Genomic DNA, 65,668 nt, shown 5'->3' with positions numbered 1-65,668 from the left:
AATGATTGGTGTATTACAATTTAACCAAGTATTTCGAAGATGCACACGTAAAAGGGATTCCTGTGCAATTTCTGCATCGACTGCACCAAGGTCAGTTGTGGTGCGACCACAGCGAGGTCTGTCACTCTTTTTGTTCCTTGCCAAGTACTTGTCTTCGGAAGCGGCTCACGGCGAGATAATTGCGCGCATCATCGTCGCGTTATTGGCCATTACGAGCACGAGGCACAAAATGCGGGAGCATATCCAAGGCGATAAATCACCATGATAGTATAATATTCAACCGTGCGACATTTTCATTTCGTTTCCATTTGTGCTGATCGGTGAAGATCCTTTTCGAGTAACAGCATCGAACCCCCTTTTTCCTTGGAATCTGCAATGCAAATCGACTTCCTGGGAAGATGTAATCATCGATGCCTGTTCACTCCTCTCGAGGGAGCAGGTTTTCGAGAGGAATTTTCGAGGTAACAGCGATACCATGAATTTGACTACCTGCATTCGAGCATGGCACTTTCACTGAACGATTCGAAGGGATTATTAAGAGCAATTACCAGCTGTTTTTATGATTGATGAATATAAAATTTTATTATGTTTTCGGATATTTTGATTGTCCAATAAAGTGAGATTGATGGAAGGGAAAGTTTTGATGAGATAGAATAGTGCTGATAAACATCTGAATTATAGTTATGTTGACACCTCAAAGTGTTACGAATAGTACATATTTCATGTACATATTTCATGATTTATTATTCGGTTAGCGAATGGTGAAAACCGGTTAATGATATTTTTTTTTGTTCTATGCTTTAATCAAAATTTGTATTTGAAATAATAATAATTCACGTAGGTATTATGTAGTTTTTTTATGAAACTAGATTTTAGGAAAATTTACACGCATATCAGTGTACTATCAAAATATAAAAAAATGCTCGTTAAGTGTTATTAATATTTTTGAAAATATAAACCCTTAATAAATAATAATAATATTAGCATAAACGATTTAAATTTAAACTTTATTCTATTGAATGAAAATATATAGATATATACATACATATAATTATATTTCTATCTTATTTTAAAATTTATAAATCAATATTTTAAAATTTTTAATATATTAATAAAAATATTTTTTTTATCAAACAAGTTTCAAAAGATAAACAATTTCTTGAAGTTAATTTAAAACGGTTTTAAATATTTTCAGATGTCTGTATATACTTCAAAATGAGAATACAATTGTCCAATATTCATATCTTGCGTTCATTTCGCTCATGAAATACAATATTTTAATTCTCGGAGTAATAATGTCATTAATTCTGAAATCGGTGCTCGAGATGAATGAAATCTGCATGGTATGAGAACGTTAAGAGAACACGTGGCAAGGCCAAAAGTCGATCTGTAAGCCATTCTTTCGTCAGTGCAAAGATCGAACGATAAGCTTCGTTATCGTGTCATCGAATGTTCACTCATTAATCATCGTTTGCACGTATTTTCTTTCGCCGCTTATTTTTTCTTCTGTCAGCTCGACCGGTTCCATACTTCATCCAAACACAATGAAATTTTTACGAGAATATACGAGCGAATAATATGAAAAATGATCATTAATCGTTGCACGTCAAGATATATTTTTAACAAAGTAATTTTGACATTGGAATATTACTTTAATCAACAATAATATCGATAAATATTTTTTTATTCCTATTTAATTCCTATTTAATTTCATGTTTCAATGTAAAAAAATTCTGATATTATTTATCTTTTGATTTTAATAATTTTTTCATAATGAAATTCAATATTTGATCTATATATCAATAACAAATGTAACAAATTATGTTACAATCGAATTTAATAATTTCTTAATTAGAAAGTATAAGTTTTAAAACTTTTATTTTAATGCTAATATTTAAATAATATTCTCTATTTTGGATTATTATATTCTCATATAATAATTTCACACTGGAAGATTTTAAAAATCAGGTAATATCACTCTAATGATTTCACTTTTATCACTTTTCATTTCTCAGTTGTAATAGTACGTGTAGAACACGATTTCGAATAATTTACGAGCGATTCTCTTATTTTTGAATAATTTGTTGTTCGCCTCGTTCACCTCGCGCACCTTTTGGAAAAAATCCAAACGATCGCTGTAGTATCGTGAAAAATCGGTGTTGTCAGCGGGATAACTTGTTCCGTGAGATCTTCAGCCGACTTTATCGCAGAAAATGCAGCGGAAAAATCGGTGATCAAAGGCGCGGTAACATCGTCGCGCGGGATACACAACGACATACATTACGGCTATGGAAAAATTTGTCTTGCACAAGGGAGTAATGTTGCGGAAGAAATTAATGACCGCGGTAAATTGTCGAGGTTGCAAAGACTCGATAAACTTTAACCTTTATCTTGGAGAAAACGTTGCGTTCGGCAAGGGCGATGCGTAAAAGGGGTTAATCGGACGAATATAATTTTTCGTGCGCATTACATCAGCGACACACGCGTTGACGCGCTCCTCTTGGGCATCGTGTGCGTACAGCTTTCTTCCATGTTTTATGCCGGGACGTATTTAAAAAATCTCGAGTCAATTTTTAATGGGCGGCCGCGTGTGAAGACACGCAAGATGTCCGACAGACGGGTTTCAGTAAGTTTAAAAATAAGCAAACGCGTATACCCTGTTGAGCGATATCAAAAACGTGTGTATTCTTCTTGATGGATACCATGTTCGTATTTTTGCACATTTATATGCATGTTTGCGTGGTGACTACGTTACAAGTTTTATAAATATTAGGCAAGGTAAAAATACTTCGATACAAAGAATAAAAATAATATTATTTTCATTGCAACGACGCGATACTAACGCCACGTGACTATTATCTGTTATATCAATATTCTTATTAATTTATCTATTTATATATTTCTTTAATTATTTGTTATTTTTGTTTTCAAATATTCAAATTATTATATTTTTCTATAAATATGACAAAAACATATTTTATTAATTTTTGATATGAAAATATTAATTGTTATAGTGCTAATTGAGAAATTTTTTGAAAAGAATTTTTTAATTTCTTAGTTAAGTATTCTTTTTTTTGTCTCTTTTATGTAATGGTATTTTAGGTGGTTCTTTTCTTGTGATAGTTTTCATTTTGCTCCCTGGATGACCAAATAATACAAGAACAATGTCTCCATTGCAGCACTTCGGGTGAAATTTCACTGAATCGAGCAATCTATTACTATCTCAGTCTATTACTATTATTCAAAATGTTTTATTGTGCTGCCAATTCTCTACTTAGATTCCGTTCATTCTTAAATTTAAACTTTTCAATTGTTTTGTTCAACGATTGTTTTTTTTACAATACTACAAAAATCTTACAAGAGCATGGATTTAAAAATTTTGTAAAAACAATATAATGTTTTACAATTTCCATTAATCTTATCTTTTCATATTTTCTTCTTTTATAAAACAGAAATTCATTTTTAAATTATTCCAAAAGAAAAAAATATATAAGAATAAAAAGACTTCTCGGACAATTATAATTTTTTTATTCTAGTCAATTCTATCAATATTTTCTTTTTTCTCAAAACGGAACTAATTTTCTAAATATTATAAACGAAACTTTGAATGTGCTTTTGTATTTCGATAATATCTTCGAAACAAATACCATGCGAGTAATTGTATAAAATTCGGCAAAGTTTCACTTGGATAATGCAATTTGCAAGCAGTACATTGAACAAACAGCCTTGCACACCGAGCACATATCAGGTTCTGACCTACTGACACGATCCAGTGACGTCATGGGAGCGCATGGGAGAATTTAGGAAGGAGTGAAAAGATATAAAGATTATAGTCAACTATAAGATTAACCCATTCTTAGTCGAGGGGGTCGTTTTTCATGTGCGGTGTATCGAAATTCCTTATCGTGTCTTCAAACGACAAACGATATCCATCCAAGCAAGGGAAATAAAAAAATCGCTGAAATTTACATTATTATCAAAACTGTGAAATAATTCGTGTGAATACGCTCTCGTTAGTAATTTGTAGCTATAGAATTTCTTCGATCTATATCGTGTTCTTTTTTTTTTCTTTTTTTTTTTCTTTTGAACTTTTTACTGGTATCGATTTTAGTGTAGCGTATCATGTTTTGCGGTGAAACTCGATGGAAACGAAACGTTCACATACGGATGGGTAAAAATTGGTAACACAAATATTCGGTTACTACTTCATTCCTTGATGAAAAACAAATGTTTTTGCTCTTTGCAAAACATTGCGTACAATATATCAAGATTAACCACATATTTAAAAATACATGTTATATTTAGTTTCTACTCACCTTCGTTACATGAAAGTTTCCATTCTATTTAATAATAAATTTCAACCTTTAATTTAATTTCAACCCTTAAATTATCCTTTATCGGGTTAAGAATAATTCTTGAATAATTCTTGTCCATCAAATTTACTATAATTATTTACATTATTCACGATACACTTTCCAACGCCAAAATCATTTTTTTTATAAAATTCTAACCTAAATAACCAATCCAATCATTGCCTGGAAATCGCGTTAAAATTATAACCAGTGGGGATTATCGTTCATTCGAAAAAAAATCACCTAACCGTGAACTGCATCGTCTGAAAAAAGCACGTTGCTCGAACAAAAAAAAAGAAAAAAGAAAAAGAACCCGGTTGCTCAGTCGAAGCGCGATATAAAGTCCGATATAACGCTTCGACAACGGTTCGAGTATCGACGAGCGACAAATTCTCTTTCGGCTCGCAACGCTCGATCGATTCACCGTTTGATATCGATCGTAGTTCAAATCGTTGCGCCACCACTACCGTTCTGAACGTAAGGCCTCACCCTCGAGAATCGATCGATAGATTGAATCGAGAATCGGTGAACGTCACCCGGGTCATCCGCGAGCCGCTCCATCCTTTGTCTAAATTTTCTTTTCCCCCCCGGCACCCTTCATCTGTCATTTGACCCCAACATTTTTTTTTTCCGTATCACTTTCTATTAATTTTAAAAAAAGATCGAGCCGCGTGCAAAAGCCACGACCCTGCCGCGTGTCCGGAGCTCATTCGCGGCGATCGTTGCCTAGGGAAATTCACGGTCAAAGGATATGAAAAGTCGCCGAGCCGGACGTGTCTCCGTCTGCGAGGGTGACGTGTCCCACGAGCTTCTTCTTGGTTAGAAAACGGCGCACGATCAAGATCCCAGGTGGATCCATTCTACCGCCACGAAAACCACGGCCGTACACGACATCCACTGCGTCGGCAGTGGAGGACAGATTCCGCGGTGGAGATCCAGACGGGAAACCCGGTGGAAAGATTGGAGAGACACGTCAAGGTATTTATGTGATTTCCATTTCTGTTTGTTGCTTTTATTATATCGATTAGATGGAGTTGACAAAGGGTCTATTGATCTCAAAGTGTCGTCGTTGTGCTTTTTGAACATAGATTTTTACGTTCATATCCGTTGTGAACAGAAGATTCGTGAGATTTTGTAAAGTATCAAATTTATGCGAGTTTTATTTTTGGTTTTTGATAATATTGGAAATTACGAAGGTTAGAAAGAAGATGTTTTTGAATTCTTTTTAACCTCTTGAAAGGCGGGAAGGATAATTTGTTTTTGTGTGTCGTTTAAAGTATAAAAACGATATTTCAAGAGAATTTGAATTTGTTAAATAAAAATTATGTATACAAATTGTGATATTTTAAAAAAAAAAATTGACAACCCTTCGAATGTATTTCATTCAAATACATTCAATAATATCAAGTAAAATAGAGAATATTGAAATATTTTAAAATGTTTGAAACATAATGTATGATGATTATATCTTTGTATTTTTTGAAATCATTTTTTATGTAAATACATATATGTTAATATTGTATAAGAGGTTAATATAGTTGTTCTTAACCTTTTAATTATTAGAGAACGGTTTTGATTATAAAATAAATTTACAAAATACGAAAATTCGAAGAATTGTATTAAATAAAAATCGAAATTGAACGTAACAAAGTGCAAATATATCTGAAAGAAATAAAAATGCCAAAATTTGTGCATAACTGTTTCCTAGGGAACGTGAAAGTCATGCCTTTAGGTAGAAAGTTTCGAAATGAAGATAAAAAAGAGCGAAAACACTTCAACTATTAAGGTACATGCATGACATAGTTTTACAGCTTTGATCGAGCACTGGCCTTGGTTCAAAATATTTAAGCAGATACGTAGTAAAGTTACTTTATGGATATGCATGTCACTTGCAAAGATATAATAAAAGCAAAAGTTTGAAAAAACCATCTCTAGACATAATGATTGAATATCGAAAATAATGTGTAATAAATTTCTCTGATAAATTTATTGTGTAAAATAATTGTAAATAGCATTATTCCATAGGCTACATTTAAATATTTTTTTAAACATTCAGATTTGAAGAATATCTGAATGACTTTTTAATAAGGTTTTATAATTATCTAAAGGAATAATATTTTTTCTCGAATGATATTTTATTTATTTTATTTTAAGATCTAGATTATCTAAAGGAATAATATTTTTTCTCGAATGATATTTTATTTATTTTATTTTAAGATTATAAATAATTTTAAAATTTTAACATAATTAACACAAATATAAATACAGTATTAAACAATTATTTATTACATTTGTTATTACACATTTGGTAAAAATGAATCTTCATTCACACAAAAATTTGATTCATCTTTTTTCTTTTTAGATATATAAAAATTCATAATATATAATATAAATTCATATATACATATAAATATCTAAACGCACCATTAAGCTTTCCATCTCATTGACGAACTAAATATTTCACAACAGGTATTCTACTGTTTCCTTTCACTTCTTCACCCACTTCTCTCCTCCATCCTATATTGCAATTGCTCCCCTCGATATCCTCTACATTTCGAAGCATTCGATCCATTTTGTTCAACATAAACATTACCTAAGTACATACTGGTAATCTCAGTAACCCCGTTCTCATGATCAAAGCCACAGAATCGTGTGCCACGATACCATAAGTGGTGTACCTCTAATAAAACACGAAACTGGCCTCTAAGGTTCCCCAAGCACACGTATTTACCCCCTCCTCCGTTTCCATTTTCCATCGTCGGAACGTTAAAAGCCGGCACGATAATGGAAATACCGGACGTTGATGTATCTTAATAAGATAACACCGTTTATGCTCGTTATTTATTGCCTATTAATCGGCATGGAACCAAAGGACCATAGGCGTGTGCACCATTTAAGGTGTTCCCCTCGAGGCGGCTTCGAGAGGATCGCCGACGTCGCCTCGAAGTCACGTCGTCGTTTCGAGCGCCGATATATCAACCGATCAAGGAAGCCTCGAGACGTTTCGCTTCGCAATTTACCAGCCGCACCGTATTTTTTCACGCGTCGCTATCGAGACGTGTCTCACGGTAGCCTTGACATCGGCCCGCCGCCTTTATCTCGAATGTATCTACTCGCTGCTACTTGACCTCCCCGTATTTTCAGCTTTCCCTTCGATCCGATATCTCGAATCTTCCACCCTCCGATAGAAAGGAAGGTGTCCACTGCAATCGCCCTTCTCTTTCTTCTTTTCTTCTCGTTTCTTGCTTTTTCTACTTCGTTCTTTGGCAATTCTGGAACAGATGTTCACGATTGTTCTTCGCCGAAGAGCAATGAAGGTAGGTATTCGGAAGAAGATCGTAGGGAGAAGATGGTAGGTTTTAGGAATGGAGGTTTTTACGAGCCTTGAGAGAAATTGAATTTGAAGGGACGATGGTTTTCAACTCCGCCTTTGCGGTTTATGGCATCTCCGTTTCGTGTTTACAGTCGATACTTTTGATTAAAGCGGAAGCAACAGTAATACTTCGTTTCCAATTTTGTTTTTCTTATCTTATATCTTCTTGAATTTTCGTTGATTGAAGTTTTTTTTAAAAAGATTATTAAGGAATCTTTGACTGTAATTGTTTTGAGATATGTTAATTAAATTAAATAATATTAATACTTATAGTTATAATGATATTCTTTAATTTAATTTTTATAATCTTAATCTTTAAGAATGTGATTTGTACCACGTAAAAACTTTCAAATTGATTATTTTAACTTTAAATGTTTTTTTTATTAGCAAAATATAATAAAAAATATTATATTTATGTATATAAATGAAATAATTGAAATTGATTTTTATACAGCAAAGATAAAGGCAAACGATTCATAAAGCATTTAGCTTAAAATTTAAAAATAATCACATATTTTACGGTTATCGCACTTAAATTTTGCATATTCAATTATACATGTACAGATTATGCACGCGAAGTTTTCTTTCCACTGCACTATTCCACCTACAGTCATTTCCAGTTAATCGCTACATGTTTTACACGTGCTTGAACACATAACTGAACACAGTGTACTGATATGTATTCCAGTTGTCCTCCGCATTCTTTATCTCTCGTATTTTCTTAATCCACGAATTATTCTTTTTATCATTCATGCTCCATCTACGTTCATTTTCAATTAACCACGGCACATTTAATAAATTAACGATCGAGCTACGAATTTAATCGTCGTTTGTATCCTTCATGTCTTTAATGTTGCTACATATTAATTTATTCTTGGACCTCGACATTCTTTTTCGAATTTTTTTTTTACCTTTTTCGTTCCATTCATTCCTTTTTCCAATAACTTGAAATACAAATATACTACAAATGCGGCATTATGAATTATTTTACACTTTATTTAGATTCGAAAACATTCAAATTTTTTCAATCTATTTAAAAATCGTTAACACATATTTAAGATACCTCTATACAGATATTTATACGAATTATCAACCAAGAAATTTATTTTTATTCTCATTTCATTCAATTTTATTTCCATATTACATATCAATACTCCTAGTACTCTTTATTCACCCTGTCATCCACAGCGTTCTAGTACTCTATTAGATTCAGACCACATATAAGTTACCTGGCACATTGGTGTATGTTAATTTATATCCTGGCCTCGGACATTGCGTTTTTCAAATTTTCCCTCGCTCGTTTCCCTCGACTGTTCCAGACACGTGATATATCTTAGCCTCGCGTAGGCAGTAGGTAGTCACAAAAGCTCCCGATCCAGGCTGTCCTCCGCATCGCCTCGGTTCTTTATGGTCGACCCTTTTCCCGCTCTGAAAGACCGAACTCGTTACGCGGCCGTGTAACGAAACGCAGCCGCTCTTTCATCGCCGTCGACCACTATTTGTCAAGTTCTCCTCGTTGGAAAGGCCATTAACGTTCCTCCTTTTCCTTTCGCAATGCCGGCCCTTTGTTCTTATCTACTTGACTATAACAATAAGAAGTATCTAGTCATATTTAGCCAGTTCGCATTACTAATTCTTATCGACTAGCAACTTTCTTGGTGACTGGTCACTTTCAGCTTTTTAGCTCGTGACACAATGTCTCCTTTTAAATGATGTGATCTCTAAAACTTGTTCCATGTCCTGAAGAATTCTTTTCGACGATATATTACCGTTCCTTTTTTTTACATAATGGAAAACAACGCCTTCGATAAATTAAACTTTTTCACCATGCATTCCATTTATGTCACTCGATTGTGAAACAAAGTTTCCATTGAATCGTTTTTCTCTACGTTGAAATTGAATTTTTATAGATCAACAAATCGATCTAGTTTTTTCGGATATAGATTGACTGGTTTATATTTGTTGCAGGCAGAATTATAGTTTCCTTTGATTTTTATAAAGTTTGTTTATAAACCTTGTTCTTCTTAAAAATATTATTATCTTTAATTGCATTGAACTGTTACAAAAATTAATTCAAAATTTCAAATATCTAATTTTAATAATCAGAAAATTTAATTCTAAAATAAATTCTTCTTAAATTTTTACTTTTGACGAGATTCGGATCATGAGTCATTTAAATAATATTAATACATAATAATATAATGTAAAGATGATAAAATAAATTACTGTCATTGTAACTAAAATATCCTGTTAATGAACTATAATTTTTAAATTAGTTCTTTAACATGGGATATTTTATTTACTCTTTACACTTATTTCAATTCAATCTGTTTAACCAAAACACGTCTTTTTATAGCAGGTTCAACTACCGTTTGCATTAAGTCACCATTCACGGCCATTCTATGTTTCGGCCAGTCGATCGACCCCTAAGTTTCAGGCAGCGCGCCAGCAACTGGATCTATAAGGTCAGTCTTAACGTAAAAACGCGCGGTGGCTGGCTAATGCGGAATTCTCTATGGCAATGGTCTTTGCCAAATGGGTCAACCGTGTGTGTGTGTGTACATATGTGTATACGTGTGTGTGTAGAAGGAAAAGAAACGAAGGGAAAACATGGTAAAACCTTACGTGGACAACGATTTCATTCGAGGAAGTCGTGGAACTCGGCCTATTGTCGCGATCTATACCATTTCCTCTAAACGAATTATCGTGGATTTAGCAGTGGATAGCCTTGAAGAAGCACGAGGGTCATAGAATCGATCTATTCGTATTCTTCTTTCTCTTTCTCTTCTTCTCGTAACTTTGCTATTTCTATCTCGACTCTCTTTCTCTCGGTATATTTTTTTTTCTTTTTCATCTTGGTCGGAAATTGTTGATTTGAGAGAAAATAAGAATGATCAGAGGAGAGAAACGAAAGGTATTGACCTTTACTCCTTTAGTTCTCTTTGCAGTGATCAATCGAAGAGTATATATGAACATATGATTCAGGTTAAAAGAGTATTTAATCGTATGTCACAATTCTTTTCATATCAAAATTTATTTTTATTTTTTATAAAATATTAATATAATTTACAAAGAAAAAGTATTTTCAAAATATACTTTCATGTTTTTATTTTAGCAATTGAAAAAAAAATAGAAAAGCCTTTAATTTTTTGGTAAATTAACTTGGTAAATTAATCTAATATTTTTATTTATATTATAATTCATAATTCTACCATGTATTATTTTCCATCTTAAAAATGAAAGAAACACACATATCAAATTAATGTCTGATTACTTTCTCTTTCTTTGTTCTTCTATAGAAATAGCAAAGAGTACGAATTGATTACAATTGACGAAAAGTCTTGGCACAGAGATCCTTAAAAAAGCAGAAAGAGTTTCTCTCTCTCACAAGAATGTTTTCGAAACCTCGACGGTTGCAATTTATTCACTAATTGCTGTGCAGCCTGCTGATGTACCAGTAATTTGATTAACGAAAAATTGCGACCCGTCAAATGTTTTTCATTCGGTTTTCATGGTCGGTTCGGCACTCCCTTCGTTATCGCTCGAATAAATCCGTGACTTCAATTAACGTCGTACACGCCCACGCATCCACTGCTTCTTAATTGGCAAATGATTTTTTGCTACGGAGAATGCCAGCTTGAGCTTAACCCGTAATTCAACATTTTCAGTGGGAATTTTCCATTTATCACGTCCATATAGCAGAAAATTGGTAAAATTTGAGAGAATTGAAAAATTGATTTGATGAAAGTGAATGCTGATTGTGTTGAATAAAAATTCGAATTAATATTAATTGGAATTAATATGTAAATTGGAACAGTAAAATATATAATATAGATAGAAATTCTTCATTTTTTTTAAAGAGCTTTTAAAGAGTTTTTATATTTTTTTTATTATGATATATTTTAGTGTAATTGGAATTTCCGGATATAGAATTTGTCCATTGTAAAATATATCACAATATCCTACCAGGAATACTTTTAGAGATTTACTTAAATACTTCTTCAGTCACATTTGGTAAAATATTAGAGCTTGAAACTCGTAAGAATTATATGATCTCGAATTATAAAAATCTCAAATTCTTTACTTATTTTATTTATTTTTATTCGATTATTATAAATAATAAATATCTTCATCGAATTTGCGATTTATGTTAATAATGTCTTTTTCATTTAAATGATTACTTTTATTATTTCAAAACTAATAAAGAATATAGTGAAAAATAGTTAATTTCGGATTTGAATACCAATATGAAAGAGTTCTACAAAATATATTTCTACAAGTTTTAATATTGATTATTGAGCGATTTAATGTTAATCCCAAGAAAATTTTTATTGGTAATCAGAATCAAAATTGGCCAATTTCTAGCACTATTCTTTCTATTTCCCTAGATGTTATTTCTCTGGTCAAGGGAGCCAGCTCCTGGTCCAAGAGCCGGCCCCTGGTTCGCGTGGTTCGCCACAGCCCTGGTTCTCTGGCGTTGTCGACGAAGCGTTGCCAAAGCGATCCTAGCCGTATCACCGTTAAGATTATTGAAGAAACGAAATCTTCTACCGTTAACCGCTTCAAAGGCCTCGTCCACGGCGACGCTCACGAAGCAACATCAAAGACACAGAACGGAAAATTCTATATTGCAACGGAAGCAACGGATAAGAACGAAAGTGAAACGATTGTGCACCGGTGACGGGCCACATGTGACCAGCTCGACGTTTTCGATCCAAAGCCAGCAAATTCATTATAGAATGACCAGAAGCGGCAAAATATACGGGAAATATCCGAACAAGGTCACTACGGTGACCACCGGCCAGGGAAACCATTGAAACGCGACCACTCCATTTTCTCCGATTGTTTAACGCGGACAGCTCTCGTTTTTTGCGCGACCGTGGCCGTTCTCGTGTTAATCGCCGCTGTTTCTCGTGGTCCGAATTTCAACTCGATAAACCACGTGTGCATGTACGAAACGTATCCTGGGTTTGTTGCTATAAAGTCATTTCGTCAAACTCACGTGTATTTTTGTTCGAATGTTTGGCGAGTTGCCGTGTATCGGGGGTCGCTGTAATGGATTTGATGCGGTTGATCAAATTGCTTTTAAAAAGAACGTACATCTTTTGTGAAATACTGTGAAACAAATTGAATCAAAGTGAAAGTTTGAGAATATTTTACCGGGGAACAATTGTAGAAAGTTTACTTTGATTCGGTGTGAAGTGAACCATGGAATTTTTGTAGAGGTTAGTTTCCGATTTAACTGGCACGATGGTTTCGTCTACGAGGGGGTGATTAAATCAATGGGTCGAAAAGTTTTGCATTGAGTTTGATAGAAAGACAAAAGTGCATTTTAACGAAAGAATAAATGCAAAAGTAGGTCAGAAGCAAGTTAAGAAAATTTGTGGGAAGGTAAGTTTTTACAATGGGATATCTCAAATTGCGTTTTTGCTATAATAATATTTCTTTACAAAATTTATATATTAATTTAAAAATAATCAATAATTAATATTAGAAACACAAGAAATTTTCATTTGCACACAATTAATTATCACACAAAACAATCGAAACAAAAATATATAATTTTTTATAGTTATAATATTTTCGGGAAAATATATTAAAACAAATCCAAAATCATTATTATCTGATAAATTTGTGATTAAGATGTAAAATTTTCCTACTTCCAATATCGTTTTATCGACATTTTTTTTTAATTAAGATTTTTATCATCTAACATTGATCATGAAAATAGAGTGTGTTCGATTTAAGTCACATCAAAGGATTTAAGCAATGACTATTAGTCTTCTTGCTTCTTCCTGATGTCCTCGACACACTTTCAAGTGTCGAGGTCGTTTGACAGAGACCTTCGTTGGGGTCACCATTGTATCCAAGATCCACGACGACCGCGAAGCGTCGTTTTGGACTCATGATCTCTCTCTCTCTCTTTCTTTCTCTCTTCCTCCTCCTCCCAAGAGGAGCAGATCAATAAGCGTTAGGTGCGTTCCAACAGCTTAGGATATTCTTCATATCCCGCGATAAGGTTTGCATCTTGCGCAACCGTTCGTTGACTGACCATTCTAGGTCGCTTTACAATTCTGCTTATATGATCTAAACAATATCTACGTAAATGTCTACGTATGTAGATTTTACGTTTTAATATTCGTAATATCATTTTTTATGAAGTTTAGTAAATGAAATTTGACTGATAACAGATGAAGCTTTAAAATTTTAGATAATAATTTATCTATTGAAAAGAAAAATTCAAATTCTGATGAAAAAATTTAAAAATATTTATAAGAAAGAAAATTATTTGTATTAAATTCATAAAATTTTAAATCTTTCTTAAATTATGCCTTAATGCAAAAAAAAAATATTTTTGTTTATTTAATACTTCTGTATAATGTATAAATTACCAATACACAAGACGCAAAATTAAAATAAAATTTTATGACGTTCAATTAATCTTAGGTTTAATGATAAATAAAAGAAATAGTGAAATATAAATGATCATGATCCCAACATTTTAAATTCAAATATTATTCGTATTAAAATAAACATTAATAAACAATTTTTTATTATAATGGATAGATAAATTCCATTATAAATTCCAAGTGATATTTTTTTTAATTAAAAATTATATTTTCTCTTTAGTAAAATGAAGAAGAAAAAAAATAATTTAATAATTTATGAAATTTCATTGCTCACAATTAAAGGAGCATTTAAAGAATCATCTATTTTTTTAGTAATAGCCTCCTTCCATCGATTAGATTTGCGCACAAAAATTTCCTCTAAATCGTTCGACTTCGTTGTATCGTTGCACGTGAGTTGCCACACAGATTCGAGCAACAATGAAACGGTCGCGCAAGTTTCTAATCAGAGATGTACCAATTTGACACAATGGCCACCGGTTTCAGAATGAGCGTATCGCGTTTCAGAATGAAACGTAACTGTGCCAAATTTAATGATTCAACGCCCTATTGCGTCAGTTAACAACGCCATCTGGCCTGATGTGTCCCTGCTGAGTTTCGGGGGATCCCCGAGGAACACTTCTTAACCATGTTCTCGATCGACAGAGATGGAATTATAAATAGAACCCGTGTCTGAGGGTAGACAATGGAGGCATCCGCAGAGTGGATGTATATACATGGAAGCTTCTACAAAAATAGAACGATAACAGGAATTTAAAGAGTTCCATTCGACGGTGCAGTTGCACCCAGCGCATCGTCCTTAGATGCTAATCTTCTGAGGTTGCTTAATGAAAAAAATAAGATTATTTTTATCTATGTACGTATGTTTTAGAAGTGGACATTTATTTTAATTATAACAATTTTATGATTTCGAATGATGTTATGAGGCACGTTTTATATTTAATAAAATATTTTATATTTATATTTAATTAATTTTGTCATATGAGTATTAATTTTTCGATAAAACAAGATTAATAAATATAATTTGTTAAAAGAACATTCCTTCAATGATCTTAATACATCATTTTACATATCCAATTTTTTTCTGTACATCTTAATCGACACAATATTTTAATTTTAATTTTCAAAAATTATATGCTAAAATATTTTAACACTTATAGGAAATTCTTTTTTGATAAGATTTATGGAAGATGATCAATTCATCAAATCTATTCCAATTTAATCATTCTTCTTTACTGTATTTTATATTTCAACACAATTTTATTGTGTTTTTAATAATTTCCATTTCATTTATTTTTTATAATTTTATTATTTTTATATTTTTATTATTTCTTAGATACAATTTCTGAAAGAATTTTTCACAAAAAAATACAGAATACATTGCCAAGCTCTCATAATCGATCATAAGATGATATTATGTCGATGTCCTTCGCAAACAGGTAAAAAAATATCTGCGTCATGTCAAATAATGTAATTTCATAGATGTTGATTAGAATTTTCGTTCTACGCAAAAAAATCTTCGTTCATCATTATTGCAATATCGCCGAAGGCCTCTTGCGAATCGTGCATGTGAATTTACTGTTTTTTAATCAAGAGCACGAAAATAGCACTAGGGAAGACTTAATCAGCCTGTCTAACGTGAGTGGATGAAAGGAGGTTCTATCTGATTTGAATAGAACGACGCTGGGATGAGGCTTCGGTAAGGTCACCCAGCAAGATCTTGTCTATACTGAATTACACGATCGTCAATTCCACGTCATGAATACACTATATCGACCAAATAATACTGACTCATCGAAAAGTAATTCTCTGTTTATATAATTATATATTGTTCTATATAATGACGTTAGTAGAATTATCCACTTTTGGCACGTGTACCTAATAAGATTAGATCATCTTAAAATAATCATCTTAAAATAAATATTTCAATCAAATTCAATAATTGCTTTAAAAAATTATATATAAATTATTAATCTCTTAATAAATTAGTATATATATGTTTGATTTTTTTCAGATATTTTAGAATATATATAATATTTCTTATTTTATCTAATTATTTAATATTCTTAATTATTTAATATTATTTAATATTCTTAAATATATTTTAAATAAATATAATAAATGAAAGAACAAATATGCAGAATTATATTTTGCATCTCAATAAAAATTAATACTCGTTATTTTCAAAAAGATTAAAGGATTAATTAATAATTTTTAGAAATTATAAAAATAAAAATCTGAAATTCATCAGTTTTAATTTGATAATTCTGATATTGGATAGTGATAATAAGAATTGAAAAATAAAGTCAGTGAGTATAGTCTTGTCTACCTGGGTGGTTTGCAACATGACAAAAATAATTGAATCAGCATATATCTAGTCCAGTACACGTACCTCGCGTTCCTGTTATCTCGACGAAGTGCATCTTACAAAGTGGTTTCACTTTATCATTGGCTCTCACTCGCGTGTTTCGCATCGGTTATTTATGTCCAATGATGAGCGAAGAGAAACCTTCGTCGAGGTCGCTCTCGCGCGTCGAATTTTCAATTAGATTTGCATAATGACCGTTTAAAAGATACTCTAGCTGGCTTGCTAGGGTGAAAATTGAATTTACACAAGCAGTTACGTTCTCACTTTGCAAATTGCAATATCTCTCACGATAGAAAATCGATTATACGAAGAATGGGAAGAAATGATTTATTATGATTAAAATATAATAACAGTTGAATTTTCATTTTCAACAAAAAAAAATTATAAAGAAGATATTTAAAAAAATACATAGTTTTAATGTACATTTATAAAAAGAGTAATATATATATAGAATCATTAAAAATCAGCAATCGATAGCAACTTCATTATTTCCTCTTTCTAACATTGATAACGAATCAATGTTATAAATTATTCATTTGATAATCAGAAATGCACAATGAACTATAAAATTTCATGAATAGTTTACCAATGTAACAATTTCGAAAACTGAAAATGTTTAACCAGAAAGCAAATTTAATCGAATAAATACTCATAAAACCGTAACAATATTATTAAACAAGTTCGAGTAAATTTCTAATGTAAATTTCATTCGCTCATGTATACTCGTTTAATGAAGAATCATTAAAATCAGCCATTATATCGAATCGATAATAATAAAAATTGAAAACTACAGATTATTTTAATCATAAATATATAAGAAAAAAGAAAGATTGGATCAGAAGATCCAACTTAAATATTATAAAATATGATCCATCAAGTTCCAAATTTTCTATCTATATAATAGACTGATAAGTCACGCGACCAATATAGATAGATAGTAATTTTAAATTTTCTATTATACCATTTTCTTTCCGGTTCACTCTGTTTCGATCTACGGATAGATATACTCAAACTACAGATCGTACAAATGGGATTGTTGCGTTGTGCAATTGCAGCAGTAGTAAATCCTTCGAGATTCCGGATAAAGGTTGTTCTCCATACGATCATCATCATGCTACACCAGTCAATAGACTGTTATTTACGGGTCATGGAGTGCTATGTAATACCCACAAGAGTCAGGTTCAGGTGGAAAGGTCGTTTTCACGTACCTCACTTTTCACTCACCGGAACAATTAAATGTAGGATATCGCAAGAATCGCGTTTTCGATTTAAGCTGACATGGACGATGTATAACTTCGATTTCTCGGTGTCCTTTAGAAGAGACTTTTAGTTTTAAAATTTCATTATTTTCAATCTTTGATGTTGCATCTTACTGTGAATAACCAATTCACATCGTTCTATTATGACGATTTATTTCTTTTTATATAGATATACTATTTATAGCAAAATTGGTTTATTTATTTTAACGATATATCTTAGACACTATCACATGTACATGCAAATGTACAGATGTTCATGCATTAATAGAAAATTTAAATATACAAAACATTTTAGAAGATTTGTACATAATATGCAAAAATATAAAAATATTATAAGAAAAGCATACATTGTTATTTAATATAACATAGTATTCAATAAATGAATGAAATATTTATTTAAATTCTATTTATTTCATTCATGAATTTCATATTTATTTGTATATGATGCAGATTATTATAGATAATACCAGATTAAGAGAGAATTCAGAATTAAAAAGAATTTTTGATATAATAAATATAATTATTGAAATAAAAAAAATATATCAAATATAATTTATTAGAATGACTTATTCGTTAATTTTCCTATATTAATTTAGCATATGTACGTATATTACTTAGATTTATTGCGAAATAAATAAAACGATCTAAGCGAACTCAACATATGTATTTATATCATTCATGGATAATGAAAGACAAAATTGATGAATGTCGTGTTCACTAAGTCATTGATATCGCTATCTGGCAGAAATATGTGGAGAAGTTCTCGGTCAGGTAGTCGAATGCAAACGAAGTTATTACGGATAATTTGCATAATGGGATTTTAATCTGTAGACATGTCGAGGATCGAGCTTGGTGACACCTTATTGGTGCATAAAAGCATGCAAGGTATTAATCACCTGTTCTCCGAACGAACAGCTGTTCAATGAAAAACATAAATTTCCATTCGCTCTTAATAAATCAAACTATTATTTCAACTGTACCTATATCGTATTTTCTCGTAAAATAATATCTCTAAATCAACAAGTTTCACTTAAGAATTTTTCTCAAAATTAAATAACATTTTCCAAACGATTAATCATTTTTTCTATGACAATTGACTCTCCACACTTGCAATAAATCTTCATCTTTATTTCTCTTCTCTCTCCCTTATATTAATCTGCTCATTATAGATATTCGAAAATTTCCAAAAATACCCGAGCTGAATGACTCTCGACATCGTTTCCACTGGAAAAACGATATAATAAGCGAGTAGAGATGTGTGACGCAGCTGCGACACGAAGCAGTTTTGCGATTGAAATCGTGAAAGGCGGGCGACTTCCCGCTTCGGCGTGGAGTGACGAAACAGCCCCGTTGACCGACATTGCCAGAGCACGTGTCGAGCGCGTCGACAACCGACCAACGTTCCAGGCCAGCGATGAAATTCGAGAAAAAAAGGGAAAGTGAGAGGGAAAAAGCTTCGCAGGAAATCGGGGAAGGGAGAATACGGGGGAGGCGCGAGAATTGGCCGAAAATTGTGTGGATTTTCGAGTGTTTCGGGGACGATGTGCGAGGAGGAACGACTTTGTTCGTGCAGGGCGCCGTGGCGTCGCGCCGGCAGGCTTCGAGCCAATGCGCTGTGAAAATGCCCGGGTGGGAAAGGGTGGATCGGGGGTGGCGCGCAAGCGTCGTCGTGGTATCGACGCTTCGACTCCCGGGCCGAGGGAAAGAAGCGGATTCAGACGGTAGTAGTAAAGCCTAGCTCGGGTCGGCCGAGCGCAAATGTGCGCTCTACGTGGTGACAGCCGCGTCTCGTTCGAGCTGCTCTCATCTGAGATCTCGTTGCCAGATCACAAAGAACGTGATTCTGAGGTTCAACGTTCGATCGTTGAATCGGAGGGAGAGATGCGTCCGGCGTGATGGGCGAACGAAGAAACCGTGAAGGGTAGAGAACGTCTCTACCACAAGTGTGAACATCCCCTTGGTTTCAGTGTGTGCCTCCATCGTTCTGTTTCTATCTCGTTCGTTCGGCCTGTCTCTCTCGTTCTGTGCCTCTGTCTGCCTGTTCTCTCTGTTCTTTCGCTGTGCTTTCTGTCCTGGTCTCACACACACACACATACACATATACACACACAAACGTGTCTCTACCTCTTTCTCACACTTTCTGGTCGTCATCATCTCTTTTTCGAGATCGAGGTGGTAAAAGTGGCGCGAGCACGGGCAGACCCAGCCGAAGACTGGCAGCGTCCAAGGCACTGGCGGAGCTGGTGCACGAGATCAGGATGAAATCGAGGAGGTACGTGGTTCGATGGTCTCTTCAGCCGATTAATGCACAAATATCGGCCAAAGATGGCAGTGGCTAGGTCGCGAATCACGTTATCATTCATGTCGCGACAATCTTAAATGGACCAGATATTACATTCGCTATTCTCCTTCTCTCGCTCCTCATTCATGTGCTACCTTTTCTTCATGTGTTCCGACTGTTCACCCTGTACTTGTGCTAGCAGATAGCCTATGTCGCGCGCGTGGTACCTTTCTGTGTTCTCAATCGACGATTTCGTTTGCTTCAGAACTACGTGATTCTAGTTTTCCTCGCGCTAAATCATCCAAAATCTCGAGATTGCTCGATAACATCGAACGGCGGGAACGCGGAGAAGGTTAAGTCTCATTTGCATTTTTCAAGATCACCAATATTCATCCTTTCGATTTTATTATTCGATGGATACGGGAAAAGGAGATGGAACGATCGAATAATGAAATCATTTATCTGTGATCAAAAGTAAATGAATATCGAGATAGAAATTCCATAGATACAATGCATATTCTCTTTTTACGTTCCTCCTCGTTGTTGTTGCGTTTTCATCACGTCTCTCTCTCTCTCTCTCTTTCTCTTTCTCTTTAATACTCTTTAACAGTCTTTCTATCCCCTCTTACTCCTCTATTTCACTCCTTTCCATCTCTCTCTTTACACCCGCTTCCTCCACTTCCTCTAACTGAACTCTTTCATCCCCCTTTTCATAGTGTGGGCCACGTTCGGCTTCCTTTGATACATACTCGCACACATTTTTCCATGCACACACACACACACACACACACACACAGAACGCGCGCGCGCGCATACATCTGTTCGAAAATTGATGTCACGAGGCGAGGGGAGAGCGGAAAATACATAGATACACGTACATCGACGCCGGATGTACATTGACTCGGCTCCTATCTGTGTGCTCCCGTCAGCTTTCACGACATGCGCATCATTGGGCAAATATTCGGTTAACTAAACAAGGCAAACCACCCACGCCTCCATTCCCCTCTCGTTATACACGTATCCATGTACCGTGTACCATGCTTATATCGCGGTGTGACGCTAGTTACACATAGAAAAGCCAGCATCGCAACACGACCAATGTTTTTGCGAACCCTGGTTTATTCCTGCTCTGGCGATAATTGAAGAGCATCGCCAGAAATATACCATCGACGCGTTTTTCCTCTTTTTTTTTTTCTACCATCTTCCATCCGTTTTCCGTTCATTCGCCCCTTCTCGGTGCTCGTTTTGTCATCCACGTAAATTCGCATCGTCGAACAAGTTCACGAATGAACGATAACTGACAGATTTGACGTTCCTCGAATGTGATCGTTCAACTGGAAATTAAATAATAGGCAAAAAAAAAACGAGATATTGTGTTGAGCATGATATAGAGGAATTGGTATCGTTCGCGTGACGATAATTAAATGGCCCTCGAATTCTTAAAAAAATGTTTTCTTGTCGATACGCCTTTAATTCTTTGAAAGTATAAAAAAAATTCTAAATAAATCGATTAGTTATTTAAATTTTTCAAGGGAATGAAAAATATTTTATCATGCATATCGGAGTGCGATAATTTCTAAACCACTATGTTTCAAAGAGTTAAAACAATCGTGATTAGGTTTCATAGGAAGAGCTCTCGAAATAATTTGTTTTCTCTATTTATTTTCCTTTATATTTTCTCATTATTCATCCGTTCTAACCTAATATTTGAGATTGAAATGCGACAAAATTACTGGCACGCGATCAAGAAACGATTCGATTATCGAACACTTTTAATTTAATGCGCACTTCTTCGTTCATTTAAGTTTTCCTTTCTTTTCTACCTTTCTTCTTTTGTCTCGCTTTCTCTCAAACGAACGAAAACGATTCATTCGATATTTTTATCGCTCGCTAGAGCCAGATACCTGATTATGCGCCGGTTGGAACGCGTCCATAGGAATAAAGAATATCGATGAGGCGAATGAAATCCCTTGGTCCGGAAACTTTTCTCATTAATTGAGCCACTGTGTAAAAGCCGCCCTATGGAGGGTGTAATAACTTTTGCTATATAGAACAAAATTCAGAAAGCGGGACGGTAGCGATAACGTGATTTAAAGGTTTAATAAAGTCAGCCACGTAGATTAATTCGCTTTTGGACGGCGCGTGCACGAAAATGATTTGTGTGGCTTGATCGAAATCGCCTTGGGAATTGATTGCATTTCATTCTGTGTAAATTGTCCATTATCGTACGCCCATTGAATATTTTTCCACTTCGAAAGATTCAAAACGTAGAATATGCGATAAAAAATATTTAGAATTTCTGTGTGACATGTCTGATAAAAAAATTTTCGATTTTATTTTTCTTTCTTTCTCCTTTATTAAGTTATTAGATTCGCAATAAGAAGTGAAAAATTTCCATTTTCTGTTCTTTAAATATTTTTATATCTCTAAATGAAAGATAGTGAAAATATTTATAAGTTTCGAATAAAGTACAGTGAAATTGTTTCTTCATCTTTCTTTCTTCGTTTTTCTTATTGTATTTGCAAAACTGGAAAGTTTTCAAACTTGTAGGTTGAAAAGTATCGAAATGGTAAAAATACTTCCTCGTAAATGGTACTACTTTCCATTTGGTCGATATTATTACCTTCATATAAAAAAAAATTAACGGTTCATGTAATTTTCTTGACTTATTGTTATCTAGTCGATCAGTTAATAATATAATCGCAACTCACAAATTATAATGTGATTAGAAAAAATTATAAGTTCTATATGTAAGATGTAGATAATAAAATCATGTTAACATATCTTTAATCTTTTCTAAATTTTATCATAAATTTTTAATATTAACATATAGTTAATTTATAACACATTTCTTCGTCTTTATAATAAACAATTGAAAATAAAATAAAATTGAATCGGTGAGATAGTCTATCAATTTCTATCAAACTTTAAAAAAACGAAATTTCATATATTTTAATTTAATATAATAAAAATTGTTTTGTATTGAGATAATTATCAATTATAGTATCAAAAAATACTACAAAATAAATCCAATTAAATAATTATATTGCATATCTTGTTAACAATCTCCAAAGAAATAGTACCCTTCTACTTAACAACTTGTCCTGACTTTTGCTTGTCTTTTCTTCTGAGCTATTTTCATTGAGATTCTCATTAATCTTGAAAATCTAAAGCAGCTAAGTAAAGAATTCTTTTTACCTACTCCTTTTAGTTTGCTTTTGTATACCGTGTTCTATCAGCAAACTGAAAATAACAATTCCTTTGAAAAATAACGTTTTTAATCAAGATAGTGTAAAGATTTTCTTTATGATAAACGATAAGAATAACATAATCAGAAAAATCACGTATAGAAAAAAATCTAAATTTAATTTATTTTTGAACTTTATATTTAATAATTCTATCCGTGCAATAAATAACATATAAAAATATAACGCGGTGTAATTTTTCATAATGAGTCGAAACGACAGAATAATTATCTCTTTTTTTCTTTTTTGTATATATATATACCTGTATAGAACTTCGTTTTCCACACGATTTACTTTGAAACGACGTCGAGTGCACATGTACTCGGCCAAGGTATGATTTAAAGAATCTTGCTTCAGAACGAACCAGGTCTCCTTTTTCATTCATCTCGTGGAATTTGTTGAAAAATTCTGCATCTATTTTTACATATCAAACTGTATTTATAGAATTTGAAGACGCAATACAAACGTGGACCGAGTTTTGCAACTCTTCAAACGTTCCAACCATTTTCTCTCTTAATTGGGTACACTTTCTTTACTGTTCTCAGTTAAAAGAATACTATTCTTCGCGGGACAAGTTTCGCCGTTTCTCGTAACAAGCATGCTCGACAAGTTTTCAAATTTAAATCCCGTCGAAAACGGAACTCTCTTTGCGAAATAACATTATTCTCGGTTTAGCTATAATTTCTATTCGTATTCCTTATTTGGAATACTATATAAAATGGAAACAATGTATTTTGCCATTTTCTTTATCATTTTGAGAGATTTTTTCTATATCTTTTTTTTCTTTTTTTTCCAGCCCTAAATTTTCACGATTTACCTTCAAGTTTTATAAGTATCTTATAATCCATTTTCAGCGTTATACATAATTTAATATCTCTCATAATTATGCTAATTATTAGATAAAGATTATAAAAGTTGAAGGTAACTTCGAATATCTCATTAAAATGAAATATATGTAGAAAAATCATTATCTCGAAGGTTCTTCAAAATCAATGACATAAATTTTTAATCAGCATATTAATAAAAATAATTAATAAAAATATTTTCATGTTATTTATTATATTAAATCAAATTTATGCAGAAATTTATTATTATTTATTAAAGATTTTAGAATTTCAATATCAATTATTAAATATTTCTATTATCTTTAATATTAATATATTTTTATTATTAATTAATATATTATTTTCGATATTATTATCAATATAGTTTAGATATTTAAATAATATGATACAAAAATAATACGAATAATTAATTTTCCATCTACTATTATCAAACAGAAAAATATGGAAAAAAGAAAGACCTTTTCGTGATCGTGTCACGTGCCATTGAAGACCGTTGACGATAAGACATTTACAAGGTAACAAGGAAAACGACAGAAGTAAATCTTTACGTGATTTTTAAATCCGAGGTCGAGGCTTCATTAAGCCCTAAGTTTTTATATAAGAGACTTGACATGTTCGATGACCATCACCGAATGAATGCGCAGAAATTTGCTTAACTCGAGCTTTCATCAACAAGATTTTCGTTTGATTCCAATCGCGAATCATTGACTTATTGCATTTTATCAATAATATAATATTCTGGATATACACTGTCTATTTTAAAAACAGCAATAATTTTCATGTTCAGGGTTACTATAGATCACTTTATTTCAGTTCAAACTAATCTAGATAAAGAGCATGATAACAGAATGAAAGAAGCATTGAAAATATGAACTATTCACACTTTTTATTAGCGTATAAAAAGTATTTATAGAGTTGAATATATTTTATTTAGATTTTTATCAAGTTTAATTCTTCATAATTAAATATTAACACTGAACAGAATTAAGAAGAATTTTTGTTGGATATAGAATAGATGAAAGATTATTGTTTCTTAATTTCGAATATTCCATAAAATTGAAATAAAAGAAGAAAGTTAAAAAAAATTAAAGTTTTAAAAATTTCGTAATTTTCAGAGTTTCGAATTTTTATTACCTTCTATTTTTAGAATTTAAATTAAATAAAATTTTAAATTAAAAACAAAGAAAGATGTAAAGTTTTAATTACTTTTTTTTTAACTCTTTTTAGTATCTTAGAATTTATAATTATAGATGGGAAATTTCATTTCTGAATATCTTTATTACTATTTCAATTGTTATCGAAAAAATTTAATGGATAAATAAAGAATTTAATGAAAAATATCTCAAAAATTTTGGAATTCTAAAGTATTTAAAAAACTACATATAAAAAAAAAACCATGAAGAAATATTATTTTATAAAGTGTTAAAATTCATCGTAAATAAATTAATCTTTTAATTTTTTATTTTAAATTGACTAATACTATCAATACTAAATTTTACCAATTTTTATTTATAAAAATTTTGTTAACAAAATATTTGATTGACATTTATTTTCTACAATCAATATTATGAAATATTATACAACATGAACGTTTGCTTTACGTCAATTTGATTGACTACATCAGAGAATATTCTGTATAGTGTAGAACGATGCTCGAGGGGATGATTGTCTTGCGAAGAACGCGTTCTCGCTATCGCAATGTCTTCTTTGTCTGTATGCACTCATGGTTTACGAGGCGAGGTTAACGATCGTCGCGTTAGTACTTGAAACGAAAGATTGCTTTAACGACGTTTATCTTACGATGGAGAATACGAGCAGTGGATACGATGATTTTCTATAGCGTATATAAGAATAAGGCTTTTAATTGGAACAAGAGTGTCTTCGTTACGTATATTTTTAGAATCTTGCGAAGACTGCAATATCGAGGATAATTTAATGACGTTTATCTTGAGATAATTGCAGATTGTTAGTATAAACCAGACTTGGATAGATTTTAATTGACATAAAAGTAATGAATAACGATTTGAGAAAATGGATTGTTTCGATTTATTATTTATATTATGATATAATATTTTTATATTTATGTCATTTTATATTTATATATTAATATTATGGAAATAATATAAATAAAGTAGCTTTGTCTTAAATTGAAGTTATATATATCATTTTCAAATAAATATTTTATTTCAAAAATTATATAGAAAAACAGCATTTTAAATGAACATTAAATAAATTAAATAATTATTACATTTGAATTAATTTATTCTGAAATAAAATTTTTATTATAATCTTGTGATATTATTTTAAATCTCTCATTTATTTTAGCTATCCCTATTTATTCACTAATTATTTTAAATAATTCTATTATAATTTTTTAAATTATAAATGTTTTTAAGAATATATAAAAAAATATAAAAATATATTAGGATAATATATACTTTCCTTGTCAAACATCTGCAAATAACATTCAAACATGCACATACTCTACCATTCTTTAAAATAACAAACACTTCTTGTATTAAATTCCAACTCAAGTCACGCGATGACAATTTGAAAATGAAATTAATACTACACTGTTCAAACAAACACCTTCAAACAATAACAACAATATTCTTGCACGATTTTTCTACTCGAATTATTTATTTCGTATTCGATAATTGATCGATCAAATATTCCAAACAAAATATATAGAAGTTCCTCTTTAATTTGGCGATAGTTACCTACGTGATGCTTCATAAAACAGGCCTCCATTCAGGATCGACTCGGTTGAATTATGAATGACGGTCGATAGCTAGAGGGAGAACGCGTGTACTGGTCATGTGAGTTTCACCTGGCTTATATGGCTCTCGTAAGAATGTGTACGAAAAAAAGAACGACTATTGATGCCCAACTTTCACTGCTTTTCACCCTTTCCTATTATCCGAACAATCTATTCTCTTGGATTCAATTCGTGTACTCCACTTCCAAAATACATCAATTCTATGCTTTGAAATCGAGATGTATGCGTGTATAAAAGATGGTGAGTGAATAAAATTTTCCAGTGTAAACATGGAAAAGCTGATGTGAGATGTGAAACGACATCATGTATCAACGTCCATGATTGTAAAAAGGATTGTAACGTTTTTACTGGTTTGAAAGGGATCGTAAAAGAGTTTATTTAGTTACAGTTATAATTTTAGAATCCGAATCTTTTATATCGTTTGAAAAATAGTACATGATATTTTTTAAAATCATATCCTTTGTTTTTTTTTAATAAAGAATTCCGTCAAATCTAATTTATTAATGGATTATTGGAATATAATTCGAATATAATCGAAGATTGGAAAAAATTTTTATTTTATTCGTCGTTTATTAAACTTATCGGTTATTCCTTCCCCCTTTTTTCGCCAGTGTGCTGATTGCCTGATTGTTTTGATTCCGCGATGTTTGAAATAGATCGAATAATTACACTTTCTTATGCATTCAATTAATAAACCCGATATCCGATACCGATTTTAACTTCGATGGATTTTATTCGTTTCAAAGAAATTGCCTTATATAAATATTCATTTCTTTTCCTCCTATGTATCCAACTTTCGAAATCAATTTTCTAACTAATCAAATCATTTCATTAAATATAGTATATAAACTACTTCTTTTAGTGGTTAAAAAAAACGAATATAGAAGCATCGAATTTCTTCATCAAAGTTCTTCATTCTTCAGCTCGTCGTTTGTACCTTCGATTCTTATGCATTTCATCACGCCATCATCGTTCTTGCAGTCATCGTCTGGTCCTCTCATCAGTTCAGCATCTCGTGATACTCCTATAAATTAAAATGAGACGTCAATAAATTCTACTCTCTGCTTCCAGCAATATAGCTGTATTGATTCTCCATCAAAATCGTCGAAGTTACAAGGTCGTTAGAAAAGATACGTTCGCATAAAGATCTCAGGCAAAGTTTATCGTTACTGGTGGAGGATTGACAGCCTCCGGCAGGGCAAGTCTCGAGGCGAAAGATTTCGAGAAAGTGAAGGAGTGGACCAGGTGCGAGCTACCAGGAGAGCCTGGCACCTGGCTGTTTAGTGGCTGTTGATAAAGGGGGGGTGACGGGTAACAGCACCTAAGGGCGGGTGGGGGGATGCAGCTCGAAAGGGTGGCGGCATGGAGGAGCCCTCGCTGGAGGCTCTCATGCAGGCGGGCCTCATCTTCGTGGTCGGTGTCGCCATCATCCTCTCGAATCTCCTCATCATCGCCACCTACCTTAATTTCCGTGGTAAGTACTTTAACATCTTGATATTCTTGGTAATTTTTGCGAAAATTATTTATTTTTCTTAAATAAAAAGAAATTGCATTCTATTTTTGGAATTTAATTGGAAAATCATAAGTATTCTTAAATTATACGTGTTATTATTGATTTTTGACATATATATATATATATATATATATATATATATTGATTTTACATATTGCATCAAGATATAGATAGACTTGTTTCTTAAAAAACAATATTTTTCTTTTTCTTTTATAAACAATGTATGTAACTTTTTCTTTTAATTTATATCTTTATTAAGTAATTTAATATTTATTATATTTCATACTTTTCCAAATTATTAATTATTTTTAATTTCAAAATCTTTTTACAAATTTATATTAATCATTATTATATAATATCCATAGATTCAAACATTTACTTTTTTTTAACATAATCAATATTCTAATATAATATTAATAGTTTTAATATAATTATAATATAAATAAATATTCTAAAATTCAAATTCATTATCTTGAAATATAATCCTACTACTTCATCATGCCACAACTTTTTCTTTTTTTTCATCCTTGCGGATTTTTTTTTTTAATTTTCTGACTCTGTCACCACAGAGCAGTGAAAAAAGCAACGAATACTGTAACATTCGGTGAAATGTGGTTCACACTCGAGATAAATACAAATGAGCATCACACCGCACAGGTCCCTCCGAGGTGATAAACTACTACTTGCTGTCTCTCGCGTCGGCGGATCTTCTTTGTGGTCTGCTGGTGGTTCCGCTTTCGGTGTATCCGGCGCTGGTACGAAGATGGGTCTACGGGGACATCGTGTGTCGTCTCGTTGGCTATTTGGAAGTTACTCTCTGGGCGGTATCCGTTTACACCTTCATGTGGATCTCCGTCGATCGGTATTTGGCTATCAGGTACGTTTCAATTTCTTTCATTCTTTTCTATAAAGCTATGTTCAAAAATTTTTGGATATTTATTATATTTTTTATAGAAGAAATATGAAAAACAAAATTAAACGAGATGTTCAAGTAGAATTTGAAAAGAACATTCAATGAACAACATGAATATAAAACATTTTTGTTTTATTTAAAATATATTAAATAATGTATACGATGATTAAATATTTCTTTAATATTATTTATAATCTAATAACGCCCTACAGCAATATAATACATCTTAGTTTAACATATGTTCAACATATAGAGCAATAAAATAAATTCAAGTTGGAGCGATAATCAATATCAAGATAATAGGTAAATTGAAATCTCAACAATCTTCGTCAAATTTTCTAATTCATTCCATCTTCATCGATCAACAACTTACACACACATACACGAATGATCCATTATTCACTAGAACTTCAACTCTATATCCTTGACTCTTTATTTCTCCATGTATTATAAACTCAATCATAACCCTCAACTTTCTCCAACGTTCAAGTCCAACGTCAACCAATATCACAAATAAAATTAAAATTGAGTCTCGATCCTGGAAATTGACTGGAATTTACGTTTAAATCGAGTTCATGATTAAAGTATCGATTCGACAGGAAACCATTGCGTTACGAGACCGTGCAGACGAAGACCCGATGCCAATGCTGGATGGTCTTCACGTGGATCAGCGTGGCGATGATGTGCTGCCCGCCCCTCCTAGGTTTCCAAAAGCCGATTTTCGACCGGGAGGCGTTCATCTGCATGCTCGACTGGGGCAACATGGCTGCTTACACCATCACACTGTCGATCCTCGTGCTAGGCCCATCGGTCATCACCATCGTCTACACTTACTGCTACATCTTCACTATGATGAGGCGGCTAAGATCCGGCGTACTGATACACGACAAGGAGTACGCGACCGCGCTCTCGGAAAACCTGAGCAATCCGAGTCACATCATGTCCTTTGTCCTGGTGATGGCTTTCTGGGTATCCTGGGCACCGTATGCCGGTCTCCGGATATACGCTGTCGTTAACGGACCGCCGCAGGTAATTTAAATGTCAAGCTCTTTTTGTGAATATGCGAGGAAGTATGCGAGAAAGATCAGTTTTTATATGTTAATATGAGAAATCGTATTTATTCTCTTTGAAAGGTAGATTTCGCATAAAAATTTCATAACACATTGGTTCAAAGAGTATATTTTCTATTTAAAATCGAAAATCGTATTATTCGTGGATTAAATATGAAAATTTATATGTAACCAGATACAAACTAAATTATTGTTTTTCTTTCTTTATTATTATTTTTTTTTTAATCAATTATAGAGCAAAAAGCTTTTCATCAAATTTTTGAAAAAAAGTTTAAAAATATCAAGTTAAAAAGTTTTAAAGTGAGATTATTAAGAAATTTATTTTTCTGTGTTATTTAAATTTAAAGAACTTATTACGATAATACAAATATCTAATAAATTATATTGTACAATCTCACTGACTTTTTATAGTATATTGAAATGTAAATATTTAATGATTAATAAATTATCTTATATGATATCCGGTTTGTATTATATCACGATTGGATAATAAATATCACTCATAAAATTTGTATAAATGTCGAGGTAAATCTTGACAAAACATTCATTTATAATAAATTACAATAAATTTAAATATACAATAAAAATAAACTAAAATATCTTTATTCAAATTAAATTAATACTTGGAAATTTGAGAATCATTTTTAAATATTAAATATTAAATATTTTATAAATATAAATTTCTCAAAATAATGGAACAAATGATAATCACGACATATCATCAAATATTTCAATTTATTCGCATAATATCGTCGTCACATTCCAGGTACCGTTTCTTCATTTCGCGGTAGTGTGGCTGGGGGTGACGAACAGTTTCTGGAAAGCGGTGGTCCTCGGAACCCTGAGCCCGCAGTTTCGATTGGCGGCTCGCGTGCTCTGTCTGACGTTGTGCTGCCGGCATAGACGACTTCCGCCCGAGCTGCTCGGCCTCGACGACGACGATTAAACGCCAAACGCCTACAAGAACAAGAGGGGAAACGCTTTCCTTTTGCGCGCGAGCGTTTTACAACACGCGCCCCATTCCTAGAGCATCGCTTTTCATCTCACGGTATTCGAGATCGTTTCTTGCATCCGCCACCGTTCTCTCGGAGTCCTCTTCGGAGGCTGAGACTGAGATTCTTTGTTCCGAAAAGTACTACCACGACGTCCACGATGACAAACGTGTGATCGATCCAGTCGGATTTCCAAAATGTGGGGTAAATTTTAGGAAAATTATTTATAAAATAAGAATTCTTGTCAACGAATGTTCGATAAACGAACGATCGAAGATTAAAGGAAAGAATTCCTTTTTTTTTTTGACCGTTGACATTTGAAAACTTCATCTTCACTCTATCTTCAATTCATCTATTAGATTGATGTATATAAAATGTCATTTTTTTTCTTTTTTATTTTTATCGAATTTTATGTCGAATAGAATAATTAAATAATTGGTAGAATTTTAATTTTTTTTCAAAATGATTTGTAAAATGTCAGTTCTAATAATTATTAATTATTAAAACGTTATCTGATGAAAATAAAGGATAATAAATAATTTGTAAAAATATTTTCTTCAAATGTTTCTATACGTATTTTCAGTTTTTTGTTTTAAAAAAACTTATTAAATACAATGATAAAAAAGAAACTAATATGTTACTCTGAAGAAATGACATTTCATATATAAGCATCAATTTATCATTTCAATTGAAACTGTTTATCATTCTTACTAAATGGAAAACGAATTTTCAACTAAGCATGATTTCAGCCAAGTATAATAAAATAAATTTCTCTCTAAAATGAATGAGCAGTCAACCACAATAATAAACTTCGAAAAAACTAAAGATTTTTGTCAACGGAATTATCTTTTATCATTAAACGTGTTCAATTCAATCCGAATCGTATATTCACGCGTGTTAATCAAGAATCTAATAAAAAGAGAAAAGAAATTAAGAAACCAGACAGAAAAGAAAATTAAAAAACATAGATTCATCACTTCTTTAAACTATTCATATCACCTATAAAGAAATCGCATAATTCCTTTTTCTATACAATTTCAATTTAAATAATCAATTATACGTATATTACATATATACATGTACAAACTTTTAATTTATTATTAAAAAAAAATTTTCTTTAATTCGATAAAACGCGAAGAAAGAAGCATGAAGTACAGTTCAAAGAAATCGAAGCTCAGTTTGACGAAGATTCTCGATAGGAATGCTATCTTCACTAGCAAATACGTCGATCTAACTTCCTCTTCGAGGTTAGAAATTTCCTTTCGACGACGTTTCCATTCGACATGAATCGCTATAATTGATTAAATCGCGGCGACGCTCTGTTTATCTCCCTTTTTTTTGCTTTTTCTTCTTCTTCCGCGAAACGCTCTCGAGAGAAAAATCGACGAAATGCGGAGAGCTCGCGCGTTCCTCTCCTCTCCGTCGTTTCGTGAGAGCATTCCCGACGGAAACTGATCGTTGCCTACATTACATGTATCTACGTGGTAAGATCAAGCTCAAAACAAGTATCTTAGCCAGTCGAGATAAAAAAGAAAAAAAAGAAAAAGAAAAAAAGTAACGTATAAATAGATAATCGGGGGACGAACGATTTGCTTGCGATCACGTTAATGTGATTACATGGATATCGATCGAAAAAAAAGTGTATGAAAGAAGAATGATAAAAACAGGACGCAAAATAATAAGAGAATACTAGGTCAATTAACGGAGATGCCTCTACGGAATGCGACGCCGCATCTATTTGCGCGCCAGTAGAATGCCCAATGTGAAATTGAGAACTCGAGGATGGGGTTCCGATCGCCATGGTTATATGCTTTTTTTTTTAATAACGCGCTTCCTCCTCTACTCGGCCATTCGATCGGAATTCTTTCCACTCTCTCTCTTTCTAATTTTTAATCAACAACGAGTGACAGGTTTATTTTGTCTATTTTTTTATTCTAACTTTTTTAACTTTTTGTTTGAGGAATAATAACATTGTGAATAAAATATAGAATTGCTTGTACATTTATGAAAATTTACATTTGATTGGAAATATATAAAATTCATAGTATGCAAAGCATTTGGGTCATTATAAGATCATTCAATGAATGAAAGGAATTTCTATTTAAATTTCATTTATTTAATTATATTTATAAAAATCTGTAGTCTGCTTCTTAGAATTTTTGAAAAGTTAAATAACATTTTTCATAATTATTCTTTTTTTTTAAATTTTATTTATTAACATATATTAGTTCTTTAATGGAAAAAAAGAAAAAATTCAAAGATTACTTTTACAGAGATGAGAAATATTTAAATATTTAATATTTAATTTGCTTTAAGATTAAGCAGTTAATTTTTTCTAATTATTTTCCTTATTGTCATCAAATAAAATTCATGCATCTTTTCTTCTAATATTAATTCTAATATTAATTCTAATATTCTCTTGTACATGAACAAATAGTTTAATCTATTCAATTTTTCTCTTATAAATTTGTACAATTGTATAATTTTATAACGTTTCTCAATTTTTCTTTTAATGAAATTACCTCTATTTAAGAGAGAGTAATTTTTATTAAGAGAAAAACTATGAATCGAAAACATTTTATAGTTCAATTCTAGATTTGCTTCTAAAAAAAAAAAAAAGAAAAATTTACACGCATAAGATTCCAAATATTGTTAAATATTAAAATTAGATACAAATCAAGAATTTCTATCATATATAAGATCAAATTCTAATCAAAATAATTATTAAATTTTCATCATTCATCGCGTCAAGAAACATCGAACGACCGATAGCGATAAAAATTAATTGAATAAAGGCTAATTGAATAAAAAAGTACAAATTCATTTAAGAACTACTTTCGACATTTATTGTCACTAACTATTTTGAGAGTGAAAGTCACTATCGGACAATCACTTCCAACGCAGTATCCATTTACGAAAAATATTTTCGAGAGTTTTACTCTCAAATGTATTCGCATTCTAAGAAATTATGAAAGAGCCATAGGTGAAAAAAATAATAAATTCGTTGTAAAATTATTGGACGAAGGATCGCTGATAAAGTCGAATCACTTCGTGGTGATACTCTATTATTCCATAAATTTCCTCTCGAAACTTCGCATCGTATTCGAGATAGGAATTTAATTTAAAGATCTTCTTATTCGAGTTTTTATTCAAATCGACAAGAAACGCGATATAAAACGGACAAAAACTTGGAGAAAACATTTTCCGTGGGTGGAGAGAAAGCAACGGCTATTAATAAAACGCGCGGTTCATTTATAAACCGGACCGTTTCTGTAGCAAATAAACTCAGCTGTTCAAGTAGCGCAGTTACGAATGTTGCATGGCTAACGCTTTTATGTAACGAAACTCTGCATGACGTTTCCGTGACGGAGATATTTATGCCTTGCTCTAAACGTTGTATGCGTTATATGTAATTGTCGATGAAAAGATGCGTGTAATTAAGTGTTCCGTTGGGGAAAATGTCGATGATTCTGTGACAGTTTCAGTGAAATCAAGTTGTATTATATGAAATGAAGGATTCGTAACAATAAGGACTCATGTTGATTTTTGTTTTTTTCTTTTTTTTGTTCAAAAGAACAAATAATTAAATTAAACTTTAGCAATTTTAATTTTTGTTCAAAAGATATAAAGATTTTTTCAATAAAATTATATATTATTTCAAAATTTTTTAGCGATATTAATTTTAAAAACGAAATGAAAAATATATATAAACTTTAAATGAATATTTTTTTAAAAATAATATTTCAATGGTAAGTACTTTAATTAATAAATTCTTCTCTGATAAAAAGTAAAAATTTATTTAAATTGAAAAAGACAAATATTTTATACATTACAGCTTAATAAATGTAACTGTTTGATCGATTAAATAATTGGAAAAAAATATAATAAATTGATATAGTCTGGGAAAAGAAGATGCTTTTTGCTTAAAAATAAATAGAATAATTTATCTAACGATTTATGAGAGATAAATACTTATGCTGTTATTTAATTACATTTATCTGAAATAAATAATAAAATAGATTTAGAAATTTGAAATACTTGTAAAGAATAATGTGTCACATGAAAGTTAAACTCTTTCATCGATTTGTGTATACGTTGTTCTCAAGGTTTAGAACGTTCTCAGAAGCAGACATAATATTGATTGAAACATAGGTTTTTGTTACGCATTCGATTGTACGACGAAAAAGAAAAAGAATTGTGTATTGAGCTAGATATTTGTATACATATCGTATACTAAGTAAGAAATAATCTAAATTTTTCATAGAAATTCTTCGCAGAAAACAAATTATCTTAAATAATAATTAATATTTTATACGTACACGATCAAATCTTAGAATAACTTCTATAATTGTACATATATTATTATTTTTGAACAAAATTTAAATTAATAAATAAATTCTATCCTGTTTTTTATAAAATATTACTTTAAAATAATTCTAATAATATAAACAACTTTTGATTCCTCGAACAACGAAAAAAATATTAAAAAAATGATTTTTTGGCAATAGAAAAATTTGAAAAGTTTCATTTAATTAAAAAAGAAAAGAAAAATGAAGAAAGAGAGAGAGAAAGAGAAAGAGAGAAGGAAAGATGGAGGGAAAAAGAGAAAGAAAAGCACAGGAAAATATTGTTCCCGTTATGCTACAAAATGCAATGCTCACATGCAAGCAGATGAGCAAGATCCTGAGATTTCTTGGATGATGAACATTAACCCTTTAAAAAGAAATCCAATACGCAAATCGGTGTCTAGAAAGTCTCAGCTTCTACTCTATTTTTTACTCTAGACTTCGTGTTTTACTAAATTATAAGGCTCTTCTGATAAAATAAAAATCGTAAAAGGACTACGAATACCATTAGATGCGCGACGGTAAATTTATCGTGCCATTTTGATATACCAAGCTATTAAATTAAAGGGTTAAGGTGCCCGGAGGTGCTCTGAAAACGCTGATATTAAGAAACGTCGAAACATTCTCTCGATAATTTATACGAATGCAAAATATCACGATAGCGGCCATTGTTCAATGGGGGGATAAATGGATTTAAAATAACGAGGGAACGGTTTGTCGATGTTTTGTCATGTTACGATGTTTTAACTATAGAACTGAATCAAAAAAAAATTTTTTGACTATGTTATAGTTGAAACATTAGCTATGTAAAACAATACCCCGACTAAAAAAAGAAAAAGCAAAGAAAGAAAATCTTTATTGATTGACGACTTGTTATTGAACGATTGTTTGGCAGATTTTAACGACAGTTGTACGATTTTTATCGTATTAATAATTTGCTATGAACGAACAACATGTCGTGCGAATTATTTGCCAGTGCGACGAGCCATGATATCGATATTTACAATTTTCCTGTGTACATGAAACATTTCTTTTTTTTAACAACCATTAATGACAAGATAGAATTTAATAAATAATATTGACTTGTCAAATTCAATCTTTGGAGAAACGAAACTTCGACTTTTTTTCTTTTCTTATCGAGAAAAATAACATTTAATTTGAATAATTTAAGGACATAATTAGGAAAGAGAATACCATTGTTCGTCGTATCGTCCAATAATTCCAATATCTGTTTTCTATATTTTTTCGTCTATATATTAATATTCTCTATAAACAATATCCTAAATAAATAACAAAAATTCCGCAAGTTTTTTAGCCGGGGTTCATCGTGGCACATAAATGGATTAAAAAACGAAAAAAAAAAAAAAAATACGCTATGATTTTGCTCCGAACGTCTCTTCATGTGTATGTACATATTAGATCGCGTGTGACGCGGTTCTTTCGTCCAGATCCGTCGTTGCAAAACTTTAAACTTTTATGATGCAACGTCTCAGATGCACGCTGACATAGGAGTAACTGCAACAAACCGAAATTGATTTTGGATAAATGTTTCGTGGATTAAATAATTCTATTCTCTGCTGAATTCGTTTGAATAAAATGATTTAGTAAAATCAGAATTTTTATATATTTGAATGAGATACGCAACAAGGAAATTATTTCATCCTTAAAAACATGAAGAGGAATCATTTAATCTTCTTATTTCATTCATAAAAATTATATCAATTGTGCAATAATTGACCCATTCAGAAATCAAATTGATATTAACTCCCTATTTGTGAAAATTTCTTAATTTTAAACTCAATATGAATGATTCGCTTTTAATTCTTCAAAGATAAATGAATTAATCTGAATAAGATCAGCCAACTTTGACTTCTATATGGTCCAATTGAATAACTTTGATATGTTAATCTATCTTTTAGAATTTAGATACATTTATACTATTTATTCAAAAAAATTCAATACAAAATGTTTAAATTCGTTTAAGGATACGATTAAGCTTTATAAACATACTAAAAGGATAAAACATCAAATCCAGCCTTTATTTTATAATGAAATAATTAAATAATACCTATTATTTTCTTTAAACGATATTACATCGATCGAGATAATTCTTTCAATTATTCTATATGATGAAAATTATAAAAATAAATTATAGAATCTTCAAAGATTAAAATGATTCTTCTTCGACGTAAATTTGAAATCTAATTTATATTTTGATTGAAATAATTATTTCAGCAACTATATATTCAATCATTTATTCAACATATGCATATGAAATATTCTTCCATCGTTTTCAAATAACAAACATCTTTCTGAAACGCGAGCTTTCAACAATTTGAAACGCGTCCTTCCCCCCAGCGAGAATTCAATTACTCCGTCACGCCACACAAAAGGCGAAGGAGTGGTCGCTTAAAAGGGAACACCGTTCGAAATACCAGCTTCCGGTCTTGTTCCATCAAAGCGAGAAAAAGAGAGAGAGAGAAAGAGTTCCACTCGTGTCAGCGTGCATCCGCGAAACCGCCAAACCGAGCAGTATTAAATTCCTCAGCGATAACGAGATTCTAAATACTTTAAAGTCGCTCAAGAAAAAAAGAAAAAAAAAATGAAAGAACTGGAACGAAGCAGAGGAAAGAAGGGATAAAATAAAACGAAATTGAAGCGAAACAAAAGAAAGAAAAGGAAAGGTAAAAAAAAAAAAAGGAAAGAATGGTATAACCCAGTACCTGCATTGAGAAAGAAAAATCGAAGCGTTGCTTCCCTTTGTGTTTTCTTTTCTCGTTGTACACTATATTTATTTTCCCGTCTTGCAGACGCAACGTGAATAAAAATAACACGACGAAACAAAATGGCGAGGGAAGTTTATGGTTGAATAGGAACGGAGGATATGCGAGATATGGTCCCTGGCAGTTTTCCGGGCGGCCTCCATTATTAACGATTAATTACATTTTTGTACCTAGCTGCTAGTTTTGTACTAGTTTTGTAACGTACCTCACCACCGGACGTGCTGTTATTGCATATTTTAAGCGGTTGTTAAAATGGAAGGTTGATCGATCACCCACATGGATGCCTGGCGTCCATAACGTGGTTGTGCACGATCGATGATCATAGTGATGTTAAACCGGCACGGCCTCGTGTGATAAACACGACATTGAAATCTCGCGAAAAGAATCATTTTCGTGGCTCAACGATTTTGACAATTTAATTTTGAAGCGTGGACCGCATCCGATCGATACATTCCTTCGATACATTCATCGAATGGATTTATCCATTCTGAGTACAAGAAGGAACAGATCGATTGGAAAATGATCCATCGAAAATTGTTTTCTCTCATCGAAGATCATTTTTCGAAATGTAAATTATAATTTCTTTTCCGTTCGAATTCCGTGAAATAAATTGGAATAGGATATTTTATCGATATAATCGATATCGTGATTACCACATCAGGCATACGAATGTAAAGTACAATAGTAATCTCGAGGTTCCACCTGTAAGGTCGAGAGTACTTTTAAAGAGTTATTTCAGCGCTGCAAATAAAACATCTTTAAAAATAAAAATAAAAAAAAAAGATAAAAAAAGAAAAGGAATCTTGTTAATCAATATCCATTTATTATTACGATAATATATATATATATATATATATATATATATATATATAGAATCGTGGAAGTAACTATGTTTTTCAATACAAGAAATGTTGTATTTGATCGCTGAAATGCTCGAATCGCGCGCAAGCAATCAAAAAAATGAAAAAAAAAGAAAAAAAAAACAGGAATATAAAACTCGCAAGAAGATCGTTGTTAGGATGCAAGCATGCGTTTTATTCACGCTTTACCTGTTGTCTATCGCAATGCTTAGAATTAAGATCGAATCTTTAAACGCGGTGTACCATCGATACGCTTTGAATATACAAAGATTAAAAAAAAAGAAAAAAAAAAAGACAAAAAGATCCCGAAAATTCGTGCGTGGATGTTTGAAGAAGCGTTAATCGCGTGCTTTCATCCTGCATGCGTTGAAAAACTTGCAAGAAAAGGGAACTCGGATCACGGTGGACTGATTCTGATTGTCCGAGCGAAATGACGGGTGTACTAGATACGAAATTCGACGATAACGGTACAATATTAACGATTATTGTCCTAGCGCAATAGAATAGTAAGATGATATTCCAATAATAAACGGCGAGATCGTAGATATCGCAAATTTCACTCGATATACGACTCGATACGATGTTTTGTATTCATTTACCTCAAACATCCTTAAACAGATATAATATAATTATTAATATAACTATTAATATATTGTTCCATATGATGGAAATTTGTACACGTAACGTGTTTATACATTTGTTTCTTTTTCTTCTTTTTTTTAATAAAAATGAAATGTCAATTGAAATTAATTATTATCTATCTTTTGGATTTAAAATTGCATGATAGTATTTATTTTTTGTAATATCTTGTATATAATTTTGATTTTATAATATATATTATATTTCGTAAATGTTACAAGTGTGGAGAAAAACAAATTTTGAAAGATTTTGGTTTATTTCCTTTTTACTTGATAATTTTAGAAATAATGGCTTTTTACTTTTTATATTTTCTACCATAAAAATATTTATAAAACTATTCAGTAACAAAATCGATCTTATTTGAAGCGATTGTTATATTAAAACAATTGCATTATTCAATAATTTAAATTCTATTTTAATTGATTTTCATAATTAAAATATTCACTTTCCAATATAGTTAAAGAGATTCTATATATTTCCATATATATTCTATATATTTCCATAATTACATACAACCGTTTTAATTCATTATAAGTGTTATATTCTAATAATAAATTTAAACAAAAGAAAAAAAGAAGCAAAAATTTAAATAAAAATGAAAGCTTTATTAAAACACGTTTCTTAACGCTTTTAATCCTCTATAGAAAAGCTGAATTACTGAAGGACAGAAGAAAAACTTCAGAAATAAAAAAAGAGATTATAAGATTTCATATAACAATCGTTTAAATTAAATACCTCGATAAATATTTCAGAATTTTTTCAAATTTTTTTCCAAGGACGATAAAAATTCAAGGAAGAGTATTGTTTACCAAGGGTTAACGCCAAGCAAGAATAAGTAAGATGCAATTTACACGAGATCCGCAGCAGAAGAATTAAACATCATTGGATACGGTTCTTCTACAAACGCCTGTGACCTCTTTCGCATTCATGATCCCTTTTTTTCCAGACATTAACCAAGAAATGTAGGTCGTGCGATGACGAAGGAGCCTACGTGTTACATAAATGCGCTTTAACCCCCGTATTCGAGGAGAATGCGCGTCGTAAATATGGCCGTGAGTTCTCAAGTGTGTCCGTCCTGACACTGAGTGGTACTACTTGCATAGCGCGCCAGTTATTAGTCAATACGCCGACATTAGTCGATATATATGGCCGGTGGTGGTCCAGAACCGGCGACGCGAGGCTGGAAAAGGGTCAAAAACCCCTTCCATTGAACGGGTTCCTGGAAACGATACTTGCTGGCAAACTTTTGAATTGTTGCCAGTCTTTTTCATTGTTCTCATGGACCAATCGATACCATTTTATTGCCAGTGTGTGCAAATCTTCGACATCATTCGGTGATTTTCTTTTCATTGCTTCTTTTTTTTTTATATTGAGATTCAGTTTCTTAATTCTTTTTAGACAAATTGTTGACGTTTTATTTCGTATTTTTATTTGTGGTAGTGAGAATGGCAATAGAGAGATGGAATGATACGGTAAATATTTCTGGATGTGTTGAAAATTGATTGAGATCTTTTTTTTTATGAAATCTTTTCATTGAAATTCTCATTTATTAAAACAAAAAAATACTCGTATCAAGATAGTTTTCACCATACAATGGATTGAAATAAAATTAGCAAAAGATGAGGATTATATTATGAAATTTCGAACAGTAAAAATTTAGAGAAATTATAATTGATTTAAAGTTAAATGAAAGATAAAAAAAAAAGAAAAAGAAATAAAAAATGATAGTTGTTAAAGATAACGATACATATCTGTAGAATAAAGAAGATGATAAAAGAATTTTAATTATCTCCTTCTAAATTGTATTATAACTTTAATACAAAGTTACTTGTTCAAAGAAAATTTGAACAAAAATATTTTTCAAAATTTTTAGAAAAATTTCATGTATCATCTCTTAATGATTTATATTCTTCTCCTAAATAGAAGTTTTCAGCAAAAATATTTTTCCATATTTATAATTTTATAACAAGAAAATATAATTAAAAAAATTGAAGAAAAAAAACTGAAGAATAAAAATTTAAAAGCTTAACAGCAAAAATTTATAACAAAATTTTTTATTAAGAGAATATATTTTAAACGAAGGAAATATATTAAAATTTTTTAATTAATATATTTATTAATATATTCATTAATAAGAATTAAATATATTTATTTGTTTCATGCTTATCTTTTATATATTTATTTCTTTAAGCTATCAAATTATCAATAAGATTTATTTATATTTTACGTACTTCCTCCTATATATTAATTTCTTTAAATTGTATTTTTTCCGTTAAAACTTTTGAAAGAAACATACAAGTATATATATATAAAATATATATATGATATAACACTAAAGTATAAAAGTATAAACTTCATTTTATTTATTTAATATTTATTTCATTTAATATTAACAGGTTGCGCCATCTTACCAAAAAATGCTGAAACTTCTCATAAATTCTTACTAATATGACAAACAGAAGGTTCAACATTTTTCAAAGAGATGGCACCACTAATCAAAACTACTTAAAGATAGTATAAGGTAGTGGCGCCATCTCCTCGAAAAAGATTGAACTTCCTATTAAGCATTCTGCAAGAGATGGCGCCACAAAACAAAGTCAATTAATAATGGTATAAGGTAGTGGCGCCATCTCTTCGACACACGCTGAACCTCGTAGTTAGCGTCTTCCGAGAGATGGCGCCACAAATCAAATAGAGCGAACAGTGGCGCCATCTCTTCGAAAAACACTGAACCTCGTAGTTAACGTCTTCCGAGAGATGGCGCCACAAATCAAAGACGACGAACAGTGGCGCCATCTCTTCGAAAAACGCTGAACCTCGTAGTTAGCATCTTCCAAGAGATGGCGCCACAAATCAAAGGCAGCGAACAGTGGCGCCATCTCTTCGAAAAACGCTGAACCTCGTAATTGGTGTCTTCCAAGAGATGGCGCCACAAAAGAAGTCAATTGATTATGGTATAAGATAGTGGCGCCATCTCTTCGAAAAAGATTGAACTTCTTATTTAGCATTATCCAAGAGATGGCGCCACAAACTAAAGATATTTTGCGAAATTTGTAAGCAGTGGCGCCATCTCTTTGAGATGTGCTGAACTTTCTATTTAGTACGTTCCAGGAGATGGCGCCACAAGTCAAAAACTACTAAAACTTTGCTGTCGATAAGTTTCTTTCGCAACTTATGATAAGTTTGAGGACTTTTCAAAGAGATGGCGCTAATAGCTAAATATAATAGAATATATAATAGATATAATAATACAAGAAATAATATATATAAATATAAACTGCTAAAATATAAACTGCTATATATAAATATAACACTGCTAAATATAATAGAATATATAATAGATATAATAATACAAGAAGAAAAAAAAAAAGAATAATTTTAATTTGTACATCCTATATATATTTTATATATATTTTTATATTTTTATATATCATATATATATTTATATTTTCATATGTTATCTATATTTTATACTTACTATTATGTTCTTCTTACATATGTACATACATATTTACATTTAGTATATACATATTATTACATACATGCACGTGTATGTTTCCTAAGCCATTACTCCTTTACTTATCATGATAGTAATTCAATAACCATTCAATTACAACAGATATATAGATCAGACTCTTCTCTAAATTTTTTCTTTCATTTCTTAATCCAATAATACTTATTCTTCTTGGCTAGCAATCAGAAATTCGGCACATTTTATGCTTCCCTACTTTATATTTCCCTATTAATATATACATATAAAAACTGATACATATAAAAACTGCGGGAGGGAATGGAAACAAAGGGGTAGCGGAGGAGACAGGGAAGCATTGTTGGCTAAAAGACTGGGTAACAGAGTTAATGTCGCATTACGGCATGAACTGTATAAGGACGTGGATTGTTTTAAACGGTACAAGGGAGAAAAAATAGTGGAGGAGGAATTGGTGAAAATGACGGAAACCATAGAGGAAGCCAGAGTAAGCAAAAGGATAAACCTTGAATAATCTCAAATAGGATTTTTGATCAGAATTAATAATCTCTAAAAATCAGGAACGATTAAACGAATAAGTGATTAATACGATAACGAGTGGTTGCTAAGGAGATGGTAAATAAGGATACCATTTTACACGAACGAATTTACCAAAAGCTATTCAGCTGATAACTATCTTTAGATCCTGATTAGATAACGATAGAGCACTATACTCGACGTTTTCTCGAAGTTTTTACCGGTTGCTTCACGCGAGATTCATTTTAAACTTGAAGACTCGTGTGATTTTGACTTTATCGTATCGGCCGATCGATTCTCTGCGTTCTTGCACGTAAGGAATGGTGCACTCTCATATGCAAATGCGGGAAAAGCTCGTGTCGTTGTTCGAACAGCGGATGTAACAAATATTCTTAATGTACCTATAAATGTTATTCGAATATCGACACGACGATAGCGATACAGCTTTCTCATGTTAAAAGGATCTTCATGTTAAAAGGATATTCGCGTGCTCGTTGATTAATACGATACGAATCATATTTAATACCGGTTTAATCGATTTTACGCTAGAATAACCATCAATAAGTTTTATTTTTCTATAAGGATATGAATCATTCGATATTTATATAATCGATGAAGTGGTACATACATTTTTTATAATTCGTAATATTTAAATCTGGAAGAAAAATGAAATTATTGACAAATAACAGCGATATAGTAAAAGGTATGTATGTATTCGTGATATACAATGACTGATTTATATCTATGAAATTTTTATTGATGTTTTACAATGCTGGATAATTTAATGTGATCTAGTAGAACAGTTGAAAATAATTGTTTAATTTACAAAATGATTTTCTTTGACAAATATATTTTAACAGATATATTTATGGACATTTATCATAATTTAATAATAATGAATATGTATGTGTTTGGATTTTTCATTATGATCAATAATATGAATGTATTATGATATATTTAAGAGCTGTATATAAAAAACTGAACTGATCAATTCCATTAAGATAGATATATATTATTATTTAAAACTTGATATCATAAAATCTGGTTCAATTAAATTAATATTATCTGATGATTCAATTACAAAATAAAATCATGTGTATTATAAGCAGATACTAGATATTATTAATTTAATTATTATTTTTTTACAGATCCATACAAAAAATTTAAGTGAATTTTTTTATTAATCAAATTTCACACATATCTACTTACATATTTTAAATACAATCTAAAAAGCAAAAGAATAACATGCAACATCGACCATATGTATAAAAAGTAGTGAAGAAAACGAAAAAAATTATGTAAATCTAAACAAATATTAACTTTGAATAAAGGCAATATTCAGAAATATCAATTATATATCAAATAAGATTATATATAAGATAATATATAAAAAAAAATAAATTTTAAATTAAAATATATCATTTCTAATAAGATTTTATTCTTATTAGTATTATATTAGTATTATATTATATTAGTATTATAAGTATTATGTTAATAATACTTAAAAATGATAATCTTACAATCTTTATAGAAGATATTACTTTGGGATGTATTATTAATCTCAAAAGTGTTGAATACCAAACTTTCGAATCATCAATTTACTCACAATATTACTAGAATAATCAACAACTTACAATCACAATATTTTTTTATCGTATATAGCACAAATAACACATTGCAAAATTAACTAATATCGATTTTAAAAAAGAATCACACAATAAATATAATCTCACTGTAATCATTCTGTCAATATTCCATCGATATATTCTTATATAACTTGTGAGAACTGATGTTGGAGTTTAATGCTACAACAACGAAAGAAGAATACACACGTTGTGGTATCAGTATCGACTATACTGGTGGCAGAATCGCGCGGAAATTCCCACACGACACGAACGATGCATAGAAAGGTGGTACCAGACACGAATTCGTGGCACTGGATATTCGCTTAGTGCTTACAAATCATTTCGAATCGACGTTTCAATCGTTGGTAAAACGTCATTGTGTTATCAGTTCCTTTATCGAGAAATTATATCTCTTTCTCTCTCTCTTTCTCTCTCTGTCTCGGTTCAATTCGTTCATCAATCATGTTCGTGCAAGCTCCTGCTCTGATGGTTCAACAAAGATCTGAGAATTCTGAAGAAGATAGTGAGGAAGAAGGAACCGGTGATGTTCTCCAGGTTGATCGTTCTTTTGCTTTTTAGATTGATATTTCTTTTATTTTTTTGTTATTCGAAGCACTAAAACAAATGAATTTCGTGTTATTTTAAAATGGAATGATTTGGTGATGAAAATGATAATAAATAGAATACTAAAAAACATAATAATAATTAAGGAAAACTTGTTGTTGTAATAAATCGTATCATACTTTCAATAAACCAGTAAAATATATACTTAATGTCTGATCAATGATGGCAAAATCATTGAATTCGTTATTACAGCAAAATAATTCAATATCATTGGTAATTTCTTTCATAGAAACGTCGAGAAGAATGCGAAAGAAAGGCGAGACGTGGGGAAATGGATCCCCGATTAGAATTCGCTTTCCAATTTTTGATGGATGCTACACAGCTATCACGTCACGAAGTCATGGATCACGTTTTCGAGGGAGATATGCTCGACGAAATCAATCAATTGTTCTTGCCACACATGAGATCCACCCTTCTCTGGTATTATCAGGAAGTGGAGGAACCTGAAACGTTACATCCTACAGAAACGGTTCAAATTTCAATCGTTATATTTTTTGAATGAAAATAATAAACTTAGTAAATAATAAAATTTACTGATTGAGTAAAATTTCAATGTCTAGATACAAAGTAAAGGTTCGAGTTCTAGACCAAGTCCAAATACACCTGTACCCAAAGTGAAAGAACAAAAAGAAGCAAAGGAACCAAGAAAAAAGAAATTATTTCTTACAGATGGGTGGCAAGTTCCTTGTACTGGAATATGCATTTATATGTTCAGGTAATTTCTATAGTATATAAACAGCTAAATATTAATTAGAAATTATTTACTGCGTGAAAAAATAATTTAAACAAAAGTTGAATCACCTTGAATTTTTAATTATTCAACAGGTGAACGTACATAGAATATATAAAAATTATGGTAAAAAAAATATTAATTTAAAGTATATTTTAACAATTAAATTTAAATTATGAAGAAGAAACAGAATGAAACTTGAAACTTCTTTTAGATTAAACGTCTCGAAACAATTGCCCGAGGAAGGTTTCCAGAAAGATCTTTATACTGGTGTAATAGACACTAAGAAAGTGGAAATAATAACAGCAATACAAAGAATAGTAGAACATGTCTTTATGGATGCACTTGCACATCCTGGTTCCGAGAAAGAGGACGATTGTCCAATGATTAAAAATCTTTTATTACCAGGTTTAAGATCTTTTTGCAGCGCTCTGAAAGGTAATGATAGAATTATATATAATTGATGTAAATTATATTTTAAAAATTCTTATAGTATGCGAACAGGTGGCTCAGGAGGGACGTGTATTCGACGATAGCGAAGCTTTAATGGGGGAAGTACATAACTTCGAAGAGGCAAAAGCGTTTATGGCAAAAGATAACGCTGTAAATATTGTAGAAGAAAGAGTAAAATCGTGGATTAAATTATTGAAAAATTTCATGGTGGAAAGTAAACAGGTGAAACGAGAAAATGACAACTCTGGTCCACAACAGGAATTGGAATACTGGAAAAGAAGAGGTGCTCAGTTCAGTCAATTAGTCAATAAACTTCAGGTTTTATTTTTGTATTCTTATATATTATTCTATCAATTTTTATTGACAACTAAATTGTAATTCGTTCTATTAATATTTAGGATCATGAAATACGAATGTCTCTTCTCTGCTTGCAAGTTGCACGCTCGAAGTTAATAAAAGATTGGGTTGACGTTGAGGACGAAGTCACTTATTGTTACAATGAAGCTAAAGATAATGCAAAATTCATACAGGCGTTAGAAAAATGTTGTCATTGTTTGTATTTGGACGATCCAGTAAGATAATATTATAGCACTATAATTGTTCAAAAAAAATAATTTTAAAATAATTGAATTTTTGAACATATATTATATCTTTAATCATATATTAATCACACAAAGAACTATAATTATTTATTGATTAATACGAAAGAAAATTATTTATATTAAATAAAACAAATCACATAATTTTCAGGTAAAGATGAGAGATTCCCTCGTATCATTGTTACAAACAGTCCGCTTAATATACAGCGTTTCGAGATACTATAACACTTCAGAACGAACTAGTTCATTAATGATAAAGATTACAAATCAAATGATTATAGCTTGTCGAGATTACGTCACAAATAGAAGTCGTGAAACTGTTTGGAGTCAAGATCGAGCAATTGCACGATCAAAGTTGAAGCATTGTTTGAGACTAAACAAGTATATATCTATAATATGTATAATTCATTTATGAAAAGATAAAAAATTATTCTAATTCTTATTATCAAAAAAAAAATTATTGGAAGCTTTGTATTCTTTAATTCTCTTTATGAATATAATTATTTAAAATTATGATTGATTATCTTTTAATATTTTGTTTTGAAATCTGAAATCTGTGCCTTTTTTTAAATATAGAAATGTTATCACTTTTTTCAGAGCTTACAGAGAAACTTACAGATTAGTTCGATGTTCTCCAGCAATAACCGAAGAAGAATTCTCATTCTCAGAGACTCACGTGTTTGGAAGATTCGATTCCTTTTGCGACAGGATAAGAAAAATTTTAACCATGTTCGAATTGATACAAGATTATAAAAGTCTTTTTGAAAGAAGAATGGAGGGCCTTTTATTAGGAGAAGGTATAGCATTTTTCATTCTTTCATAAATACTTTTCCTCTTCTTTTTAATTTATTTAAATTATCTTTTTTATTTCAATAGCATTAGACGATGCAATAAGAACTTTCGAAGAAGCTGAAAAGGTTGCTACCACCAAAGATTACGATTATCTCGATCCAAAAAATACTGAATTTGATACGGATTACAATAACTTCATGACAAAAACTGATACCCTGAAACAAAACATCGGTAATATTATTGAAAAAAATTATGCAGATGTTTGGGAAACTCTTCAGGGTATACGATTTTTAACTCGATTCGAAAAAGTAAAGTGGCGTATTATAGTTGATTAATAATGCACGAATAATTGTACATAACAATATTTGTAAAGAGGCACAAGATTTTTTTAATTTTTGAATCATATTTATTTTTCAATTCTTAAAATTCCTCAATTGTTAAATTTTTCTCAATATTCTGGATTCTTGAATTCTCGAGATTTTCATATTTTGAAATTTTAAATTCTTAGAATTTTTAGAATTTTTAGATTGTCTTTTAAATATTTAATTTTTTTTCAAATTTATAAATCTCAATTTTTAAATTCTTAAATTGTCAAACGTATATAATTTTACCTTATTTAATATTTTTAAGGTCAGTGAAAAAGTACCTTTGACTAAGTTAGATGAAAAATACAATATAGTAGTAAAATATTGCGATAGAGAAGTGGACAGAATATTGAAATTATTCAAAAGACAAAGAGATGATCCACCATTACCAAGGCATATGCCAGCCATTGCTGGAAGATTAACTTGGGCAAATTCATTAAAGTAAATAAAAAAAAAATTATCCTATATACTTATTCTAAATAATTTAAACGAAATTTATTCTTTGTATATTATTTTTTCAAAATATTCTTTACTTAGAATACACTTGGATGAATTAGCTACATCAGTCTCTAATCACCCAGTATTGAAGACACTTCCACTCAGTATGGAATTAGAAAAAAGATATAATTATGCCATCAGCATATTGAATCAATACAAGTCAGATATATCTGAAGTTTGGACTCATCAAAATTCCTGGGTCATCGAGGATTGTCTAAAACAGTAAATTTATTATTATCCATCTGTATTAAATTTAAACGAAAACTTTATTTTATTTTAATCATCCAGATCTCTGCTGACCATAGACGAAAAGTCCGGAAAAATCAAAGTTAACTTAGAAGAAAGAGTCTCTCTTCTGATTCGAGAAGCTGATTGTTTGGCTAAATTGAATCTCCAAATTCCTATCGTAGCATTAACGATTTTAGCTAAAAAAAACTATTTCACGTTGATCACAAATTCTCTTCAATCGATGATCGAAGAGTTGGTTTCCACATCAAGACGCGTGAAATTGGAAATGAGGCCATTGCTATTACCGCATTTGGTGCGAGTTGTATCATTGCTGGAACCTGGTTTGACTTCCTTAAATTGGACCAATCCAAAATGGAAGGAGTTTTATGAGAATACCAAAGAGCAGATTAAGGAATTTGATATACTCATTACAAGGGTTCACGATGTATATGATAACAGGTATGAATTTTTATTTTATAGTATATATTCAATAAAATTAAAGAATATATATTTTTCAATAAAATATTATTATTAATTATCTTACTTGGAATTTCTGATTGACAAATTCTTATGAAATTGAATAAAAATTTTCTTCGTTCCTTCCAAGAATTTTACAGGTGCTAACAGCTATGCAAAAGATTACTTTGCATTCTATACCAGAATCTGATCAACCATGGACGATAGAGGAATTCGTAGAGAAAACGGAAGAAATATGCAGACTCGCAGCGGTAGATTTGTATCGTAAAAGTATGATGGTGGAAGAGGCAGTAGAGGAAGTGCTGGATCTTGTTAAGAATGCCAAAGAAAATTTCAAAGAGACCGCTAATTCCAGTCAATTAGAGTTTTTTAATATCGAAGGTGAATTATTAATTTCCTGAATTACTTATACCATAATCTACCATTCCTTTCTCTTTTTTAATTAAAATATGATAAACCATATTTTCCATATTTTTCGAGTCATTAATTTTCAATGGAATGAGCTTACAGAAAATGAAGAGGTGATAGATCAAACTGTCCAACAAGATTGGTCTTTAGTTTGGAATCTATTTGACAATCCTCATCAATTATTAACTAGCCCTGGTAGCTTGCCAAAGGGAATGCAAGACATGGTCCGAAATGCCGTATCCGAAATGAGAAGATATTACTCCAGAAAAGTTGTAGACGTTCTGATAAAAGTCATCAGAGGTTCATTAGACGCCATTAGGAAGCGATTCATTCGAGAAATCGATCCAGGTGTTTTTCTATTCGACAAAATGTAGAAACATCTTCAAATTTAGCGAATAATCATATAAATAAATAAATAATCCTTCGAACAGACGAGATACCAAGCCCAATATTTCTACTTCATGCAACGTTAATGATACCAGTGGTGACCGTGAAACCTAGCTTAGACGATGTACAGGAAGTTTTAACGTTAATTGGCAAAATCATCGCTGGTGTTGCGAGAGGTGTATCGCAATGGAATTCTAGAGTTAACAAGGTAAGATTTCTTGAAAATTTTTATCCAATCTTTTTGCTATCAAGAATGAGATATCGAAACAATATCGTTTATGAGACGCTATGGGCGATTTAATTCGATTTTTATTCAAATCGTTGAATGAAATATTCAGAGATCTAATGAAAAGAATATTTATTAAATTATTCATAGCGAACGACATTGCTTGACAGGTATAAACTAAATCTAACTCGTTATTTTGTTATTGATAATATCTTTTGATAATTCAGAGTACATGGAATCAAATTTATTCGAGGAAAAATTTCGCAGACATCGTGATGCGTGCTCAAATGCAAGCAGCGAAGAAGAATCAAGAGCAAGAAGATCCAAGAGCAAGAAGGCGAAGATTATTTAAAATGATTTCTGAAGAAAGACCGATTTTTCCTGTCCAAAAGCAGAATTTTCACGCGATGGTAATGGATAATAAAGAAGTGATGAAACTATTATCAATATTGAACACTTGTATGCAAGAATTCAAGCCGGTAATAAATGAACTTAAATAAAGAATAAATAAAGAATAAATGATGAAATTTTACCGAATTATCTTCGTTTCAATGTAAATCCATAGGATCTTGCCGAATTTATCGATAGATGGAAACCATATAAATTTTTATGGAAAAATGAGAAAAGTATGCGAGAATTGTTACAAATTTCTTTGCCCGAGTTTGAAGCTACGCTTCGAAAACACAGTGAACTCGAAGACCTCTTAGCCACCGAGCCTGATATGGTCATTTTTGGAAGATCAATTGCTGTCTCCACGGAGAAATTGAAATATGGCCTTTACACGGAAATTAAAGGTAAAAGTAAAATTAATTTCAAATCACAAATGAATTAATAAATACGATAAAAAACGATATGCATCTATATATAAATAATAATATAAATGTCCACAGCATGTACCCACAAAATTGGGCAAGCAATGAAAAAGAAATATCGCCGAGAAATGGAATACGTTTATGCGTTAATGAACGAGATGGATCGCAAATTAGATCGTCAGATACGCGATCTGGACGATATACGTCTTATCATGGACACGTTGAAGAAGATTCGTGAGCAAGAGGTCGACATGGAACTAAAAATCGATCCGATCGAGGAAGCCTTCAATATAGTCACGAGATACGAAGTGCCAGTGGATCAAGAATGTCTCGAGCAGGTCGACAATTTGAGATACACGTGGCAACAATTGCTAGCAAGGGCACAAGAAACTCACGTATTGTTGTTGAAGTTGCAACCACAATTCGAGGAAGATCTTAGAATCAATCTCGAGAATTTTCGTATCGATAACAAGATGTATTGCGAGGAATACAGATCCTCTGGGCCTATGCAACCTGGCCTCAGTCCGAGAGAAGCTTCGGATAGACAGATTTTGTTTCAAAATAGATTCGATGGAATGTGGAGAAAATTGCAGACTTACCAGAGCGGGGAGGAACTGTTCGGTCTGCCCACAACTGATTATCCTGAACTTTCGCAGATAAGAAAGGAGTTAAATTTGCTCCAGAAATTGTATAAATTGTACAATGATGTTATTGATAGAGTGAACAGTTACTACGATATTCCATGGAGCGAGGTAAAGCATTTTCCCTCTATTTTTCTTCATATTCTGAAATAAAAATTTCACTTTTATAATATAGAAATTTAGATAAGAATATTTATAATGCAATCTAGGTCAATATCGAGGACATAAACAACGAATTAATGGAGTTTCAAAATCGGTGTCGCAAGTTACCGAAAGGTCTGAAAGAATGGCCGGCATTCTTTGCATTGAAGAAAACCATCGACGATTTTAACGACATGTGTCCTCTCTTGGAATTAATGGCCAACAAAGCCATGAAACCTCGTCACTGGCACAGGATCATAGAAGTGACGGATTATTCGTTCGATCTTGAAAGCGAGAGTTTCTGCTTGAAAAATATTCTGGAGGCGCCGTTGTTGAAATACAAAGAGGATATCGAGGATATTTGCATCTCTGCTATGAAAGAAAAAGATATCGAGGCCAAATTAAGAACTGTGGTGAACGAATGGTCGTCCCACGAATTGACGTTTATGACGTTTAACAACAGAGGAGAATTATTGTTGAGAGGAGACACAACTGCTGAAACGATTGGCCAACTCGAGGACAGTTTGATGGTGCTTGGTTCTTTGATGTCGAATAGATACAATGCACCGTTTCGTAAACAGATACAACAATGGCTTACCGATCTGTCGAACACGAATGAAATTTTAGAAAGATGGCTATTAGTACAGAATATGTGGGTTTATCTGGAAGCTGTGTTCGTTGGCGGTGATATAGCGAAGCAATTGCCCAAAGAGGCGAAAAGATTTGGTAAGATTGATAAAAGCTGGCAGAAAATCATGCAAAGGGCACACGAGACTCCAGGAGTGGTGCCATGCTGTGTGGGCGATGATTTACTTAAACAGCTTTTACCTCATCTGCAAGAACAGTTGGAATTATGTCAGAAATCTCTTAGTGGGTAAGTTTTTTATTAATGGAATTTAAATTCTCGTGTGAATATATATTTTTTATGTTATATATCATGTTTGTTGTCATCCAAGAAAAACAGAATTTAAAACATAATATATAAATCTTAATTAATTTAGATATATTCAATATATTTGATGTATAGTGATGTAATATAAGAAAATAATTAAAACGTGTTTGCAGATACTTAGAAAAGAAACGTATGATGTTTCCAAGGTTTTTCTTCGTATCAGATCCTGCTTTATTGGAGATACTTGGTCAAGCATCTGATTCTCACACAATACAGAATCATCTACTATCCATTTTTGACAATACACGTTACGTGAAGTTTCATGATATCGAATATAACAAAATGATCGCCATTATTTCATCCGAAGGTGAAACAATTTTGGTAAGTACTTTGAAATATTTATTTATCAATGAAATATATTAACAATGAAAAATGATATATTGATCAATGTTTAAAATATAGCTCGAAAAGGCTGTAAGGGCGGAAGGTTCAGTGGAAACATGGCTAATGCAACTTTTACACACCTCGCAACAATCTTTGCACTCGATAATCCGACAGAGTTACTTCATGATTAATGATATGAATTTCAATCTTCTTAGTTATCTGGATAAAATGCCTGCACAGGTTGGTTTATTAGGAATACAAATGATTTGGACCAGGGATAGTGAAATGGCTTTGGCTCAAGCTCGTGCGGATAAAAAGATCATGGCGGAAACGAATAACAGATTTCTGGATTTGTTGAATACATTGATCGATCAAACTACCAGAGATCTTGCGAAAATTGAAAGAACAAAATTCGAAACTTTAATCACTATTCACGTGCATCAACGTGATATTTTTGATATATTAGTAAGTTATAAAAGAATAATTTTTTTATAATTAATAATACATATAAATTGTATTTTCTTATAATATAATATATAATATAATAAAAGATTCAAGCATAATATCTTAAATCTTAATTATATTATAAAATTATTATTTTAGAAAATTATATATATAAGTATTATAAAAAAAAAATATTAAATTTTTATATCCAATTTTTCACGATATATAATATTTCTGTTCGTTTTTCAAAAATATCAATTTATAAAATGTTCCACATAGTGTCGTTTGAATGTACGATCGATAAACGATTTCGAATGGTTGAAGCAAAGCAGATTTTATTTCAAAGAAGACCTCGACAAAACATCGATCTGCATAACAGATGTAAACTTTACGTATCAAAATGAATATTTGGGATGCACTGAACGACTCGTGATTACTCCGCTAACAGATAGGTAACTGTATCGATAAAACTTACTTGTCTAATTAATGAATCAATATAAACAAATTATTCTCAAATTTATGTACCATCATTCTACAGATGTTACATAACTTTAGCCCAAGCACTATCTATGTCTATGGGTGGTTCGCCTTGCGGTCCAGCTGGAACAGGCAAAACAGAAACAGTCAAAGATATGGGAAAAACCTTGGCCAAATACGTAGTGGTGTTCAATTGTTCGGATCAAATGGATTATAGAGGATTGGGAAGAATATATAAGGGATTGGCACAAAGTGGTTCTTGGGGTTGTTTTGACGAATTCAACAGAATCGAATTACCAGTTTTGTCTGTTGCTGCTCAACAAGTTGCAGTCGTTTTGGCTGCGAAAAAGGAGAAAAAGAAGCAATTTATTTTTACCGATGGAGATCTAATAGACATGTGCCCTGAACTTGGAATATTTATAACAATGGTAAAAAGATATAAGCATTAATAATATTATATATATTAATTTTACAACAAAATATACATCAATTTATTTGATTCTTATACCAAATATTTAATTTCATTTTTATTTGCGAATTTTTAAATAACAGTTCTTTTAAATATGAAGAATTATTGAAATTATTTTATTTTTATTACGATATGTTTCAAAAATATATAATCTATTGGATATAAAAATTAGACTTTAATTGAAATGAATGGTTATAGAATCCAGGATACGCTGGCAGGAAAGAACTTCCAGAAAATCTAAAGATACAATTCCGTACTGTCGCCATGATGGTACCTGATAGACAAATCATTATTCGAGTAAAATTGGCCAGTTGTGGTTTCCTAGAGAATATCACGCTTGCTCGGAAATTTTACACTTTGTACAAACTCTGTGAAGAACAACTTACAAAACAGGTAATTATTTATCTGTTTATTATAACATATCTTGATTATTTAAAAATAGACGAATAAATCGAATATGTTATTCGTTCTATTTAGGTACACTACGATTTCGGTCTAAGAAATATATTATCAGTTCTAAGGACATTAGGAACGGCAAAAAGGGTGAATTCGAAAGATTCTGAAAGCACCATTGTTATGCGTGTTTTAAGAGATATGAATCTTTCGAAACTCATAGGTAAATATTTATAATATATGTATATACTTTATAATATTCGTATCTGTTAAAAAACTTACAAAATTTTTCTAATTTCAGATGAGGACGAACCATTATTTATCTCATTGGTGGCTGATCTCTTTCCAAATCAAGCTCTTGAAAAGACTTCCTATCCAGAATTGGAAGCTGCTATTAATCAGCAAGTAGAAGAAGCTGGATTGATATATCATCCACCATGGGTGCTAAAATTGATACAATTATACGAGACACAAAGAGTGAGACATGGAATAATGACACTAGGTCCAACTGGTGCAGGAAAAACCACTTGTATACACATTTTGATGAAAGCTCTAACGCAATGCGGTAATTTTCATAGGTAATAAAATAATTTGTACAAATGATTTTTCTGAAATTCAAAAATTCAATCGCCCAAAAATCGTTTTTTCATGCAGTAACATAACTTGCTTCGTCTAGATTATAAAATATTTATTTCAGAGAAATGAGAATGAATCCGAAAAGTATAACAGCAGCACAAATGTTTGGACGATTGGATGTGGCAACCAATGATTGGACAGATGGAATATTTTCAGCTTTGTGGCGCAAAACGTTGAAATTGAAAGAAGGAGAACACGTATGGTTGGTTCTCGATGGACCTGTTGATAGTATTTGGATCGAGAATTTAAATTCCGTGTTGGATGACAATAAAACTCTGACCCTTGCAAATGGCGATCGATTATCGATGTCATCTAATTGCAAAATCATCTTTGAGCCTCATAATATCGATAATGCAAGCCCGGCAACGGTATCCCGTAATGGAATGGTGTACATGAGTTCATCAGGACTGGATTGGAATCCTGTGGTGACTGCTTGGTTGAACAATCGAACACCTCTGGAACAAGAAGTATTCGGTCAGTGTTTCGAGAAATCTTTTGCACAGGTAAAAAGAATTAATTCCTATTTTTAATATATTCTTTCTCAAATATCTCCATTTTAAGAAATTATTTTTACTCAGATTGTTAGTGACGAAACAATTTTTAAAATATAAAATTATAAATAATACTCACAATAATATATAATATTTTTATAGATCTATTCATGGAGCACTCAAGCATTATTACTGACCATAGATGTTTTACAATGCAACATAGTTCGACAGATGTTGTGTCTTCTTGAAGGTTTAATTCCACCGAAAACGTCCATAGAAGAAGAGGAAAACGAGGAAACGGAAGAGGAAAAGAGACAACCGATGACGGCTGAACACCTGAAACATTTTTACGTTTTCGCTTTAGTATGGGGCATTGGAGCACTGTTGGAAACATCAGACAGACAAAAATACGACGTCTATCTCCGACAGAATTTCGAAAGTTTAGATTTGCCAACGTCGGAAGAATATCCTGAAGCTAAGCTATTCGATTTCTACGTCACTGAAAAGGGTAAATGGGACACGTGGACAAGTATAGTAACCAATTACGTCTACTCTGAATATTCAACGTCCGATTATAGCAACATATTAATCCCCATCCCTGATAACGTCAGAATAACATACCTAATCGATCTAATTGGTCGCCAAGATAAAGCAGTTTTGCTTATAGGCGAACAAGGATCGGCCAAAACGGTGATGATGAAGTCTTATATGAAGAAAGCGAATCCTGAAACCACGTTGAGTAGATCGTTCAATTTCAGCTCGGCCACAAGTCCGTATCAATTTCAGAAAACTATCGAAAGTTACATAGAAAAACGTCTAGGTAACACGTTCGGTCCACCAGGGGGGAAAAAAATGTTGGTCTTCATCGATGACATAAATTTACCTCAAATCAACGAATGGGGTGATCAAGTCACCAATGAAATCGTTCGACAGACGATGGACATGAAGGGATTTTACTCTTTGGAGAAACCTGGAGACTTCACTGTCATTGTAGACATAACATTTCTGGCAGCCATGTGTCACCCAGGTGGTGGAAGAAACGATATTCCCCAAAGATTAAAGAGACAGTTTTGCATTTTCAATTGTACGTTACCTGACGAAGCTTCCATTGATCGAATTTTTGGTGTACTCTCAGAGGGTCATTATAAAAAAGGATTTTCAATGGAAGTTAAGAATCTCGTGAAAAAGATGGTTCCTATAACGAGAATACTTTGGGAGAGAACCAGAACAACATTATTGCCTACACCGGCAAAGTTTCATTATATATTCAATCTAAGAGATTTGTCAAGAGTTTGGCAAGGTATGCTTGGTACGCTATCTACAGTTATCGACAAGGAAAGCGTCCTCATGTTGTTGTGGAAACACGAATGCAATCGCGTATTCAGTGATAGACTCACTTTACAAACCGATAAGAATTGGTTTAATGAAGAGGTTTTGAAAATTGTGAATGAAATGTTGGGAGAAGACTATTGTAAAATGCTTGACAAAGATCCTGCATTTGTGGACTTCATGAGGTAAGTGTAATACATTAAGAATCAATATGAAATTTCTTTTTACTTCTTTCACGATCAACTTTTAGAGATGCTCCAGAACCAACTGGTGAAGAAGGTGAGGACACTGACGTGGAGTTGCCGAAAGTGTATGAACCGGTTTATGACGAGCAGATTCTCAGGGAGAGATTAGAAATGTTTCTTTCACAATTCAACGAAATGCAAAGAGGGTCTGGAATGGACTTGGTCTTCTTCCCTGATGCCATGTTACACTTGGTCAAAATATCCAGAGTCATTAGACATCCGAAAGGGAATGTAATGTTAGTGGGCGTTGGAGGATCTGGCAAGCAAAGTCTCACGAAATTATCATCCTTCATCGCCGGTTATAAAACGTTTCAAATCACTTTAACAAGATCTTACAACGTGGCAAACTTCTTAGAAGATCTAAGATATTTATATCGAACGTGTGGAGCTCAAGGAAAGGGTACCACATTTATATTCACCGATTTGGATATTAAAGAGGAAGGCTTCTTGGAATATTTAAACAATATTCTGAGCTCTGGAATTATCAGCAATTTGTTCACTCGTGACGAACAGCAAGAAATCATTTCAGAATTGACACCTATCCTGAGACGTGAAAATCCAAAACGAACGATCAACAACGAGCTTGTAATGGATTTCTTTCTTCAGAGAACCTGTCAAAATCTACACGTTGTACTCTGTTTCTCTCCTGTTGGGGAGAAATTTAGAAATCGTGCTCAACGTTTCCCAGCTCTTATATCCGGATGCACCATTGACTGGTTTCAACCATGGCCTAAAGACGCTCTGATCTTAGTCGCTAAACACTTTTTGCACGATTTTAACATAGTTTGTACCAACGAGGTTAAAGTTGAACTGGTGAACGCTTTAGGCTCTATACAAGACATCGTTTCTATGACATCTACGGAATATTTCCAACGATTCCGTCGCGCTACTCACGTCACGCCAAAATCATACTTGAATTTCATCGGTGGTTACAAGAATATTTACCAGAGCAAGCAATACGAACTAGGGGAAGGAGCTAAGAGAATGGATACCGGTTTAGCGAAATTGGAGGAAGCTTCGATATCGGTGGAAATTTTAAAAAGAGATCTCGATGTGATGGAGAAAGAGCTCGTACAAGCATCTGAGAAAGCAGAAACGGTCCTCTTGGAAGTGACGGAAAGAGCGATGCAGGCAGAGGCTTTCAAGAATCAGGTGCAAAAAGTGAAGGAGAAAGCTGAACAATTGGTAGCTTGCATAGCAGAGGAGAAAGCATTGGCTGAAGAAAAATTAGAGGCTGCTAAACCAGCATTGGAAGAAGCAGAGGCTGCTTTGAACACTATTAAACCGGCTCATATTGCTACCGTGAGAAAATTGGGTAGACCTCCTCACCTTATCATGAGAATTATGGATTGCGTGTTAATTCTATTTCAACGCAAGATTGGGCCTGTTATTCCGGATATGGCTGCATCATGCCCAAAACCTTCTTGGGCGGAATCCTTAAAATTAATGGCTAGCACCACGTTTCTACTTCAATTGCAAAATTATCCGAAAGATATAATAAACAACGAGATGGTCGAATTACTTCAGCCTTACTTTAATATGGAAGATTATAATATGGAAACTGCCAGACGGGTTTGCGGTGATGTGGCGGGTTTATTATCTTGGACAAAGGCTATGGCTTTCTTCCATTCGGTGAACAAGGAGGTTCTCCCATTGAAGGCTAATTTAGCGTTACAGGAAGTAAGACTCAAGATGGCAATGGAGGATTTGGCGAACGCTGAAAGAGAATTATCTGAAAGAGAAATGGCTTTACAAGCGGTTAAAGAACAATACGACTCGGCTGTTTCAGAGAAACAAAGATTGACAGAAGCTGCAAACGTGTGCCTTAGGAAAATGACAGCCGCGACTGCGTTGATCAATGGGTTAGGTGGTGAGAAGATACGTTGGACCGAGCAAAGCAGCGAATTCAAAATTCAATTAGGACGATTGGTTGGGGATGTTTTATTAGCCACGGGCTTCCTGTCTTACTGCGGACCTTACAATCAACAATACAGAGCTAGTTTGGTGTCTTCTTGGATGAACATTTTGGCAACCAAATCTATTCCATTCACTGATAATCTAAATATCACGAATATGCTCGTGGACAGTGGAACGATGTCGGAATGGACGCTTCAAGGATTACCTAATGATGAATTGTCGGTGCAAAACGCGCTCATTGTGACTAAATCATCCTCTTATCCTTTATTAGTAGATCCTCAAAATCAAGGAAAAATGTGGATAAAGAACAAAGAATGTATGAACGAGTTACAGATCACATCCCTCAATCACAAATATTTCAGAACTCATCTTGAGGACAGTCTCTCTCTAGGCAGACCGTTGTTGATAGAAGACATCGTAGAAGAGCTGGATCCAGTTCTCGATAACGTGTTGGAAAAAAATTTCATTAAATCTGGTTCCATCGAGAAGGTGATCGTCGGTGACAAAGAATGCGACGTGATGCCAGGTTTTATGTTATACATCACTACGAAATTACCAAATCCTGCGTACAGTCCAGAAATTTCGGCAAAGACATCGATAATCGATTTTACCGTCACGATGTTAGGATTAGAAGATCAATTACTCGGCAGAGTGATCCTTATGGAAAAATCAGATCTGGAGGCCGAAAGAGTGGCCCTGTTCGAATCTGTGATGACGAATCAACGATCGATGAAGGAATTGGAAAGTACGTTGTTGCATCGTCTCACGTCTTCTGAAGGTTCTCTAGTGGACGACGAAGCACTTATAAACGTGCTCAGGGAAACTAAGGTAACCGCAGAATCGGTGAACGAGAAATTAAAAGTGTCCGCGTTAACGGAAAAGAAGATCATGTTAGCCCGCGAAGAATTCCGTGCCGTTGCATCAAGAGGATCTATCTTATATTTTCTTATTGTAGAAATGAGCAACGTGAACGTAATGTATCAAAATTCGTTGAAACAATTTTTGACTATATTTGATAATTCCATTACCAAATCTGTGAAGAATTCTATTACTAGTGAACGAATAAACATAATTCTTCGACATCTTACGTACGAAGTATGGGCCTTTACTTTGAGAAGTTTATACGAACGGCACAAATCGTTGTTCACCTTAATGCTAGCTATGAAGATAGACTGTCATCGTGGTGCAATTTCTCATACGGAATTCAATGCTTTCATAAAAGGTGGTGCATCTTTGGATTTAAATGCAGTTATCCCGAAACCGTTTAAGTGGATTCTCGATATAACTTGGTTAAATTTGGTCGAGATTAGTAAATTGGATATATTTTCGGATATACTGACGAAAATTGAATTTGCTGAAAAAGAATGGCGAATATGGTACGAGAAAGAGAGACCCGAAGAAGAAGAACTTCCTTGTGGATATCAAAAGAAACTTGACGTATTCAGAAAGTTACTTTTAATCAGATCATGGAGTCCAGACAGGACATTATCTCAGGCAAAAAAATACGTGATTGAATCATTAGGAAGAGAATATGGAGAAACTAAGATATTGGATCTAGAAGCTACTTGGTTAGAATCTGAAGTTAGAACACCGCTTATATGTATACTTTCGATTGGATCAGATCCTAGCCCACAGATTACAATACTTGCAAAACAAAAATCTATTCGTAAGAAAATTGATAATTTAATTGAAAATGAAATTATTAAGTTATTCTCGAAATAATGTAATTTTTATTTAAGAATTACGATCAGTTTCCATGGGTCAAGGCCAAGAATTTCATGCTCGAAAATTTATCTCCGATGCTATGAACACCGGAAGTTGGGTATTGTTGCAAAATGTTCATTTGTCTCTTCCATTTTGCACGGAAGTCATGGATGCCTTAGTTGAAACAGAAACTGTACACGAAGCATTTAGGCTTTGGATGACTACAGAAGTCCATTCGCAATTTCCTATCGGTTTATTACAGGTTTCTTCCTTTATATCTCTTATATCTTATATCTGTAATAAAAATATAATCATATGTAATGCCATTATTCCAGATGGCCATTAAATTTACAAACGAACCACCGCAAGGTATTAGAGCTAGTTTAAAGAGAACTTACCAGGGTATGACACAAGATACATTGGATTATAGTACACAATCGCAATGGCCACCTTTGTTGTATGCAGTTGCATTTCTACATACAGTAGTACAGGAACGTAGAAAGTTCGGACCTCTTGGTTGGAATATACCTTATGAATTTAATCAGGCTGATTTTTCTGCTTCTGTTCAATTTATACAAAATCATTTGGATGATATGGATCCGAAAAGGGGTGTATCATGGCCAACTGTTTGCTATATGCTAGGAGAGGTTTGATTATTTTATTAATATTATAAATCTTTATTGAAAATGTAATTTATTTTAAATAATATTAAATCTAAAATAACAAATATCGTAGGAGTGAAACATTTAATATTTATTTATAAATATCAGGTTCAATACGGTGGCAGAGTCACCGATGATTTCGATAAACGATTGTTAACTACATTTACGCATGTTTGGTTCTGCGATGTATTATTACGATCTGGTTTCGAATTTTATCGTGGATACAAGGTACCACAAACCAAGAATCTTCAAGGATACTTGGATTATATTGATGGTTTGCCTGCAATGGATACACCGGAAGTTTTTGGCTTACATCCGAACGCGGATATTACTTATCAAATAAACACGGCAAAAGGAATACTTGACACGATTTTGAGCGTTCAACCCAAAGAAGGAGGTACGCAAGGAGGTGAAACGAGAGAGAACGTCGTGTACAAACTTGCCACAGACATGTTGGCCAAATTACCGAAACAATACAATTCGTTCGAAGTGAAAGAAGCGCTTCAACGAATGGGAGCCCTGTTACCGATGAATATATTTTTAAGACAAGAAATCGACAGGTATAATTTTTTATGACATTTTTTTCAACCCTTTTTTTAAAGATTGTTTCCTTATTAAATTTTATAAATTTACAGGATAAGCAAAGTTATTAAAGAAGTGCGCAATACTTTAACAGATTTAAAATTAGCTATCGAAGGTACCATTGTAATGAGTCAAGGTTTGCGTAAGTCACTAGATGCAATGTACGATGCTCGTATTCCAGAAAAATGGTTAAAAATATCCTGGGAATCGGCAACATTGGGATTTTGGTATACGGAACTTTTGGAACGAGATTATCAATTCAGATTATGGTGTATTTATGGCAGACCTAAGGTCTTTTGGATGACTGGTTTCTTCAATCCTCAGGGATTTCTAACAGCTATGCGACAAGTTAGATGTTTCAATTTAATCTAATTTTCCTAATTTAATTTAATTTTTTTAATATGATGTAATACAATGTTTCATTACATAATATTTATCAATTGAAAAGAATATTATTTATATTTTAAATAATAAATTTGAATATTTCAGGAAGTGACTCGAGCGCATAAAGGATGGGCTCTTGATTCTGTAGTGTTACAAAATTTGATCACAAGATTTAATAAAGAAGATATAAAAAATCAACCTCAGGAAGGAGTTTACGTTCATGGTCTATTTTTGGAAGGAGCCTCGCTCGATCGTAAAACAAGCAAATTAATAGAAAGTAAACCGAAAGTTCTATATGAACAAATGCCAGTAATTTATATTTATGCAATAAACACAACTGCAGGAAAAGATCCAAAACTTTATGAATGTCCTATATATAGAAAACCGCAAAGAACAGATTCGAAATACATCGGATCGATAGACTTCGAAACTGATCATAATCCTCGACATTGGACATTACGAGGTGTAGCTCTTTTGTGTGACATAAAATAAAATAAAATGTCTCAACTATAATATTATTCTTTCTTTTTCTATTATTTTCTTATTTTATCTATTTTATGTATTAAATGACAAAAATGTTATATATAACTAATATATATAACTAATATATAACTAATAGGTTTAATGAATTCAAACATTTCTTTCTTTTCTAATATACATATTTATCAATCATTAACATGTAATCATTAACACTTTTTTTAAATTTATTGTGTTTTTGTGAAAAATATATATTAGCAATTGATTAAAATAAAAGATTAATTTTCTTAATCTTAAATCTTCTTAAATCTTTTTACAACTGTTCGGATACAAATAGTTCATTTATAGAATAAATATTAATTTATTGATTTTTGATTTTTATCTACATTATATTCTATTACAATACTTTTTCGATTTTATATATAATTTATAAATATTATAAATTTATTGGTATTTTAAAATATAAAAAATGACATTCTGTATGAAAAAGCAAATTAAGAAATAATTTTATTTCAAATTTAATCTAAATTTTTTTATAAATAATTATTTATATATAGAAAAAAAATATTATTTCCTGTAAATAAAAATTAAATTGTTGTAAAATATTAAATAAAAATTTATAAAATCATAAAAATAATTAATTTTTAAATAATATAAGTAATATGTGACCTTAAAATATTTATTGATCAAATTCAGATTTTAATAACTTAAATATTTCTATAGAAATATTAATATAAAAAACAATTTTCCTTTGCTAACAAAAAAGAATATTATCTTTATTTTTTGTTCCATAATATAGATCTAATATCCTAATATATACACATAAATATAAATATATTAAATAAGAAAAAAAGAAAAATAATATAAAATTTATTTGAAATATCAGTTATTTTTTACATCTATTTTTTTTCTGCATTTTTTATATTGAAATGGAGATTTAAAATTCTGTAAGAAAAAAAAATACAGTACAATAATTAATCTTTCATATTATAATATATTGATTTTAAAATAAAATAAACAATATTTCGTGAAAATTATATTAAACACAAATCTACAAAATTTATATATATATTTAAAATAAAATAATTTTATATTATATAAAATTATATTTCTAAAAAATTTTATTACGAAGAATAGAAATCTTTGGA

General features: G+C 31.8%; 3 protein-coding genes across 6 annotated transcripts; all 3 read left to right on the top strand.

Annotated features, from left to right (window-relative positions):
- Positions 1-10,127: 10,127 nt before the first annotated feature.
- LOC122721142 lies at positions 10,128-12,542 on the top strand. Its single transcript, XM_043948452.1, has 2 exons — positions 10,128-10,190; positions 12,114-12,542. Exons 1-2 carry the CDS (start codon positions 10,128-10,130, stop codon positions 12,540-12,542), a joined length of 492 nt encoding a protein of 163 aa, XP_043804387.1.
- A 103-nt stretch (positions 12,543-12,645) lies between these two features.
- Positions 12,646-31,827, top strand: LOC122721129 (G-protein coupled receptor 52). Of its 2 annotated transcripts, none has more exons than XM_043948437.1 (5): positions 12,646-13,116; positions 27,981-28,383; positions 29,080-29,299; positions 29,935-30,364; positions 31,172-31,827. In XM_043948437.1, the coding sequence occupies exons 2-5, from the start codon at positions 28,272-28,274 to the stop codon at positions 31,349-31,351; spliced, it is 942 nt and encodes a 313-aa protein (XP_043804372.1). In that variant the 5' UTR covers positions 12,646-13,116; positions 27,981-28,271; the 3' UTR covers positions 31,352-31,827. The 2 variants fall into 2 exon arrangements, with proteins under 2 accessions (XP_043804372.1, XP_043804370.1); XM_043948435.1 differs by lacking the exon at positions 12,646-13,116 and adding an exon at positions 19,499-20,031.
- A 13,784-nt stretch (positions 31,828-45,611) lies between these two features.
- Positions 45,612-64,556, top strand: LOC122721149 (dynein axonemal heavy chain 5). 3 transcript variants are annotated; one of them, XM_043948465.1, is made up of 34 exons: positions 45,612-46,208; positions 46,507-46,746; positions 46,838-46,992; positions 47,222-47,445; positions 47,501-47,778; positions 47,859-48,032; positions 48,211-48,440; positions 48,657-48,856; positions 48,936-49,159; positions 49,482-49,657; positions 49,754-49,936; positions 50,003-50,401; positions 50,550-50,800; positions 50,930-51,175; positions 51,259-51,422; positions 51,668-51,919; positions 52,006-52,234; positions 52,331-53,004; positions 53,103-53,908; positions 54,100-54,307; positions 54,389-54,775; positions 55,034-55,206; positions 55,293-55,659; positions 55,899-56,093; positions 56,178-56,316; positions 56,395-56,671; positions 56,791-57,232; positions 57,383-58,734; positions 58,800-62,377; positions 62,451-62,677; positions 62,751-63,062; positions 63,186-63,637; positions 63,713-64,007; positions 64,149-64,556. In XM_043948465.1, the coding sequence occupies exons 1-34, from the start codon at positions 46,116-46,118 to the stop codon at positions 64,533-64,535; spliced, it is 13,989 nt and encodes a 4,662-aa protein (XP_043804400.1). In that variant the 5' UTR covers positions 45,612-46,115; the 3' UTR covers positions 64,536-64,556. The 3 variants fall into 3 exon arrangements, with proteins under 3 accessions (XP_043804400.1, XP_043804401.1, XP_043804402.1); XM_043948466.1 differs by lacking the exon at positions 47,222-47,445 and having other exon boundaries at positions 45,612-46,746; XM_043948467.1 differs by lacking the exon at positions 47,222-47,445 and having other exon boundaries at positions 45,612-46,992.
- The last annotated feature ends 1,112 nt before the right edge of the window (positions 64,557-65,668 follow it).

Source organism: Apis laboriosa, unplaced genomic scaffold (genome assembly GCF_014066325.1).
Source record: "Apis laboriosa isolate Shangri-la unplaced genomic scaffold, ASM1406632v1 scaffold14452_cov158, whole genome shotgun sequence".
Lineage (NCBI taxonomy): Eukaryota > Metazoa > Arthropoda > Insecta > Hymenoptera > Apidae > Apis > Apis laboriosa.
Note: the sequence above shows the minus strand (reverse complement) of the source record. Positions and strands in the feature narration are given on the sequence as shown.

Excerpts from the sequence above, each read along its gene's own strand:
- LOC122721129 (XM_043948437.1), top strand. The coding sequence starts at position 28,272 with ATGGAGGAGCCCTCGCTGGAGGCTCTCATGCAGGCGGGCCTCATCTTC. Across the intron at positions 28,384-29,079 it reads CACCTACCTTAATTTCCGTG|GTCCCTCCGAGGTGATAAAC; the intron begins GTAAGTACTTTA and ends CACACCGCACAG. Across the intron at positions 30,365-31,171 it reads TCGTTAACGGACCGCCGCAG|GTACCGTTTCTTCATTTCGC; the intron begins GTAATTTAAATG and ends GTCACATTCCAG.
- LOC122721149 (XM_043948465.1), top strand. The coding sequence starts at position 46,116 with ATGTTCGTGCAAGCTCCTGCTCTGATGGTTCAACAAAGATCTGAGAAT. Across the intron at positions 47,446-47,500 it reads TTTTTGCAGCGCTCTGAAAG|TATGCGAACAGGTGGCTCAG; the intron begins GTAATGATAGAA and ends AAATTCTTATAG. Across the intron at positions 53,909-54,099 it reads TGTCAGAAATCTCTTAGTGG|ATACTTAGAAAAGAAACGTA; the intron begins GTAAGTTTTTTA and ends ACGTGTTTGCAG.
- LOC122721142 (XM_043948452.1), top strand. The coding sequence starts at position 10,128 with ATGTTTCGGCCAGTCGATCGACCCCTAAGTTTCAGGCAGCGCGCCAGC. Across the intron at positions 10,191-12,113 it reads CCAGCAACTGGATCTATAAG|ATGTTATTTCTCTGGTCAAG; the intron begins GTCAGTCTTAAC and ends CTATTTCCCTAG.